We start from the raw sequence: 72,089 nt of genomic DNA, 5'->3' as shown, positions 1-72,089 counted from the left end.
TTAGCAGACGCTCTTATCCAGGGTGACTTTCAAAACATAGGAGCATTGCTGTGTGTCTGGCAACAGGGACAATGCAACAGTGATTTTAGACCTTCATCACAGACTTCATCAATAAGCACAATATCCCATCAAAGCATTAACATCACCTGAGATGGTCCAACAGTTTATTGATCTGCCCACAATTGTGCCGCAAAAACCAACAAAACAGTCGCATCCATAATCAATAGGCTAGCCAATTGTTTTTTAAATAAGAATAAAAGTAAAGATACGCCACAAAATGAATGAAAATGTGAACTGTGTGCATGGTGACGAATGCATGTGAACTAATCCTGTATTTTAGTCAATACAGTGAAAGTGTCTGAAATAGCAAATCGGTGTAAATCCCTTAATGCATCAATACAAATAAATACAAATAAAAGGCTGATCTTAGCATATTCGTATACTTGTATGTTCGTTTCTGGTTTTCTACATGTGATTTCGTGTTTTTTGTTTGGTTTTTACAATGTATCTGTGCTGTGTGTAGACGCAGAATGAGTTTGATTGTGATGTTAAATAGGGTTTAGAAACACAGTCGCCTCGGGGCTGATTATTATTGCTGTGTTTCTTCACTTCTACTCAAATACAAAATTGAGGAAGCAGTGGTTAGTTCTGAATCAAACATATTGACCCCCTCACTCAATCTGTAAGTCCTGCAGCAAACATTGGAATATGCATAGATATTTGCACAGACTGGTATAAATGTCCCTAATAAAAAACCAAATGCCATTTTTGTTGTTTCAAATGTGTCCAACATCTTACCAGTATGTCCTTTTAGTATGTCACAAAGGTTCCCTAATTCGTTTTACAAATGTTCCCTGTATGTTATGAATGTTCCCTAAGCATGTGACGAATGTTCGCTAGTTTATATTACAGATGTGCCCTAGCACTTCTCTCTCTCTCTTTCTCTGTCTCTCACTCTCAATTCAGTGCATTTTAATTTTAAAAGCAATTGGACATACATACATACATACATACATACATACATACATATATATGGAAAATTAACAATACAATTAAAAATCACAATAAGATGTAATAAAGTACAGAAAAACAAAATGTAATAAAATGTGATCTTTAATACACACAAATATGTATGGCTGGTCGGAAGCGTCTTGGACTCGGGTTCCTCTTCATTACTTATAACGCTTTTGCCTTTTGCTAAAGCTTTCCATGGAGGGGAACGTGGATGAGTTTGTACCATTCTTGGGAGGCTCTGCCTTGTTGGGGCGGAGCTGTGATCCAGGTGAACAGCAGATCGGGCATAGGTGGGCATGTGGGCGGAGGAGGAGGAAGGCCGGTCAAGCAGATAAGCTTGCTAAGGTTCGCAGCAGCAGCAAACAGCCCCCCCATCCAGCCAGCCAGGCAGTCTGGTTGGCAGTGACTGAGTGGTTGACAGACGGCAAGCAACGGAATGCACGTGCTCTGTGATGTCATAGCAGTCAGCTCAGAGAGAGGTTCGTGATGTCATCGCTGAGCTGGCTGGCTCTGTGTGTCTTGCTGGCTGTGTGTGTTGAACCGTCTTAGAAATAAGTGGAGAAGTCGCGGAGATAAAGCAAACAGTACTTTAATCTAGCCGCTCGGAAGCCCCACGTCAGGAATAATTCCTTCATATTCCTTAATATTTACAGACATGAGTACAACTTTATAGGAAAAATGACATAACATCTTATGGCCGTTCATCCAATCAGAAGATACAGGTCTGGCTCCGTTTACGATCTGTCCTCCCGTGAAGGGGTGATGGATCCAAAGCAGATGTCCGTCTTTGATGTGCACTAGGAAGATGCGATCCCACGGTCATCATTTACCTATTGTCAATCGCTCTTTAACAAAAACAATTCCTCCCTATCTGGAGAAATGATTAAGTCATACACAAATTCACAGCAGACATCTGTAGGCTATTTCGGCACTGTGTAATCTTTCATTACTGACAGGAGTTTCTAACAAACCAACCTTGTTGACCCTTTACTTGTCCTGCTAAATCTAATCTGCTCAGTCTGTAAACAAAACTACTTCTAATGCTAGTATTAATATAAAACATTATATAATTATCACAAAACACTTTCTTCAACTTCCTATACAGAGTCTTCATTCCCTGCTGTTTGGCAATAGAGCAAAGCGGAAAGAAGCCAAAAAGTTATGTTTGTCAGTTACAAGTAAATCCCCTTAGGGGTTAGGAAGATTTGACGCTTCTTGATTGAGGATTGCAGCTCCTTCATCCCAACCCTTCCCCGTGGGGTGTATATGTGTGTACGGCGAGTGTAAGGGTGTCCCTGCTGTCGGGGAGAGCGATAAGTGTGTGCCCCTAAGTGTGGATGTACAGAATGTCCTGAAGGCGTCTCATGGAGCTGAGTGACCTTTGTAATAGTATCTTTCCAATCCATCCTTTGGTTTTCCTTGAGTCATGAGGTTTATTGCCTTTGATACTAAATCCATTTGTCCTCAGTCACATGGAGCCTCCAGAACCAAGGGGATAGGATAATATTTGTGTCAATGGGTGTGTGAGTTTTGCTTCTCCCGAGTGAGGGACGGTGTCGTTTAGTAGAAATTTAGAGAAAGCCTGCCAACGAGGGTGTTTTAATTGCAGCTGTAACCATAGTAGATACATTATGAGGTTTACAAAGTTTTTGAGACAGTGTATTTAAGAAATAAAAAAGAAACTTACAGACATAGCAGAATATTAACTACTGATATCAATCCTTGTAACACAATCATACCCAGATTACCAAAGGTATCAGCAAGCCATCCCCAGAGGGGTTTTCCTCTGGAGGACTGGTGTATCTTTGTAGTTGCTGTCCTAATGTGCTCTATAAGATTACCAATGTGTTCAGAGTTATCTGGTATGTAAGTACAGCATTCCTGCCCTATAATGGCACATGTCCCTCCTTGTGCTGCTAGCAGGAAATCTAGAGCTAGCCTGTTCTGGAGGGCAACAGTTCGCATAGCCACTATTTCAGTTGTTAAATTGCTGAGAACTTCAGTTGTAGAAATACTTAATGTTTCTAATATACCAGCTACTAATCTGATTTCCTTTATTGCTCTTCCGACTCCATACATAGGAAATAGTATGGAAGCAAACCTGTCTCCTTCCCCTATCTCACGTTTAGGGTGAATAAATTGTTCTATATCTGGAAGGTATTTATCTTCAGTGTGGCGCAAAGCTGGCACCACAAATCCTAAATAACAAGAACCTGTGAACTTACAAGGAAGTTCCCAATATGCCCGCAAGCCGCATATCCAATAAGTCCCATTCCATGGGGCGTAAAATCGACAAGTCTGATACCTAAAGTCAGAACCATCGATAGCCACAGTGTGATTACAAGTGCTATTACCTATAAATTGGGATTGCATGGTTTGGTTATAGTATGAAACATACACAGATCCTTTGTTACTGTGAGCCAAGTCAATATTTGGCATTTTAAAATCTCTTCTATTCTGATCCATCTTCGGTACCATTCTCCTGTGATGCCTAAGGCATAATCATATGCATATCGTACATTAGAGGCAACTCTAAGTTGTGAATAATCAGAAAATACTGGAAATGGAATGGGGATCATTGGAACCCCTTTCTTAGTGTCGTATGGAATGTGGGAACAAACCCAACATTTTGTTTTATTAAGGGCATTTGCATAGGTGCGTGTAATTTGGATAAATCTGTCCATGATTCAACTAAGGACAGGCAGATCAGTCCAAATACTGTAGTGTACACAGTCGTCTTCATGCTGGATTATCTCTTAGTACCTGTAGGGGGACAAAACCTTTACCAGTTAGGGGAATGTCTCTCAAAATTCAGGAAATCTGCAACTGTTGCTTTCCTAGGAATGAGAAAAGATAAAGGTTTAGTACACAGTTCTCCTGGATTATAATTTTTTACTTGTGACCAATGTTTCCATCTAGTACCCCCCTCCTGTCCGTCAATACAGACTGAAGTGTCTGTAGAAAGAAGGACATTATGCGGTCCTGTCCATTTGGGCCTAAGCCCTGGTCTGCTTGGGATTATTTTAACCATCACTTGCGAACCAACCTCAGGAAGTGTTGTTGGCATTTCCTCTTTGAGTTCCAAGTCCCTGAGGGACTGGAGATCACGTGCTTGTGTTCTATGTTTTTTTAAGTGTGTACATAGCTGTGCTACATACTGTTTAAGATAGTCTTTGAATGGAGCACTGGGATCACTGGGACCCCAGATGCCAGCAGGGAGTTGCATATAGCTCTCCCTGTCATTAACTCATATGGAGAAAGCTGAGTACTCCGATTAGGTGACGCTCTAAGTTTATACAGCACAGCGGGGAGTGCTACTGTCCATCCCTTGCCTGTAGTTAACAGGGCTTTTGCCAAACTTTCCTTCAGTGTCCGGTTAGTGCGCTCCACTAAGCCTGAACTCTGAGGGTGATAAGGTATATGAAATCGTTGTTTTACCCCTAGCAGTAAACATGCTTCCTTCATTACCTTACCGGTGAAATGAGTCCCTTGATCTGAGTTAATTTGACGGGGCACACCCCATCGGGGAATAACCTCAGTCGCTAGGACTTGTGCTGCAGTGATGGCAGAGCAGTCCCTGCAGGGGAAAGCCTCAATCCATTTTGTGAAATGGTCAATTATTACCAAGCAATAGGATTTCCCATGACATTTTGTCAGGGGTCCTGTAAAGTCAATTTGAATATTTTCCCACGGACCTCAAGGCCGGGGCTGGTGTGATTTAGTGACTTTGATCGGTTTACCTGGGTTTACTTGTGCGCAAGGAATACACTGTTGACACCACTTCGCAGTGTCCCTGCCTATGCCAGGCCACCACCAGTGTTCACGCAATTGAGTTAACATGGCCTTGCGACCCGTGTGAGCTGGGCCATGGTACTGGTCCAGAAGCGTTGAGCTAATACACTGGGGTGCTAATACACATTGTAAGTTAGGACTTCGCCACTTCGTCTGAGTGCACTGCACCTCCCTTAACCCACTCTTGTACTTCATCCTCCTCACAGTTTTTCTGTAGCTGTGCGAGGTCAGTAGTTTCTGGTTCTCGGATGCTCACAAGTTTACTAGAGCAGGGGAATCCTGCTAACGTCACATGACTGCCTGTCTCTGCTGCCTTTTTTGCAGCTAGGTCTGCAAAGTGATTCCCACAGGTGCGCGGGCATCCATCATCAGAAAGACTCTGATGAGCTTTCACTTTAACTACTGCTACCTTTTCTGGAAGGTGTGCTGCCTCAGCTAGGGCTATAACATACTCATAATTTTGTATTACTTCTCCTGCTGTTGTTATAAACCCTCTACGTTCCCAGGTTGCCATATAGTCGTGTACTACTCCAAATGCATAGCGACTGTCAGTGAAAATGTTAACTTTAATGTCTTTCGCTATTTTTAATGATTCAGTTAGCACCACGAGTTCTGCCACTTGGGCTGAACAGTGTCCTGAAGGGATCCAGATTTTACGACGGTGCTATCATCCAATACCACTGCCCACCCAGTGTGGGGGACTCCATCTATTATTTTCCTGGATCCATCAACATATCATTCCAAGTCAGGGTCTGTGAGGGGGTTTTCTAGGAAGCGACTGTGGTCCTCCTGGAGCACCAGCTCAGAGCATGTATGCTCTTCTTCCTCCCCTGCTGGGTTTACTCGTGTGTCTTTTATTATTTGTATGGATTTATCTCTGGGGAGCAAAACAGCTTCCCATCTAGCTCGTCTACGGAGACTGAACACAATTTGCCGGTGTGTAATAATTGAACTAATGTGTGTCCTGTGTGCAGAATCAACTGTGTGTTCATTACAATCGGCTCGCATGCCTGCACTGCCCAAGAGGCGCAGTCTACTGCTGCCATACAGCGATGCATGCCTGCTGCTACCGTGGGTTGCTTTGTGGAGTAATAGGCGACGGGACATTGCCTATCCCCATGTTCCTGTGTCAGAACTGCTGTATAATAGATCCCATCTTGGGAACAGTAGAGGTGAAATGGTTAAGCATGATCTGGTAACCCGAGGGCGGGGGCATTGCTGAGAGCCTGTTTTATTACACGATAGGCTATTTCCTGTTCATGTCCCCAGTCTATGGGGTCCAAGGGAGCCGGGCTCCCTTTGATTAGCGCCTGTATCGGACCTGTGGCTTGTGTGAAATTAGGGATGAAAGTGCGCCAATAATTAAGGAGCCCCATAACTTTACGCACAGCCCTAACATGATGTGGTTTTGGCATATTTAGAATGGCTTCTTGCCTATTATGCGTCATAGATTTTTGTCCTTGTGAAATGTTGTGTCTGAGATATTGAACCTTAGTTAAGCCTATTTGTGCTTTCTTAGGGCTTGCTTTAAATCCTGCCTTTTGTAAGACACTGAGGACTGTAATTAATGCTTCTCTAAGGATATCTATACCTAATATTGTCCCCTCTGGGTTTTTACAAACCCAAAAAGACACTGGTAAGAGGAGATCGACTATTTCTAGAAGTTGAGCTGTGCTGAGTGTGGCTGTGATACATGCGCCACCTACACCTGAGATCTGTAGTCTGCGTTTAGTCAGTGGGAGGGGAGATCGGTTATCGAGACAGAGGCGCCTGTATCCACCGACATTGTACACTCCTAACAGTGCACTTATGTGGAGGCGGGGATCTTCCCCTGTACCGACCTCGGGGCCGAGGCGACCTATTTCCTATTGAGTTTCTCTGTCAGATCTCGGATGATGTGCAGAAGCTCCGCGTCTCCTCTGGGCTGATCGGGGATTGTCTTGGTCTGATTGCAGGGCGCTTGGTGTCGCCTGGAGCGCCTGCCTTCCAGCACTTGTCCCCCGTGTGCCCTGTCCTCCCACAGAAAGTGCACTTAGGGCGGGTTGATTTAGACCGACAGTCTTTAGCAATATGTCCTATTTGTCCGCAATTGTAACATTTACCTACGTTTTGTGTTATGGCAGATATTGCTGCCACAGCAGTTATTTTAGCTTTTGACTACTTGTTTTCTACCTCTGAAGCCCATTGTACAATCTGCTGATATGTGTTTCCTACAGGCACACCCATATTGAGGATGTCTTGGTGTGCTTTACTAAACCCTTCCTGTAATAATTTTAAACAGATCACATTATCACAGTCCGGAGTGATCTCTAAAAATAGTAAACTTTCGTTCCGCATAATCGCAGCAAGTCTCTCCTGGCTTCTGTACGAGGCCACAGACTAAACCCCAATTTCCCTGTCTTTACAGCCGCGATGAAGTGAGTGATCCTTAGATTATTATTATCATTTCCAGCTGTTATCCAGGTACCATCCTGCTGGGTTAACCTGTCCCAGATTGGCCTTGGACATTTAGTTTTAATTATTATATGTACGTCTCTAACATCTCATTACATTTTACCCAGAAGTCCAGATTCCCATGATTGGGTTTAAGTTTTGGAAGGTCGCTTAATATTGTGTGTTTCTCTTCGGGTGTAAAGGGGCGATGCACCGACGTTGTTAATGCGTAAAATTGTCCGTCGGCAGAGAGATGTTGTCTAGTGCGCATCTCTGTAGGTGCTATTTGTATTTTTTCTGACTTGAATGAACTCAAATCTGGGTAAAGTTTAGACTCTGTTCTATTATCAGGGGGGTTGTCTGAATGTTTACATGGTGGAGGGGCAGAAGCACCAAACCCACATCCCCCATATTTTTCGCATTCATGTTCCCAGGCTTTTCGGTCTAAATCGTCCCAGTCGGGTTCATTTCCCTACATTATTAGTTCATTCTTTATTTTTCTCTTCCTCATTTCTAATTCTTTTCTCATTATCTATCTCTGTTTGCATCTCAGTGACATTCTCTTTTAATTATTTTATTGTTGCTGTATTTTCCTCATCCATTGCGATTAGTTTCTTCTCTAATTTCGCACTATATTGACAAAGAATTACGGAAGCTTTATTGGTTTTCTCTCTCTTTTCCTTCTTCCACCATTCTCTATGCTGTTTGGGAACCCAGTTAGGATCCCATCCTGCCTTTTCCATCTAAAGTTGAAGTTTTTAAAACTTCTCTTGTAGGTATTCACATATAGACACGTCTTGTAATGCCATAATGCCAACCCTATCTTTGCCAACGATGGGGCTATAACGTTGGACTTTATGTACCTCTGGTTCCGTCTGGTTATTGACTACCACTAACTCTGGCCCTGGCATACAAGGATTTCCTTGCTTAACCTGGGGCTCAGCAGGCCTCGTCGTACCTTTCGGTTCCCTTGGCATCTCTCCCCACAAATCTGTCTTACCTGGAGTTCACCCTACTGTGATCCTCCGCTGTACAGTCAACCTTTCTGTTTGTTTTACCTCTACCTCTCCACAGGTTCTCTTTAAATTACAATCTGAGAGCCTCACACAATCACGAGATCAAATCTAAATACACAGGGTGGTCATTTTAAAGGTACTCACCATTGCTTTGGTCCCGGGAGTGGAGGCAAGTTCAGATCCTCGTTCATTATGCCAAGTTGTAGAACCGTGTCAGAAATAAGTGGAGAAGTCGCGGAGATAAAGCAAACAGAACTTTAATCGAGCCATTCGGAAGCCTCACGTCAGGAATAATTCCTTCAGTGAGACTTAATGTTTACAGACATGAGTACAACTTTATTGGAAAAATGACGTAACATCTTATGGCCGTTCATCCAATCAGAAGATATAGGTCTGGGTCCGTTTTACGATCTGTCCTCCCGTGAAGAGGTGATGGATCCAAAGCAGATGTCTGTCTTTGATGTGCACTAGGAAGATGCGATCCCACGGTCTTCATTTACCTTGTGTCAATCGCTCTTTAACAAAAACAATTCCTCCCTATCTGGAGAAACAATTCAGTCATAAACAAATTCTCAGCAGACAGCTGTAGGCTATTTCGGCACTGTGTAATCTTTCATTACTGACAGGAGTTTCTAACAAACCAACCTTGTTGACCCTTTACTTGTCCTGCTAAATCTAATCTGCTCAGTGTATATACAAACTACTTCTAATGCTAGTAATAATATAAAACATTATATAATTATCACAAAACACTTTCTTCAACTTCCTTTACAGAGTCTTCATTCCCTCCTTTTTGGCAATAGAAATGAAGCGAAATAAAGCCAAAATAATCGTGTTTGTCAATTACAATAATTTCCATAATAATAATCCCAACCTGCCACCTACGAGGTGTGTATGTATGTACAGCGAGGTATTCAAATAATCAGGGGATAGGAATGTATTTTTATTTGCCTGGTCGGGCAAACAATTATGTCATAACTACACCTTATTGAATATTGAGCTCTTTTATGGAAATTGCAGTGGCCACCTACAATTTCCTGGAGCTTTACTGTGTATCTCAAATTATATTTCATCCTGCCCCAGGTCATAAAGGTCAATCCCCAGTTACATAATACATACATTGTTTTGCTTCTAAAGGAATACAAAAGTCAGCAAACATGTTATTTTTACAAATTCAATTATTCACATATATTTCTGATGCATTTTAATTGATAAACAATGTACATTCCACACCTCTCAAGAGAAGGGCAATGGACTTATTCTTACTTCATGACTCTTATTCTATTCATTTGAGTAATTTGACATCTCCACCAAAAGTACATTATAAACTACCAATACAAGAATATATGCTACTGCAGATGTCATCTGTGCTGTTTTCACAATGTATTGCAGATTCCTATAATCTGGACAACCTTTAATTTCAGTATTTTAACTTATTTCTCCATTAAGTCAAGCATCACTTCAGTGTTGTGGACCTCAACATTGGTCTGTTCAAGATGCCGTGAGGCTGTCTTTAAAGCCGCGCCCTCGGCCTACTGTGTCTCAATGAGAACACCAGCGTCTTCTCCATATGCACCTCTGCCACCACGGGTCAGACATCGATTCCTTCAGGACACGATTCATAATGTGCATATCTGCCATGTGGAATAGATCGGTCATCTGAAGACACAATGTGTGGTTCGCACAACATCAGAGATCCTCCTTATAAAAGGCATCTCTATCACATGGACAGTAGTTGACATTCACACAATCTATGAGGTTTCCAGTAAAGGGACAATTCATAATAATAATCTTGATCCCAAATTTTCACAGATTATTTCAGTACAGCACTCAGTTGTCGTCAGCAGCATCATATCTCCTGTGTTACTGAATCAACTTTACTACCTAGTGTAAATACTCTTTCTTGTGTGGAGCTGTCAAACTTTCAAAACAATGTGCTTATCTCTTTGCTTTTATCTGACTTATATATCTAAGACTATTTTAATAATTATTACAGCAGCTCTTTCAACAACAAAGTTAATAGTTGTTAGGTAAATGATCATAGTTGACCTCACAGACACTTTCACTGCCCCAACCCTACCCCCCTTTTTTTTTTTTTTTTTTTTTTTTTTTTTTTTGTTTGGGGGGGTGAATCCCTTCATGATTAATAGGGTATTTCTGTTTGGGAAAGCACTATTTCCATACACTTTCATGACTTTAGATTTTAAACTATAACTCATTCAATTATTTATTTATTTTACATTAAGTAATACCTTAAGTAACTTCCTTATTTTCCCTCATATTCCATTCAATCGCCATCAAAACTCTTGTGCTGAAAGTGGCAGCACATTTCTTTCACACATACCAAACTCCCTTTTTACAGCTTCCCAAGCCTCATCGACTCTTAAACCCCTTGTCAACGTCCTCAAACCTTCATCAACATCGCTCAGACCCTCTGAAAACATCACTCTGTATCCTAACAACTGTTCTTTCTCCTTTTCCTAATTTATTACTACACAATTCAAGTTATATTTATTGACATGTATTATTACTATTTATACACATATTTCGCTCCATTATTTGAGTTAATAAGTTAAGATATTTTCCTAATAAAATATATTTTTAGAAAATAAGCATTTTAATTGATTTCAATAATGATTCCCAGATACCTCAGGAAAACAAATTTTCAAAAAAAATGTGTTCAGTCAATGATTTCCCCAATGAAGAGCCTGCGTGGGCACTGAGACTGTCCGCCTGCACGGCTCATATATGTCTTTATTGTGTCACTTCCTCCTATTGAAGTCCAATCTACACCGGTACATGTTCAGAAGAACTGATCCCAAAGCCTATACAGAGTCTTCAAAAGCTATCAGACTTTATCAGCTGGTGTATGAACACACATAGAATTATACAGCATTTTCTGCAGCTTCGCAAGACCTAATTTTAAACATTGTTGGTCAATTAGATATTTAGTGAGGACCCTCTATTTCCATTTCTTCCTCCATAATTGCTAAAATAAAGTTTTACTGACATTTTATTGACCCTACCACTGCATAGGACACATCTGTTACATGAACGCTACTGAATGGCACATACATTGAAAACTACAGAGAGAGACAGAAAGACAGGCAGACAGACAGACAGTAACACAGCCACCCACCCACCCACTCACACACACACACACACTCTATCTCTCTCTCTCTCACACACACACACAGCCAGCAAGACACAGAGCCAGCCAGCTCAGCGATGACATCACGAACCTCTCTCTGAGCTGACTGCTATGACATCACAGAGCACGTGCATTCCGTTGCTTGCCATCTATCAACCACTCAGTCACTGCCAGCCAGACTGCCTGGCTGGCTGGATGGGGGGGCTGTTTGCTGCTGCTGCGTACCTTAGCAAGCTTATTTGCTTGACCAGCCTTCCTCCTCCTCCGCCCACATGCCCACCTATGCCCGATCTGCTGTTCACCTGGATCACAGCACATGTGCTAGGGCACATCTGTAACATAAACTAGGGAACATTCGTCACATGCTTAGGGAACATTCATAACATACAGGGAACATTTGTAAAACGAATTAGGGAACATTTGTGACATACTAAAAATACATACTGGTAAGATGTTGGGCACATTTGAAACAACAAAAATGGCATTTGTTTTTTTATTAGGGACATTTATACCAGTCTGTGCAAATATCTTTGCATATTCCAATGTTTGCTGCAGGACTTACAGATTGAGTGAGGGGGTCAGTATGTTTGATTCAGAACTAACCACTGCTTCCTCAATTTTGTTTTAAACATAATTTTTTTAAAAAGTGTGCTATATATTGGTCTGGAAAAAAAGAGCAGTGGTCCCTAAGACAATTCTTTTATTTTTTTTTAACACAATTCCTAAAACCATTTTCTGTAAAATATGTTATCAACTTGCATTAATATATCATCCAAACTACAATCATACTGTAAGAGAATTTGGGATTGCTTGGTTTTTCAGTCAATCTAAATAAATAGTTGAACTGAAAACTTATAGGTCCTTTTTTTTTTTAAGATTCTTTTTAGAGGGAAGATGTGGTCAAGTCACAGATGTGCAATAATCATTTATTTTGACAAAAATAGGAAACTAATATCATTCAATTATATTACTGAAAATAAGTAATATTAAGCTTCTGCTGGATTACAGTAAGAAACCGATAATACCCATTTTCTTCTTTCTCCTCACAGTACAGCTTATAGGCCAGTCTGGTCAGGCAGGAAGCAATGTGTCTCTCTCTGTCTCTCCTCTCCAGCTCAGTCTTATCGTTGCAGGATGAAGAAGTTAAGAGAACTCAAATTCTCGTTGTTTTTCCTTTTATAAGGTTTCCTTCCATCCAATAGCATTTTGCCACCACCATGACGTGTCTTATGCTAAAGTAATCTAGAAGTGGGGGGTCATTTTGAATTTGGCTAAGAGCCAATCAGAGGACAGGTCCCTTTTGGTCTCTGGTCATAAAGATAGGGTTACCAGGGCTACCAGGGGATACCAGGGGCTACCAGATGAAAGGGAGGAGGTCTGTTTCCTCTACCAAACCAGATGGTATAGAATTTCCCATAGAAAATTACATTCTAACAAATAATATCTTACAGTACAAAACAGGGATTAAATTAAGTATTTTAACCACAAAGTATTGGCTACAGTTATGATGCCTACTTCACTGTTCATAGTATTGCCTACAGTTATGATGCCTACTTCACTGTTCATATGCACACAGTTTCTGAGGTCTGGACCACTGCACAGTAGTCCCATGGAGTTGTAGTCCAGACCACTGCAAAATTCGTGCTGAACCTTCAACCAATGGTCATTTTGACCAATTAAGCCCAAGAATTGAGTCGATTAAGTTTTCAAGGACTACCCAGTAAAGATGTGAACTCACGACTAGGTCACACTGTGAGCTCTCCAGAGCAGACATTGCACTGAGCTCAGTGTGAGCTCACTTAGCGCTTTTCCACCGACATGGTGCCGGTGCTGGAGCCAGAGCCGCTGCTCGGCCTGGGATCCAGCTGATCTTTTTGTGAACTGTTCCGCTTTTCCACCGGTTTTGGAATCGAACGCTGACATCACTGGATGTGGGCGTTCCCAAGTGTGGAGTAGAAGTGGAGAAACACAGCAATAATAATCGGCACCGAGGCGACTGCGTCTTTAACATCACAATCAAACTCATACCGCGTCTATGGCAAATCGTAACCCTAATGTTACATATGTTCCATAAATATGTGTTTTGCAGAATACACAAGCAAACGTTATGCAATATCAGCATTTTATCGACACACATAATAGATCTTATTGTTCTTTAACATTGATGAGAATAATTAACAAGAATTAATTTACTGTTGAAGATGTAACCCTTACCCAGTGGCTAACCCTAACTCTATGTTACAAATTTTCCCTAAACACTTATTTTGCAAGATCAATAAAAAACCTTTAGGAATTTTAAACTTTTAAAGATACACATAGGTAATACCAATGTGCTTTAACAATGCCGAAAATAAAAATGTGTTTATCTATAATAGTGAAGATATTGTGTAGATGTATATCTTTCATATACACAAATAGAAAAAAAAAACAGTTTCATAACCGAATATAGAACTGAAACTTTCACACAATCCATGAAAAATTGAATTTAAACATTTACAGTTCTTAGCAATTCTATATATCAATTATATTCATAACCCTAACCCTAACACTAACACTTACTTTAAGTTAAAAATGTTCCCTAAACACTTATTTTGCAGGATCAATAAAAAACTGTCAGGATTTTTTAAACTTTTACTGACACACATAGTTAAAAGCAATGTGTTATAACTTTACCACAAATCATAATCCGTATATCTTTAATTGTTTTGACATTATTAAGATATAATGCATATTTCACATAGGGAACATTTGTAACATGATAGGAAAAACATACAAATGATGTAATTTCGAAAATGTTCAATATTATAGCATACAATTTGTCAGGCTTTATGACAGAATTTATGACATAATCTGTAAAAATCAAGCAAACAGCATTTGGTGTTCACGAGAAAAAAAAAATGAGATCAAAGCTATCAGACTTTAGCAGCTGGTGTATAAACACACATACGTTTAAATGTTGTTGGTAAATTAGATAATTAGTGCGGACCCTCTATTTGCATTTGATCCCCTCTATAATTGCTAAAATAAAGTTTTACTGACATTTTATTGACCTTACCACTGCATAAGACACATCTGTAACATGAACGCTACTGAATGGCACATATATTGAAAACTACAGAAAATTGAGACAAATCCAATTTACACTTCATAAATAATCTTAAAACGTTTCCAAACAAGGCAAAACCCACTTGAAATACGTTCATTCACATTTTTGGTAAACAAAAAGAGAGATTGTTGCATATGTTCCCTATGATGCATCTACAGAGCGAGAGACAGAGACAGAGAGAGAGACAGAGACTAACAAAGCCACCGACTCACACACACATACACACACACACACACACTCTATCTCTCTCTCTCTCACACACACACACATACACACAGCCAGCAAGACACACAGAGCCATCCAGCTCAGCGTTGACATCACATGACAAACCTTTCTCTTAAGCTGACTGCTATGACATCACAGAGCACGTGCATTCCGTTGCTTGCCGTCTGTCAACCACTCAGTCACTGCCAGCCAGACTGCCTGGCTGGCTGGATGGGGGGGCAGTTTGCTGCTGCTGCGTACCTTAGCAAGCTTATTTGCTTGACCGGCCTTCCTCCTCCTCCACCCACATGCCCATCTATGCCTGATCTGCTGTTCACCTGGATCACAGCTCCGCCCCAACAAGGCAGAGCCTCCCAAGAATGGTACAAACTCATCCACGTTCCCCTCCATGAAGAGGAACCCGAGTCCAAGACGCTAAAGAAAAGCTATACATATTTGTGTGTATTAAAGATCACATTTCATTACATTTTGTTTTCCTGTACTTTATTACATCTTATTGTGATTTTTAATTCTATTGTTTCTTTTCCATATATATGTTTGTATGTATGTATGTATGTATGTATGTATGTATGTATGTATAAATGTATGTTTGAATGTCCAATTGCTTTGACAATACAAATACACTGAATTGAGAGAAAGAGAGACAGAGAGAGAGACAGAGACAGAGACAGACAGACACAGAAGACAGACAGACAGGCACTAACACAGCCACCCACGCACCCACTCTCACACACACACTCACACACTCTCTCTCTCTCTCTCTGCATGCTGGGAGTTTATGGGGGGAGTCTGTGGTGGTGGGAGGTTTGGTTTGGAGAGAGTGTGTGTGTGTGTGTTTTTACTACTCTTTTTCTTTCCTTTTCTTGTTTTTTTGTAGATACTTTTAATCGTTTGTTGGTTTTAAACGATTCGGGTTTAGGGGGTTGTTTTTCGATTTATATCAGCATGGCGTTGCGGGCGGGGAGACCCCTCCCTTCATTTAATTACGAAACGCTGACCCGAAAGCACGGGTTACATGAACGCTACTGAATGGCACATACATTGAAAACTACAGAGAGAGACAGAAAGACAGGCAGACAGACAGACAGTAACACAGCCACCCACCCACCCACTCACACACACACACACACACACTCTATCTCTCTCTCTCTCACACACACACACACACACAGCAAGCAAGACACAGAGCCAGCCAGCTCAGCGATGACATCACGAACCTCTCTCTGAGCTGACTGCTATGACATCACAGAGCACGTGCATTCCGTTGCTTGCCATCTATCAACCACTCAGTCACTGCCAGCCAGACTGCCTGGCTGGCTGGATGGGGGAGCTGTTTGCTGCTGCTGCGTACCTTAGCAAGCTTATTTGCTTGACCGGCCTTCCTCCTCCTCCGCCCACATGCCCACCTATGCCCGATCTGCTGTTCACCTGGATCACAGCTCCGCCCCAACAAGGCAGAGCCTCCCAAGAATGGTACAAACTCATCCACATTCCCCTCCATGGAAAGCTTTAGCAACAGGCAAATACATACATATTTGTGTGTACTAAAGATCACATTTTATTACATTTTTGTTTTTTTTGTGCTAGGGCACATCTGTAACATAAACTAGGGAACATTCGTCACATGCTTAGGGAACATACATTTCATACAGGGAACATTTGTAAAACGAATTAGGGAACCTTTGTGACATACTAAAAGGACATATACTGGTAAGATGTTGGGCACATTTGAAACAACAAAAATGGCATTTGGTTATTTATTAGGGACATTAATACCAGTCTGTGCAAATATCTATGCATATTCCAATGTTTGCTGCAGGACTTACAGATTGAGTGAGGGGGTCAATATGTTTTGATTCAGAACTAACCACTGCTTCCTCAATTTTGTTTTAAACATAATTTAAAAGAAAAGTGGGCTATACATTGGTCTGGAAAAAAGCAGCAATGGTCCCTAAAGCAATTCTTTTTGTTTTTTGACACAATTCCTTAAACCCATTTTCTGTAAAATATGTTATCAACTTGCATTAATATATCATCCAAACTACAATCATACTAATAATGAAAATGTTCATATTATTATATTCTAAGGGTTCTAGTCTATTGTGTATTGTATTTATTATCAGGCCCTTCTCTTATGTTTTACAGTTGTTATTATTATTCCGTACAATACAGGGATTAAATTAAGCATTTTAACCACAAAGTATTGGCTACAGTTATGATGCCTACTTCACTGTTCATATGCATACAGTTTCTGAGGTCTGGACCACTGCACAGTAGTCCCTGGAGTTGTAGTCCAGACCACTGCAAAATTCATGCTGAAGTGATCTGGATCACCACGCAATGGCCCAAGGACCACTGCAAACTTGGATTTCAATGTTTTTGTGTAATCCATGTTGCAATAGCACCTACCATGTTCCTTTGTGGTGAGCTGGTTAATTCTGTTCTTTAACATTGAAGAGAAAAATTAACATGAATAAACTTACTGTTGAAGATTATTATTTTATTATTTTTATTTCTTGGCAGACGCCCTTATCCAGGGCGACTTACAACATAAGTGCAAAAATACAGAGAAGTACAAGGCATCAATCATTACAAATTCAACTTAGTTAAAAAATATCGCAATTCAAAATACATTTTAAAAATTCCAATTACAATTTACACAAGTACATTAAAAGACTTCCTACATCCTGGACGGTGAAAGCTAAGTGCTCTCAAGATGTAGGGTTACAGACTAGGGCTACAGGAAAGGGAGCAAGGAGGAAAACATTCAAGAACGAGAGGAGCATAATAAGCTGAAGTGCTATCTAGCAGGGATAGAGGACTAATATTACAAGTGCGGTCGGAAGAGATGCGTCTTGAGTAAGCGCCGGAATGAGGTCAAGGACTCTGCTGTTTTGACTTTGGTGGGCAGGTCATTCCACCACCGAAGTCAAAACAGCAGAGTCCTTGACCTCATTCCGGCACTTGTGTAACCCTTGTGTAAGATGTAACCCTTACCCAGTGGCTAACCCTAACTCTATGTTACAAATGTTCCCTAAACACTTATTTTGCAGGATCAATAAAAAACTGTCAGGATTTTTTAAATTTTTACGGACACACATAGTTAATAGCAATGTGTTATAACTTTTCCGAAAATAATAATCCGTATATCTTTAATTGTTATGACATTATTAAGATATAATGCATCTATCACATAGGGAACATTTGTTACATGATAGGAAAAACATACAAATGATGTAACTTTGAATATATTTAATAATACAGCTTACAATTTGTCAGGCTTCATAATAATGGAATTTATGACATACTCTGTAAAAATCAAGCAAATAACATTTGTTGTTCATGAGAAAAAATATATATAATGAAAGCTATCAGACTTTAGCACGTGGTGAATGAACACACATACGATTATACAGCATTTGTTGCAGCTTCGCAAAACCTAATTTTAAACGTTGTTGGTACAATAGATACAAAGTGAGGACCCTCTATTTGCATTTGTTCCCCTGTATTATTGCTAAAATAAAGTTTTACTGACATTTTACTGACACTACCACTGCATAGGACACATCTGTAACATGAACGCTACTGAATGGCACATACATTGAAAACTACGGAGAATTGAGACTTATCCAATTTACACTTCATAAATCATCTTAAAACGTTTCCAAACAAGGCAAAACCCACTTGAAATACGTTCATTCACATTTTTGGTAAACAAAAAGAGAGATTGTTACATATGTTCCCTATGATGCATCTACAGAGACAGAGAGAGAGAGAGAGAGAGAGAGAGAGAGAGAGAGAGAGAGAGAGAGAGAGAGACAGACAGACAGGCAGACAGACACTAACACAGCCACCCACTCTCCCACTCACATACACACACACACACACAGTATCTCTCTCTCTCTCACACACACACACACACACACACACACACACACACACACGCACACACACACACACTCTATCTCTCTATCTCTCTCTCTCTCTCTCAAAATTCAAATTCAAATTCAACGTGCTTTAGTGGCATGACCAAAAAGAAGTATTGCCAAAGCAATGGTGACAAACAACAGTTTTTAACATATATATGTACATTTGCATACATAAATACACAATATGTATGTTAAAAACAGGTAACTGATTAATTTCAATTAATAAAATTCAATCATAGTTCAGAGAGACATAACACTGATATTGATAGTAATAATTGGGTGTAGCATAGGTGTCATTGCCTGTGTCCAGGGGTGTCCCCTGTGTGAGTGGACTGAGTATCCACTGTGTCCTTCAGGCTGTGGCAGGCAGCTGTATACTGGGCTGCCAGTAATATGCAGCTGGTCTCCTCTCCCAGAAGGACTGGCACTTTCTCCGAGACTGGCAGGTCTTGAAATCTCTTAAAGAGATCTGCTATTTTGGGGAAAAATTTTGCTCATAAATGTTTATATTTTTCACATTTTAGAATAAAGTGCAGCTCTGTCTCGACCTCTCGGCGTTGGCAGTGGGGACACAGCCTGTCCTCTCTGGGCAGCCAGGTCTGCCTGTGTCGGCCCGTCTCGATGGCCAGGCTGTGCTCACTGAGCCTGTATTTGGTCAGGATCCTTTTGTGTTTTTCGTTCGTTATTAATTTAAGGTTTTCTGACAATGTGTAGTGTCTTTTTAGGGCCCGATAGCACTGCAGTTTACTTTGTGCTTGTGTGTGTGTTTACCAATGGGTGATGTAGTTTTCTTTGTGCTGTGTGATAATTTGGTTGACTCTGATTGTGTGCATGTGTGTGTTGCTGTCCTGAGGCTGGCCGGTGTCGGTGTGTGTCTGCGCAGTGAGCCTGCGGACCAGCTGGCTGAGGGGGCTCCTCTCTGGGTTCAGCTCTTGGCATTGCAGGGCCTTGTGGTGGTAGGAGTGTGTGTCGCTGTTTATTAGATGGAGCCAGAATTTAATTGCCCTTTTGTGTATGTTGATTAATAATGGGTATTGGCCTAATTCTGCCCTGCATGCGTTGTTCGGTGTTTTCCTTTGCACCTGTAGGATATTTTTATGCAAGGTTTCTATTGGGTGTGTGTCCCATTGAGCAAACTCCTGCCCTGTGAGGGGACACCACACCTCACTGCCATAGAGAGCAATGGGCTGGATTATGGATTCAAATATTTTTAGCCAGATTTGTACAGGTATTTTTATGCAAATGTGTCTCTTTATGGCATAGAAGGCCCTGCGCGCTTTCTCTCTCAGTGTCTTCACCGCCGTGTTGAAGCTTCCTGTTGAGCTGAGTGTGAGGCCTAGGTATGTGTAGTGGGTGCAGTGTTCGATGGTGCTGTTTGCTAAAGTGACGTGGTACCTAGTTCCCTGAGGCCTGGCCTTTTTCTGGAATATCATGGTATTTGTCTTTTTCATGTTTACTGCCAGGGCCGAGGTCTGACAGTACTGCTCCAGCAGTGCCAGGTTCTGCTGCAGCCCCTGCTCTGTGGGCCACAGCAGCACCAGGTCATCTGCGTTGAGCAGGAACTTGACTTCTGTGTCATGTAGGGTGAGGCCGGTGGCTGCAGATTGCTCCAGCATTGTGGCCAATTCATTGATGTAAATATTGAATAGCGTTGGGCTCAGACTGCAGCCTTGCCTCACCCCACGCCTCTGAGTGAAGAACTCTGTTCTTTTATTGCCAATTTTAACTCCGCACTCGTTTCCTGTATACGTTGATTTGATGATGTCATATGTTTCACCCCCTACAACACTTTGGAGAAGTCTGTAAAATAAACCTTCGTGCCGGAATGAATCAAATGCTTTTTTTAAATCTATGAAACAAGCAAATATTTTATTTTTATTTTGGTTGACGTGTTTGTCAATGAGGGTGTGTAGGGTGTAAATATAATCAGTTGTGCGGTGTTTTGGGAGGAAGCCAATCTGACTCTTACTCAGGACACTGTGCTCGGTAAGGAAGGCCAGTATCCGGGCGTTAATGATTCTGCAGAACACCTTCCCCAGGTTGCTGCTCACACAGATGGTAGTTATTAGGGTCCAATTTGTCTCTACTCTTATGAATTGCAGTGATCAGTCCTTTATGCCAGCTGTCAGGGAAGTGGCCCACACTGAGCACCAGGTTGAACAGCCGTAGCAGGGCCTGCTGTAGCTCAGGGCTGCTGTGTTTCAGCATCTCGTTGGAGATGCCATCAGGCCCGCATGCTTTCCTGGGCAGCAGGGCGCGCAGCTTCTCCTGCAACTCCTGCTCAGTAATAGTTGAGTCCAGGGGATTCTGGGTGTCTTTAAATGCCAATTCCATTCTTTTTAGTTTCACACTGATGTCATGCTGAGCTAATTTCACAGTGTGGTGAATGCTTTCATAAAGTTTTTCAAAGTGGTTTTTCCAAAAATCTCTATTTTGAATGGCCAATTCTTCAGGTGTTATTACATTTTTTCCAGTTTTCCCAGAATCAATTTGTGTTAATGGACTCCTCGATTATTGTCAGTTGCTTTCGGGTGTGTTGTACTTTTTGATCTAAGTGTTCCTTCGTTCCTCAGTTCCTTCCTTATTCTATTGCACTCCTTATCAAACCAATTCTCCTCTTTGTATTTTGTTGGGATGTTCTTTTTAATTTTCAATTTTGACTGTAATGCTGCTTTTTCAAATATATGATTTAAGTATTTTATAGCCAGATGTATTCCTTCTTTACTATGTTGATTTGGGGTGACCAGAAAGGTGTGTATTAGTGATTGGATGTCTTGATTGCCAATTGCTTTCTGGTACTCTTGTGTGCTGTCTGGAGCCCATCTGTAGGAGTGTCCGAGGCTGTACAGCTTGCTGGGCTGTGTGTGAGCGCTGCTGCTGTGCTCTGTCCTCTTCAGGAACACAGTGATTTGGCTGTGGTCTGATAGAGGTGAATGCACTGAGAGAGAAGGGGTCTAGGTCTGTGATGGCATAGTCTACCGTGCTGCTGCCAAGAGCTGAGCTGTAGGTGTATCTTCCCAGAGAGTCTCCCCGGATCCTGCCATTCACGATATACAGGCCCAGTCCCTGACAGAGCTGCAGTAATTTTTGCCCGTTTTTATTCACTCCCCTGTCGTGGCTGTGTCTGAGGGAGCTGATGGGGGTGTTTAAGGGGGTGTGGCCGAATATGTGGCTGTCTCCCTGTGTGCTGGTGAAGTCAGGCAGGCTGCCTGTCCGGGCGTTCAGGTCCCCACAGATCAGCACACTTCCCTGGACCTGGAAGTGGCAGACCTCAGTCTGGAGGTTGGGGAAGATCTCATTGTGTTATGGGGATTCTGAGGGGGGAACATACACGGCACACAGGAACACATCGGTTTGTGTAGAAATTATTTATTTGCTTATTTTAAGCCATATGTGTGACTCTGCTGTTTTGATGGGCTGTATGGAGTCACTGAGCTCTGGTTTGTACCAGATTATTATGCCCCCGGAGTCCCTGCCGTGTCTGACGGAGGGCTTCTTCAGGGAGGGCACTATGACCTCTCTGTAGCCTGAGGGACAGTGACTGGACACGTCTGCCCGACACCATGTCTCTTGCAGGATGATGACATCCTTGTCTCTCACTCTATCTCTGAACTCCAGGTCTGTGCTCTTCAGCCCGAACACTGAGGAGCCCAGGCCCTGGATGTTCCACATGGTGATAGATAGGGATCGCATTTCTTTCTACTCTAACTAAGCAATGTGTGGAAATGTGTGAGGTGGAAAGTAAACATATAAATAAATAGTAATACTGGTGATATGTAAAAATAGGAAACGAATAAATTAAAAAAATTAAAAATTAAAAACTCCTGACTTACACTCCTATATACATACGCATAAACACATATATCTACATATATACACATATATGTAAGCATCCATATATCTACATCATTTTTTGAAAATATGTCCATATATATCAGTATATAACTACATTTATACAGGGGTGATTTTCGGATGTGGTAATAGCTAGTCACCTCCTGCAGTGGTTTCTTTGTTATGCACAGTTACTTATCTTATCAGTCGGGTGCAGATGAGGTTGAGCAGGTGTCGGATCTCCTGCAGCTCCCCGGTGTCGGTGTCGGCCACTCTGCTGACCGCTGCTGCTTAGTTGCGCTGTCTGTGCTGCTGGGCTGCTCTGTGCATGTTCTGGATGGGCTCCACTCTGGGTCTGCTGTTCTGTGGTCGGGCGTATCCAGGCTGGGGTCTGCAGTGTCCGGGCTGGGGAAGGTGGTGTGCAGGTGGAGGGCGGGGGCTCCCAGGGGCCGCTCTCCTGATTGGCTCGGGGTTGTTCTGGGTGGTGTGGGTGCTGGAGAACCTTCTGTGGCCATGTGGGGGGCTGTCTGGCCCAGGGCAATGTCTTTGAGTGTCTTTGCGAAGACGCTCACTGCTTGTTTGTGGAGATTGACGTTGTCAAACAAGCTGTGGGCCCCAAGAGTGGGGTGGTGTGCCAGGTGCACATTTGGCATCAGAGCACATCCCCGAGAGATCTCAGCGTTGATCATGTGGATGGTGTTGGGGTGGAAGGCCTTCCTGTGCAGCAGGGTGGAGATGATGATTTTGGCGTGGGGGAAGGTCTGGGTGGCTCTCTCCGCCACTCTTCTGATGGAGCTGGCCACCTTATCCTCAGGTCGTTTGTGCCTGTGTGTATAATAATATGGCTGGGGGAGCCGAGGCTCTCCTCGGACAGCTGCTGAATGGCCCTCTCTGTGGTCGGACACCAGACCTTGGAGATCTTGCCATCAGGGAAGAGCCGCCTCTCATTTATGAGTTTGCCATTTGAGTCTATCAGCAGGGCTACTTCAGTGTTCTTCTTCATGGTAGTCTTTCTGCGTGAGGGGGTCTCATCTGTGTTTGGTTCAGCCTGTGTGTGTGGTGCGCAGGTTTTGTGAGTGGTTTCGGGCTCAGGGTGTGTGTGAGTGCTGGGTGCAGTGTGTGTGTCCGAGTCAGGGTGTGTGTGTGTGTTGGGTGCACTGTGTGTGTCGTGCTCAGGGTGTTTGTGTGTGCTGGGTGCACTCTGTGTGTTCGGGTCGGGTCGGGTTGTGTGTGTGTGTTGGGTGCAGTGTGTGTGTCAGGCTCAGGGTGTGTGTTGGATGCAGTGTGTGAGTGGTGTGTTGTGTGAGAGTCAGTATGTCTGGATGACATTGGGGTGGGAGGGCTCTGCACATTGTGCACTGCTGGGTTTCTTGAGGGCTAGTTGTTGTGGGCAGTGTTTTTGTATAGCTTCTCCTTCAGGCTCTGCACTGTCTTGACTTTGCGTTGCATTTCCTCTCTCAGGGCCGTCAGCTCCCTCCTCATGGCCTCCCTGTCCTGCTGCAGCTCCCTCACCTCCTCCCTCAGCTCCCTCACTGTGACCTTGTGATCGTGTTGGACTCTGTTGAGCTGGTCTGTTAGCTGCTCTGTGGTGTTGGAGGTTGTGAGCTTGGCCAGCACCAGCTCTTTTAGCTCCATCAGCTCCACCTCCAGCAGGGACATGTTCTCCCTCAGCTGGGACACTGTGTCGTGTGTCTGAGGGGTGTCCTGCGCTGGGCTGCGTGTGGATTCCTCGCTGTTCTCTGGCGCGGCGCTCTCCCCTCCGTTGGCAGGGCAGTGTGGGGCTGGACTCTCCTCCTTATACTGTATGCTGTAATTTTGAATATTTTCAAAGTTACATCATTTGTTTGTTTTTCCTATCATGTTACAAATGTTCCCTATGTGAAAGATGCATTATATCTTAACATTGCCAAAACAATTAAATATATACAGATTATTATTTTCCGTAAAGTTATATCACATTGCTATTAACTATGTGTGTAAGTAAAAGTTTAAAAAATCTTGACAGTTCTTTATTGATCCTGCAAAATTGGGAAAAGTGTTTAGGGAACAATTGTAACTTAAAGTTAGGGTTAGTGATAGGGTTAGGGTTATGAATATAATTGATATATAGAATTTTTAAGAAGTGTAAATGTTTACATTACATTTTCATGGATTGTCTGAAAGTTTCAGTTCTATTTGTGTATATGAAAGATATACATCTATACAATATCTTCACTATTAAAGATAAACGCATTATTATTTTCGGCATTGTTAAAGCTCATTGGTATTACTGTGACATTAGTTTAATATTGAAAAATATAAATATATATGAAAAGGTATCGTGAAAGAAATTAGAAACACCGTATACATTATTTTACTTTATAGCAGGGAGGAATCGCTATGTGTTATGTTGTTCCCCCAAGAACATATTATTTGAGTTGCATGTTGTAAAGCCGGACAGGTTAGAGTGACGCACGTCTTTGTGTTCTGGATAGAGAGGAGTAGTGGCGCTGCACTGCTGTGCTCGGCATTGTATTTGTACCTGCAACTCGGTTCATAAGAGACATAAACAAAAATGCCAGGAACAATAAATTGTGTCAAGGAGTCCTGATGTAAACTGAACCCCAAACAACATGTCTACCTCCGAAGAGACTCGTTTCATGGTTTACAGACTGGCGGCAGCGAGGGATATTGTTTGCTTTTGTTTTTTCTCTACCGAGGCCGGATGCAGTGAGCTGTGCTTGCGGGTGACTGAGACAAAACCATGTCGGTGGTGATTGAACTGTACTGTTAAAATCGGAAAATAATAATACAAAAAAAATGTACGAAAGTAATAAACCGCTATGTCAAGTCATTTAACCGCAAATAGCTAAGTTAAACAAGTATATATAAAAAAAACATGGAAAATCCGATAGACAGATTGATTAATGTTGACGCAGCAAATGGAAATGAAGCGAATAATGCAGAAAGACGCACGAATACGACAGAGTAACACATGATCGTGTTGAGCTGCCTCCTTGCTTTCACGGAGATGGGAAGGATAAAGAAAGTTTCTCTCTGTGGAACACGCGTCTGGAATTGGCTGTAAAAGCTGCACAAACAGCACCAGGATCTTGCAACAATTGTACCAACACGTTTAAGTGCTGATGCACTGTCATACTGGGTTTCTTTACCCTCTGAAATGCAAAAAGACTATGCTAAAACAGTAGACACATTAAAATAAGTCTTTGGAAGAAAAGAATACCTACTGCATTTTCAAACTTTTGTTAATGCAAGACCCCGTCAGCCTAAAGAAGCATTAGAAGTTTATGCAGCCGAAGTAAGCAGACTTGTGCAAGAGTCGTTTCCCAATTACGGACAGCCAGCTATTGAAATGGAGCGTTTTAGACGTTTTGTTGCTGGTTTAGACCCAGTGCTGCAGGCAAAGTGTTATGAGCATGGTGCAAGTAGATTGGAGGAAGCCCTAAAAATGGCTTGCAAGTGGGAGCGGGTCAGGAAGCATTAAGAACTGCCTCTTCACATTTCTAAAGCACAATAAATGAGAAGGTTCTGGAACAACCATCTATATGTAAATCTGGAAATATCCTAACAGCTATGGTGTCAAGCAAGTCCATTTCATCTACGTCAGAGGAATCCCCCAAATTACTACAAACTATTGCAGATTTAACTGCAGATGTTAAAGCACTCAGAGTAGAGGTGAGCCAGTTGAAGCAACAGCAAGAAAATCTCAAACATGTGCACAGCCAGTACAAAGAGGGGAAAATGGACCGTCAGCCCTCTCCAGAATGGATGAAACGAGAGAAATATTGTGCATCAAGAAAAGCATCCTGTGATGGGTATAATTCTTCCTCTAGATCACAAAGAGATGTTTCTTCGCCTTTATAGAAACATGTGTCCTGGACCAAGACCCGGACATCATTCCCTACATAGGCAAAAATATGAAAGGTGGCCTCCATCACCAAGCAACCATTACTATTCAAGAACTAACAGTCCTAGCAATCGCTATCACTCATCTCACCCTGATCAGCACTGCAGTTCAAGATATTCTCGTAGTCCATCTGCATCCTACTCACACTCAATGGACAGGTACACCAGGAGAACACCCAGTCCACATCACCATGAGAGAAGGCCTGATTGCAGATACAGCAAATGTCATCTTTGCTTTGATTCTGAGGATCCCACCTATCAGGGAAACGAGTGGTAGCAGGTGCTGCGGGCCAAGTAGCTGCTACATTGAATGACAGGGGTCCAGAGTCTGAAGCTTCAGCTTTAAAAGACTCTCCAACCTCTCCAATATTTTTTTGCTGTTATTGAAGACACTGCTGTTCAAGCCTTCATTGATACTGGTTCACAAATTTCTTTGATCAGTGAAAATGTAAGAGTGTCAATTCCAGCACTGAAGACAAAGTCCATCAGAAAGTCATACGTGTTGGCAAGGTCAGTGACTGGTGAGTGCCTTGATACTCTTGGAACACTAACCATTAGTATTAGACTTGGAGAGGAGGTTTTTCATCATGATGTTCAAGTGATAAGAAATTCCAATCAAGCTGTCATACTCGGATGGGATTTTCTGCAGAAACACCATGCAGTGATTGATGTACAAGGACAATTACAGTTGTAGAACTGGAAAGTCCTACTGTTGTTTTCTAAGCAAATCACACCTCTTTGTTGCAATGCTGTGACATTTGTGCCAATCTACATTCCTGCAATGACTGAGATGAATATCATGGCAAAGTTGCAGCCATTTACAGAAAATCAAATCTCAACTCCAAATTACTTAGGAATGCAACTACCCAGGTCTGTTTGTTGCCAGAACAATGTCTCCAGCGAAGAAAGGATTAACAACCGTTGGTGTCATGAATCCTACCAATGACGACTGCCATGTCCCAAGTAACACACCACTGGGAAATTTTTACTCTCTGATAAATCAGGGAGGTGAAGAGTTCCAGGTTATTGAGGCTACTGTGCACAATATCAGGCAGACAGAAGGCACAAAGTTACCCACAGTGGACTTCAGTCAGTCTAAATTGAGTGAACCACAAATGGACCAGCTGGAGAACTTACTTTTGAAGTATTGTGATGTGTTTAGTTAACATGAACATGACTATGGCTGCACAGATGCTGTAAAGCACCACATTTGAACTGGAGATGCCCTACCGATCCGTCAACATGCTTTCAGGACTTCTCCAGCTTTGAAGCAGGAAATAGAAAAACAAGTTCAGCAGTTGCTGGCCCATGACCTCATTGAGGAGAGCTGCAGCCCTTGGGCTTCACCTGTTGTTTTAGTCAAGAAAAAGGACGGCAGCTACAGATTTTGCATTGACTTCAAGAAATTAAACCCTGTCACCATACGGGACTCGCATCCCTTACCACGGATTTCTGAAGCTTTGGACAGCCTGGCAGGGGCATGCTGGTTTAGTACCATGGACCTGTCAAGTGGTTATTGGTATGTTCAGCTGGCATCAGAAGACCGCATTTACCACCGGCAGCGGCTTATACCATTTTAAGGTCATGCCAATGGGACTGACCAATGCACCACCTACCTTCCAACGTTTAATGGAGCTTGTGCTTCGTGGTCTACACTGGAAGATCTGCCTCATCTGTTTGGATGATGTTTTGTTTTTTAGCAAAACCTTTTCTGAACATCTGCAGAGTGTGGAAGATGTCTTTCTTCGCTTTTGAAAGGCAGGACTAAAGCTGAAGGCCAGTAAATGTCAGCTTGCACGGGATGAAGTCTCTTTCCTGGGACATGTAATCACCAAGGGTGGTCTCAGACCAGATTCCAGGAAGCTGGACAAAGTGAAAGATTGGCCAACACCAAGAACACCTACTGAGGTGAGAGCTTTTGTGGGTCTCTGTTCCTATTACAGACGATTCGTTAAAAACTTTGCCCAAAAAGATGCAAAACAGTTGGTCTTCTGAATTACAGCCTGATCAAGCTGTTCCTGTAAGACAAACCTGTGAAGATTTAGCAATAGACATTGATGAACTGAAGCAGAAACAACAAGCGGATGTCATTATGAGAACTGTGATGAAATAGAAAGAAATGGATAACCGAAGACCTACTGCACGACGAATCAAAAACTCCCTGTCAGCTCTGAAAAAGCTCTGGTATGAGTTTCCTCGCCTGACTTTGGAAAATGGGATCCTCTGTCAAAAAATTAAAAACTTTCTGCAGAAAGCCGATACTTACCAATTGGTTCTTCCTGAATCCCTCATTCAGACAGCCCTCACTCACCTGCATGGAAATGTCTTCAGTGGACATTTAGGGACTGAACGAACTTTGCAGAGAGCCAGAAAAATCTGCTATTGGCCTTACATGTCACGTGACATTTACAAGTTCTGTACAGAGTGTTTAACATGTCAGACTCGCAGTGCTCCAACACCAAAAGCTAGAGCTCCTTTACAACCTATTGTGGTGGATCGTCCATTCCAGAAAATTGCTGCTGACCTCACCGAGCTACCAGTCACTTCTCAAGGCAACAGGTATGTTCTTGTTGTAATGGATTATTTTACATGCTATGTGAATCTCTTTCCTTTTAAAGATCAGCGTGCAACAAGTGTAGCTCAATGCTTGTTTGAAGACTTCATCCGTCAACATGGTATACCTGAGACCATCCACACTGACCACACTGCTCATCCAGAAGCGCCTCCACAGCTGTTTAGAGATCCTGATGATGCACCTGTCAGTCCGCCATCAACACTGACGGCTTTGTCTGGAGACGTCCCTTACCCACTTCCAGTTCCAGCGAGCTCCAGTCATCACTCGATGCCGTCTCTCTCTCTTCTTTCTTCCACAGCTCCTGTCCAGAGGGATATGCTACCTTTTCCAGGTGTTGTTCCACAGCCTGCTCTAGCACTTGAGCCATGCCCAGGTGTCACCCATTCTTCCAGCCTTCGGGATGCCCAAGTCACAGTGCACCCAGAGACTGTGTCTCTTACCTCAGCGACCCCAGACTCCTGTGGCATTACCTGCTGGATGTACCTAGTGGTCGTAAAGTTATAAAACCTGACAAGTTTAAAGATTTAGTTCTTTCTTGGTTTATACCTGTTTTCATGTTACATTACAGTTCAATACAGTAATGGCTCCTAATTTGCCATTCTTAAAAAAAAAAAAAAAGTTCCTATTGTACTGACATACATCTATTGTGATTTAATTACTGCAACATCAGTTTATCCCTTGGAAGATCTAAGTATATATATATATATATATATATATATATATATAAAAATGTAACATTAGAAACACTGTATGATTTATTTAATTAAGAAACGAGGACGTTTCAAATAAAGTGGGGGAAGACTGTGACATTAGTTTATTATTGAAAAATATAAATATCTATGAAAAGGTATCGTAAAAGAAATTAGAAACACTGTATACATTATTTTACTTTATAGCAGGGAGAAATCGCTATGTGTTATTTTGTTCCCCTAAGAACATATTATTTCAGTTGCATGTTGTAAAACCGGACAGGTTAGAGTGACGCACGTCTTTGTGTTCTGGATAGAGAGGAGTAGTGGCACTGCACTGCTGTGCTCGGCATTGTATTTGTAACAGCAACTCGGCCTCCAGCACCGGCACCATGTCGGAGGAAAAGCGCTAAGTGAGCTCACACTGAGCTCAGTGTAATGTCTGCTCTGGAGAGCTCACAGTGTGACCTAGTCGTGAGTTCACGTCTTTACTGGGTAGTCCTTGACAATTTAATCGACTCAATTCTTGGGGTTAATTGGTCAAAATTACCATTGGTTGAAGGTACTCGGGGACTGATGTGTAGAGAGACTAATTAAACCTGCAGGATTGTGGTTGTCCCAGAACAGAATTAACCAGCTCACCACAAAGGAACATGGTTGGTGCTATTGCAACATGGATTACACAAAAACATTGAAATCCAAGTTTGCAGTGGTCCTTGGGCCATTGTGTGGTGATCCAGATCACTTTGCACGAATTTTGCAGTGGTCTGGACTACAACTCCAGGGACTACTGTGCAGTGGTCCAGACCTCAGAAACTGTATGCATATGAACAGTGAAGTAGGCATCATAACTGTAGCCAATACTTTGTGGTTAAAATGCTTAATTTAATCCCTGTATTGTACGGAATAATAATAACAACTGTAAAACATAAGACAAGGGCCTGATAATAATTACAATACACAATAGACTAGAACCCTTAGAATATAATAATATGAACATTTTCATGATTAGTATGATTGTAGTTTGGATGATCTATTAATGCAAATTGATAACATTTTAAAGAAAATGGGTTTTAGGAATTGTGTCAAAAAACTAAAAGAATTGTCTTAGGGACCACTGCTCCTTTTTTCCAGACCAATGTATAGCCCACTTTTCTTTTAAATTATGTTTAAAACAAAATTGAGGAAGCAGTGGTTAGTTCTGAATCAAACATATTGACCCCCTCACTCAATCTGTAAGTCCTGCAGCAAACATTGGAATATGCATAGATATTTGCTCAGACTGGTATAAATGTGCCTTATAAATAACCAAATGCCATTTTTGTTGTTTCAAATGTGTCCAACATCTTACCAGTATGTCCTTTTAGTATGTCACAAAGGTTCCCTAATTCATTTTACGAATGTTCCCTGTATGTTATGAATGTTCCTTAAGCATGTGACGAATGTTCCCTAGTTTATGATACAGATGTGCCCTAGCACTTCTCTCTCTCTCTCTCTCTCTCTCTCTCTCTCTCTGTCTCTCAATTTAGTGCATTTGTTTTGTCAAAGAATTTGGACATGGAAACATACATACATACATACATATATACATACATACATACATACATACATACATACATATATATGGAAAATAAACAATACAATTAAAAATCACAATAGCATGTAATAAAGTACAGAAAAACAACATGTAATAAAATGTGATCTTTAATACACACAAATATGTATGGCTGGTCGAAAGCATCTTGAACTCGGGTTCGTCTTCATTACTTATAACGCTTTTGCCTTTTGCTAAAGCTTTCCATGGAGGGGAACGTGGATGAGTTCGTACCATTCTTGGGAGGCTCTGCCTTGTTGGGGCGGAGCTGTGATCCAGGTGAACAGCAGATCGGGCATAGGTGGGCATGTGGGCGGAGGAGGAGGAAGGCCGGTCAAGCAGATAAGCTTGCTAAGGTACGCAGCAGCAGCAAACAGCCCCCCCATTCAGCCAGCCAGGCAGTCTGGCTGGCAGTGACTGAGCGGTTGACAGACGGCAAGCAACAGAATGCACGTGCTCTTTGATGTCATAGCAGTCAGCTCAGAGAGAGGTTTGTGATGTCATCGCTGAGCTGGCTGGCTCTGTGTGTCTTGCTGGCTGTGTGTGTGTGTGTGTGTGTGTGTGTGTGTGTGTGAGTGGGTGGGTGGGTGGCTCTGTTAGTGTCTGTCTGTCTGTCTGTCTCTCTCTGTCTCTGTCTCTCGTTCTGTAGATGCATCATAGGGAACATATGTAACAATCTCTCTTTTTGTTTACCAAAAATGTGAATGAATGTGTTTCAAGTGGGTTTTGCCTTGGTTGGAAACGTTTTAAGATTAATTATGAAGTGTAAGTTGGATTTGTCTCAATTCTCTGTAGTTTTCAATGTATGTGCCATTCAGTAGCGTTCATGTTACAGATGTGTCCTATGCAGTGGTAGGGTCAATGAATTGTCATTACAACTTTATTTTAGCAATTATAGAGGGGAACAAATACAAATAGAGGGTCCTCACTAATTATCTAATTTACCAACAACGTTTAAAATTAAGTCTTGCGAAGCTGCAAGAAATGCTGTATAATCGTATGTGTGTTCGTACACCAGCTGCTAAAGTCTGATAGCTTTGATTATAATTTTTTTTTCTCATGAACAACAAATGCTGTTTGCTTGATTTTTACAGAGTATGTCATAAATTCAATTTTTATGAAGCTTGACAAATTGTATGCTGTAATATTGAATATTTTCAAAGTTACATAATTTGTTTGTTTTTCCTATCATGTTACAAATGTTCCCTATGTGAAAGATGCATTATATCTTAATAATGTCAAAACAATTAAAGATAAACGCATTATTATTTTCGGTGAAGTTATAACAAATTGCTATTAACTATGTGAGTCAGTAAAAGTTTAATAAATCCTGACAGTTTTTTATTGATCCTGCAAAATAAGTGTAAGGATTTTTATATAACATATTCATATACTAACTGTTGGGGATAACTGAGTTTGGTGGGCATACTGATTATTTAACCTACTGTAACCATGTAACTCATTGTATTGTATTCTTATTGTAGGATTAACCTTTAACAGAAGTTGCAGTTAACATTGTTGAAATATCTCACCGGTGGAAATGTTCCCATGGCAAGGGTGGCTGAAATTTGTCATTGTTGCAGAATTAATATCATAAGTAACATATTCGCGCATAACTATTTCTGTAAAGGTCTAGAATTGAATTGAATTGAACTCATGGCCTTCTTGACTCTGTCTTGGAAATGTCAAACCGCAAAACTCCCAATATTTAGATTATATTTTGAGGAACAGCTCAGAGCTAATAACATAAACAATATACATGCTGCTCTTCAGACAAACAAGAAATAAGATCTGTAATCCCACGTCATCTACTACTAGTCAAACCGTGCAGCTGTGTCAACTGAAACTCTCTGAAAGTGTGTTATGAATGTTATGACTTATGAGATCGAACACATTTCATATCTGCCTAGCAACTAGATCTGTAATATGTTTGTAATATCTGTATGTTCCTGCCCCGGAACTCTTGGCAATCAGACTTCTGACATGTATAAAAGTGTGTGTTATTGCAAAAATAAACTGAAGACAAACGATCTGGCATTGTGTCGGCGACTTTACTTCCCGGGCTCGTAATGCACTGAAGGGTTCCTACTGTTGCTGTGATAAACTTGGGAAGCGATCCAGATGTACCTGAAGGGTTTTGTCTGGCAGTCAAGTTGTACCTTAACAATAAGTGTTTAGGGAACATTTGTAACTTAAAGTTAGGGTTAGTGTTAGGGTTAGGGTTATGAATATAATTGATATATAGGATTGTTAAGAAGTGTAAATGTTTACATTCCATTTTTCATGGATTGTCTGCAAGTTTCAGTTCTATATTCGGTTTGGAAACCATTTTTTCACCATCTTCACTATTAAAGATAAACGCATTATTATTTTGGCATTGTTAAAGCACATTGATATTACCTATGTGTATCTTTAAAAGTGTCAAATTCCTAAAGGTTTTTTATTGATCTTGCAACATAAGTGTTTAGGCAAAATTTCTAACATAGAGTTAGGGTTTGCCACTGGGTAAGGGTTACATCTTCAACAGTAAGTTAATTCATGTTAATTATTCTCACCAATGTTAAAGAACAATAAGTTCTATTATGTGTGTCGAAAAAATGCTTATATTCCAAAACGTTTGCTTGTGTATTCTGCAAAACACATATTTAGGGAACATTTGTAACATTAGGGTTACGATTTGCCATAGACGCGGAATGAGTTTGATTGTGAAGTTAAAGACGCAGTGGCCTCGGTGCTGATTATTATTGCTGTGTTTCTCCACTTCTACTCCACGCTTGGGAACGCCCACATCCAGTGACGTCAGCGTTTGATTCTTAAACCGGTGGAAAAGCGGGCTGGTTCACAAAAAGATCAGCTGGATCCCAGGCCGAGCAGCAGCTCTGGCTCCAGCACCGGCACCATGTCGGTGGAAAAGCGCTAAGTGAGCTCACACTGAGCTCAGTGTAATGTCTGCTCTGGAGAGCTCACAGTGTGACCTAGTCGTGAGTTCACGTCTTTACTGGGTAGTCCTTGACAATTTAATTGACTCAATTCTTGGGGTTAATTGGTCAGAATTACCATTGGTTGAAGGTACTCAGGGACTGATGTGTAGAGAGACTTATTAAACCTGCAGGATTGTGGTTTTCCCAGAACAGAATTAACCAGCTCACCACAAAGGAACATGGTAGGTGCTATTGCAACATGGATTACACAAAAACATTGAAATCCAAGTTTGCAGTGGTCCTTGGGCCATTGCGTGGTGATCCAGATCACTTCAGCACGAATTTTGCAGTGGTCTGGACTACAACTCCAGGGACTACTGTGCAGTCGTCCAGACCTCAGAAACTGTATGCATATGAACACTGAAGTAGGCATCATAACTGTAGCCAATACTTTGTGGTTAAAATGCTTAATTTAATCCGTGTATTGTACGGAATAATAATAACAACTGTAAAACATAAGAGAAGGGCCTGATATTAAATACAATACACAATAGACTATGTAGAACCGTCTGGGAAATAAGTGGAGAAGTCACGGAGATAAAGCAAACAGAACTTTAATCGGGCCGCTCGGAAGCTCCACTGTCAGAAATAATTCCTTCATTGAGACTTAATGTTTACAAACATAAGTACAACTTATTCCTCCCTATCTGGAGAAACGATTACGTCATAAACAAATTCACTGCAGACATCTGTAGGCTATTACGGCACTGTGTAATCTTTCATTACTGACAGGAGTTTCTAACAAATCGACCTTGTTGACCCTTTACTTGTCCTGCTAAATCTAATCTGCTCAGCCTGTATACAAAACCACTTCTAATACTAGTATTAATATAAAACATTATATAATTATCACAAAACACTTTCTTCAACATCCTATACAGAGTCTTCAAAAGCTTCAAAAGCGATTATACAGCATTTCTTGCAGCTTCGCAAGACCTAATTTTAAACGTTGTTGGTAAATTAGATAATTAGTGAGGACCCTCTATTTGCATTTGTTCCCCTTGTGGAAGGAAAGTTAGAATTATTTTCCTCATATCTATTCTACTCTCTTGTATACTTAAGAAAGATAAGGTCAAGCCAGAAGTACAGGCCAGAAGGTAGCTTGATTTCTGGTTCTTATTTACGATGAGAATCTTGGAGACAATGTCAAACAGTATGATTGAAGTGCCTGCTCCCTAATCCATGTTTTGACCTATGAACTCTGTTTTATGATGATATATATTCTGCTTAGCTAACTCTCTAAGATAATATAGTAATGACATTGTGATTGTAACCAGATCTTTGTTTTTTATGTATAAAAGCCTCTGACTTTAAAATGAAGGCAGAGCGACTTTGGGATCTTCTTGATTCACTGTTCCTCTCCACGCTGCGTGTATTAAAGGCATTGCAACGAACGTTCCAACCTGATTGAAGATGTTGTTTCTTGCACACCCTCTATAATTGCTAAAATAAAGTTTTACTGACATTTTATTGACCCTACCACTGCATAGGACACATCTGTAACATGAACGCTACAGAATGGCACATACATTGAAAACTACGGAGAATTGAGACAAATCCAATTTACACTTCATAAATAATCTTAATACGTTTCCAACCAAGGCATAACCCACTTGAAATACGTTCATTCACATTTTTGGTAACAGAAAGAGAGATTGTTACATATGTTCCCTATGATGTATCTACAGAGCGAGAGACAGAGAGAGAGAGAGAGAGAGAGGGAGACAGAGAGAGACAGACAGACACTAACACAGCCACCCACCAACCCACTCACACACACACACACACACACGAAGCCAGCAAGACACACAGAGCCAGCCATCTCAGTGATGACATCACGAACCTCTCTCTGAGCTGACTGCTATGACATCACAGAGCACGTGCATTCCGTTGCTTGCCGTCTGTCAACCACTCAGTCACTGCCAGCCAGACTGCCTGGCTGGCTGGATGGGGGGCTGTTTGCTGCTGCTGCGTACCTTAGCAAGCTTATTTGCTTGACCGGCCTTCCTCCTCCTCCGCCCACATGCCCACCTATGCCCGATCTGCTGTTCACCTGGATCACAGCTCCGCCCCAACAAGGCAGAGCCTCCCAAGAATGGTACAAACTCATCCACGTTCCCCTCCATGGAAAGCATTAGCAAAAGGCAAAAGCGTTATAAGTAATGAAGAGGAACCCGAGTCCAAGACGCTTCCGACCAGCCATACATATTTGTGTGTATTAAAGATCACATTTTATTACATTTTGTTTTTCTGTACTTCATTACATCTTATTGTGATTGATAATTTTATTCATTATGTTCCATATGTATGTATGTATGTTTGCATGTCCAATTGCTTTGACAATACAACTGCACTAATTTGAGAGACAGAGAGAGAGAGAGAGAGAGAGAGAAGTGCTAGGGCACATCTGTAACATAAACTAGGGAACATTCGCCACATGCTTAGGGAACATTCATATCATACAGGGAACATTTGTAAAACGAATTAGGGAACCTTTGTGACATACTAAAAGGACATATACTGGTATGATGTTGGGCACATTTGAAACAACAAAAATGGCATTTGGTTATTTATTAGGGACATTTATACCAGTCTGTGCAAATATCTATACATATTCCAATGTTTGCTGCAGGACTTACAGATTGAGTGAGGGGGTCAATATGTTTGATTCAGAACTAACCACTGCTTCCTCAATTTTGTATTTGAGTAGAAGTGAAGAAACACAGCAATAATAATCAGCCCCGAGGCGACTGTGTTTCTAAACCCTATTTAACATCACAATCAAACTCATTCCACGTCTACACACAGCACAGATACATTGTAAAAACCAAACAAAAAACACGAAATCACATGTAGAAAAACAGAAATGAACATACAAGTATGCGAATATGCAAAGATCAGCCTTTTATTTGTATTTATTTGTATTGATGCATTAAGGGATTTACACTGATTTGCTATTTCAGACACTTTCACTGTATTGACTAAAAAACAGGATTTGTTCACATGCATTCATCACCATGCACACAGTTAACATTTTCATTCATTTTGTGGCGTATCTTTACTTTTATTCTTATTTAAAAAACAATTGGCTAGCCTATTGATTATGGATGCGACTGTTTTGTTGGTTTTTGCGGCACAATTGTGGGCAGATCAATAAACTGTTGGACCATCTCAGGTGATGTTAATGCTTTGATGGGATATTGTGCTTATTGATGAAGTCTGTGATGAAGGTCTAAAATCACTGTTGCATTGTCCCTGTTGCCAGACACACAGCAATGCTCCTATGTTTTGAAAGTCACCCTGGATAAGAGCGTCTGCTAACAAATACATAATAATAATAATAATAATAATAATAATAATACATTGTCGGAACTGCTGGCGTGTGATCGCTCGCAAAGCACATCAGTGTAACAGATCTTACTGTGTATTTGATCTTCTCTTACTGTAGAATATGTATGTTTTGTGTAACTCGCCCTGTGCTAAGAAAATGAATTTATTCATGCGCAAACCAACCCGGGACACATGACTCGTAGGGGCACTGGATTCAGCGTGACACCGGACCAGATAATGACCATTTCATTAACAAACAACATATCTGTCCAATCTACACTCACCTAAAGGATTATTAGGAGCACCATACTAATACTTTGTTTGACCCCCTTTCGCCTTCAGAACTGCCTTAATTCTACATGGCATTGATTCAACAAGGTGCTGAAAGCATTCTTTAGAAATGTTGGCCCATATTGATAGGATAGCATCTTGCAGTTGATGGAGATTTGTGGGATGCACATCCAGGGCACATCCAGGGGGTGCTAAATGTCCTCTATGTAAATTAGATAGTCAACTCAGTCTAATTTACATGGGAACATTTGTGTTGCCCAAAATGGTGCGTTATGGAAGTTGCATGCAGTTTCTGTGTTTTTTTTTCCCTCTCTACATAATGGAAAACCTGCATAATTTCTTATTCCAGACTCTTCTCTTTTAAAAATAATTGCTTATTTACAATAATTAGAACAGAAATAACTATTTAGAAGAATTATAGCTTTTTAAATAATTATGTAATTACATACTGTATATATATATAATTATCAATTATAAAATTTGGTAAATGTTAAATAGAAGATTTAATGTAAAGGTTTTTAAATGTCCTCTTTACTTAAAGAGGAAACCGATATGAATGTGTGCAGTGCATACTCTTGATAGTACAGTATAGGAGCGTACAGTACACCAGACTGACAGATAACAGTAATGGCTGTTATGTTTTTTGATTGGATAACAGAATTTATTTAAATATAAGCAATGGACAGTTCCTTTGTAGCCACTGGTAGCCTCTGGTAGCCCCTGGTAACCTTGTCTGTATGTCCAGAAGACCAAAAGGGACCTGTCCTCTTATCGGTTCCTAGCCAAATTCGAAGGGACCCCCACTTCATAATTACATTATTATAAAGCACCCAAGTCATGGTGGTGGCAAAATGCTATTGGTTGGAAGGAAACATTATAAAAGGGAAAACAAAGAGAATTTGAGTTCTCTTAACTTCTTCATCCTGCAACGAGACACAAGAGAGAGCTGGAGGGAGACAGAGAGAGACACACTGCTTTCTGCCTGACCAGACTGGCCGATAAGCTGTACTGTGAGGAGAAAGAAGAAAATGGGTATTATCTGTTTCTTACTGTAATCCAGCAGAAGCTTAATATTACTTATTTTCAGTACTATAATTGAATGATATTAGTTTCCTATTTTTGTCAAAATAAATGATTATTGCACATCTGTGACTTGACCACATCTTCCCTCTAAAAAGAATCTTAATAGAGAAACCAATAGACCTATGAGTTTTCAGTTCTACTATTTATTTAGATTGACTGAAAAAACGAGCATTCAAAATTCTCTTACAATTGTTTATTAACAATTATTATTGCTCGGTTATTTGGCTTCACGGCTGTGCTGTCACCACCGTTGTTATTATTGTCTGTGTCTATTTGTGTTATTAGTTATTATCTTTGATAGCTAATCCGACTCTGTTCCGTCCGCGCTCCGGGGCTCCGGTGTGCTTCCGTTTCGGCTACAAATTGCACACTTTCAAAATAATAGTTCTGTTTATTGTAGCGTAAGGTACACTAATAAATTTCAATTCAAGAAGTGAATTTATAGTATCACCTTATCACGAATCCTGGAATCTTGTAGAACTCAATTTCTGTAATAATTGGACACAGACACCAATTCCAAAGATATAAATTGTCAAATTTATTCAAAAACAAAGACTAAATGTAGCACTACACTAATTATACAAAAGGGAAAAACTAATTAAAATTCAACTCTAGATCAACAAATCAAAGACAAATCACTTCCGTGACCAAATCAAAGACCATGGGATAGCATATGATAACACAAATCGTTAAAAAAAAAAGGTTATAAACACATTGACCACAATACCGGTTAGTAAGACGAAGGTGAGTCTCTCATTAGTATTGTTAGTCAGACATTAAATAACTACGCAGGTTAGTATTTAATGTCAGGTAACTTCTCGTTATATATATATCAGTCTCATTTACGATTAGGTGCCGAGAAAGATCCTATCATTACTTGTTACCACAATTTCCCTTAACTGATTATTATTCAATGATTAAGGATAGGCAGGGCCACCTATAATCTGGTGTCTATTAACTTGTGTCAATTTCAGACTAAACAGTTAAACAGGAATGAGAAGATATTTCTCGGCGTTGACAGATTTTATTTCTAAAATTATCAACAAAACAGTTTAATGCAACACACATTTATATTGAAGAAAACTAAATGTTATTACACATTCTAGAGTTATGAATCACAGATTAACATTTCTAATTCATTTCTCAAATGTCATGAATCATGAACTCCAAACTGTTAAACTTATCTGAACTTCGTCACAGAGAGGCCTCTCTGGCTTCGGGCTCAGATAACAGCACACGGCACGAGGTCCGTGTGGTTTGGAACAAAGGCAGTCCGGTTCGGCTTTGTCCAAGAACTTTCACTCAGTCGATGCACCTGGAAGTTGGGGTTTCTCGAATGTAGAGTCTTTTCCAAACCGATTTTCCAGTGGTTTGAAGGCTCCAAGGTTGTGCACAAAATCTTCTTTGTAAGCAGGGTTTCCACCATAGTTACTTGAAGACAATGTCTTTGAGGAAAGCAGGGCCCTGTTCGTTCCAAGGATCGAGTTTCTTAAGACTCAGTAGCTATTTAAATGACAGACACTTTCATATACAGTCGACGTGTCCAGCTGTAAAAACTCCACTGATCAGGTGGGCACAGGCGGGCAGCGCAGTCTGTAAAGTTCTTTATTTGATAAAGTCCTTTAAAAGAATTCCTCGTACGGCTCAATCTCCTTCTCCCAGTTTAACTCTTCTATTGCCGGCAAAGACTTAGTTGGTTTCTGGTTCTGGTTCATGTTGAGCTGTATCAGCGAGTTTCTGGTTCAGGTGAGAGAGAGAGAGAGAGAGAGAGAGAGAGAGAGAGAGAGAGAGAGAGACCGTGTGCTGTTCTGTATACGCCTGTCAGATCAATAGCTGATTGATTCTTGAGTTTGTGAGATTGGATTTCCAGTTCAAAGAGTTATATTACCTACAGGCCCACTTCTCCAGACATCCCACAGCAGGATTCCAAACTATTTGGCCTATTCTTCGTGCCATCCTCCCCAAAACTGTCACTTTGATGTAAACCAGTTCCAAGCTGATGAGTTAAGAAAATCTGATAACTTGGGGGGGAGAGGTCAGTGCTTCAGCTCAGAGCTAAAATGCTCTTATAAAAATACACCCAACATAATGCTACAGTGTTTATTAATATTTATGCCCCCAATGCTGTGAGAGACAGACTGTCAGTGTTTTCGGTGCTCAGCAAAGCGCTAGCAGACTGTGGGGCTGAGGAGATCCTGGTTTTGGGGGGGTGATTGGAACTGTACTGTGGACTATAGATTAGATAGGAATCATTTGGAGCCCAGTCCACAGTCGGCAAAACAGCTGGAAGGTAATACACAGTTGCACAATCTGGTCGATGTCAGTAGGAATGCCAACCCAAAGGTGAAACAGTACACCTGGGTGAGGCCGGGTACTAGCATTATGTCGCTAGCCAGGCTGGATAGATTTTATACCTTTAGACATCATGTCAATCTGATCGGTGGCTTCCATATCACCCCCACCTGACCACTGACCACTGTCTCATCACTGTGAGTGTCACCCTGCCTCCTGTCCGGCTGCGCAGTGCCTACTGGCTTTTCAATAATAGCTTGCAGCAGGACAGGATTTTTTGTAATTCTTTCTTTTCTTTTGGCAGAGATCAGAGCGCCCTAGGTTTGCCTCCCTGAGACAGTGGTGGGACATTGGCAAGGTTCAGATCAGGCTCTTCTGCCAGAAGTACACTGAGCATAGGACTGACAGCTTGAATGAATCTAAGAAGGAGTTAGAAGGAGAGATTCAGGTGCTCCACCGAGCCTTGGACTCTGGAGATTCAGGGGCATTAGAGGACCTCAAAGCTATGCAGCAGGCATTGTCAGAGCTGCTAAGGACGCGGGCTCGAGGAGCAATGGTGCGCTCGCAGTTCCAGAGCCTGACACAGATGGATGTGCCCATCAAGTTCTTCTTTGGGTTGGAATGCAGGCGGCAGCAGAGCAGGGTGATGCTCTGCCAGAGGACGGCTGAGGGCCACGTGCTGCAGGATGGGCAAGAGATGTGTAGTCATGCCGCCCAGTTCTATAGGGAGCTGTACTCCGCAGAGCCAGGCAGCCTGGAGCAGCAGCAGCAGTTTCTGCAGGGTCTGCCTAAGTTCCCACAGGATGGGGTCAAGGGGCTGGAGGCCCTTCTAAATCTGGCAGAGCTGACCTGCGCAATGCAAGAGCTCAATAAGGGCTGGGCACCGGGGCTGGATGGGCTCACTGTGGAGTTTTTCTCAGAGTTTTGGACTGAGCTGGGCCCGGACCTGCTCTCAGTGCTGCAGGAGGGACTGTGAGCTGGGCTGCTGCCCATTAGCTGTCGTAGAGCTATTCTGACCCTGCTGCCCAAGAAGGGGAATCTGTCCTCCATTGTGAACATGAGGCCAGTGGCGCTGCTGTGTCAGGACTATAAGATCCTGTCTAAGGCTCTGGCTAAGCGGCTCAGAGACATCATGCCGGCCGCAGTGCCTGTTTCAGGTGCTGAGAGCAGTTGGTGTCGGCCCGCGGTTCGTAGAATTTATTCAGCTGCTGTACTGTCATGTGTTTATTGTGCTGAAGATCAATGTTGGCCTGAGTGAGCCTATCCCCATCCATTGAGACATCAGACAGGGCTGCAGTCTGTCAGGGATGCTATACTCCCTTTCTATCGAGCCCCTGCTGCACAGGCTGCTAGCCGGGCTGTCCATCCCTTGTCACCCAAGGGTGTCGGCCTATGCTGCTGAGACACACAGTCTGGCCAGCGAGACGTCCAGGTCATTGTGGGAGTGTCTGGAGGAGTTCAGCAGGGCCTCCTCAGCCAGGGTCAACTGGGGCAAGAGCAGCGCTCATCTGGTTGGGGTGTGGGAGGTTTCTGCACCCCCTGCCCTCCCTGCGGGGCTGCAGTGGTCTCTCTCAGGCCCTCGGGTGCTGGGTGTGACTTTGGGGGAGACGCAGGAGAACTGGGCTGGCCTGCTGGAGAGGGTACAGGGCCGGTTGAGGGCATGGTACTGGCTGCTGCCCCAGCTCTCCTTTAGGGGGAGAGCAATTGTTATTAATATCTTGGTGGCCTCCATGCTCTGGCACACTTATGCATGTCTGGACCCCCCACCGGCCCTGGTGTCCCAGATACAGACCCTGCTCCTGGATTTCTTCTGGGACGGGCTGCACTGGGTGCGCAAAGCAGTGCTGTACCTGCCGCTCCAGGAGGGGGGACAGGGGTTGGTTGATCTGTTAAGCAGGCTGAGTGCCTTTCGGCTGCAGGCAGCTCAGAGGCTCCTGTACCCTCCAGATCCCCAGTGTCTCCCGCCCTGGACACTTGTTATGACAGACACATGTTTTTACATAAGACACGTCCCAATATACTTCGTCCCTGCCTGTTTTTTTTTGTACTGTTTTAGAGGAGTGGCAGCGCTTCTCCCTGGGTAGCGAGCTGTGGGGCAGCAGTCTGTATTGGCTGTTAGAGGAGCCACTGCTGTATAACCCCGGTTTTTGCTGTCCACTCCTGCTCTCCAGTAGCCTCAGGTCAGTCCTGCTTAAGGTCGACGTGATCCGACGTGAGGGATTTGTTGGATTTAAACAGGGGACAGTGGGTTGGTGCCGACAGCCTGGCTGCCAGGCTGGGTATGAGGTCACTGAGAGTCGTAACCAGATTTCTCTGGGCAGTACAGAACGCCCTTCCCATAGGCGCTGTGGAGCGGCTTTTCCAGGCTCTCACGCAGCACTGCTGGCCCAAGGACCCTGACACCGTCTTTCCCCTTGTTTGTCTGTGTCTCTCAGGCCCCCTTGCTCATCAAGCCGTCTTCTGTCGCCTCACAGTCTCTGTAGTGTGTCTGTCTCCACAGCTCAGCGTCAGCAGCTCTATCAGCTCAGTGTGAGGGAGCTGCACCATCAGCAGCTGCAGCCCCTCCCTGACACCCCCTGGAGGGAGCACCTGGCTCTGGGGGAAGATGCCTGCCCGGCCTGGAGGAGCCTGAACAAGCCCCCGCTTCTGCATGGCTTCTGCATGGCGTCATCGCAACAAACTCTTTTGCACATACACTGGACCCCAGAGTGAGCGACACCTGCCCCTACTGCGGGGAGAGAGAGACACTTTTTCACTGTTTCTGTCACTGCCCTAGATTAGAGCTGCTGTTCACTGCACTGGAGAGCCTGTTCAAGCAGCTGGGCCTCCTTTTCTCACGCTCTGTGTTTATTTTGGGAGTCCAGAACAAGCAGCGCCACAGACATGTTTGTCAGTTAGCAAACTTTCTAGTGGGGCAGGCTAAGCTGGCTATCCTGAGCAGTAGGAGAAGTCAGACTTAGCGGGTGCAGCAACAGTGTGCACTCTCCCTCTTCAGGTCTCTCGTAAGCTCCAGAGTGCGACTGGATTACAATTTCTACAGCCTGACGGGAGACCTGGACACTTTTCTGCAGATGTGGGGGGTCGGGGCGGCCCTCTGTGCCATTGACTTTGGACATTTAAACCAACTGGTTTAATTCACTTCAATATTTTATTGGTAGCACGTGTGTAGTGGTTTTTATTGAGCCTTTTTAGAATAGGCTGTGTTTTTATGTCGGGAGTTTTTTTCATGTCTTTTATGTGTTTCTAGTTTGTTTTAATTGTTTTTTGTAGTAAAATAAAGGTGTTAAAAATCAACAAATCTCTCTCTCTCACACTCACACACATACACACAGCCAGCAAGACACACAGAGCCTGCCAGCTCAGCGATGACATCACGAACCTCTCTCTGAGCTGACTGCTATGACATCACAGAGCACGTGCATTCCGTTGCTTGCCGTCTGTCAACCACTCAGTCACTGCCAGCCAGACTGCCTGGCTGGCTGGATGGGGGGGGCTGTTTGCTGCTGCTGCGTACCTTAGCAAGCTTATTTGCTTGACCAGCCTTCCTCCTCCTCCGACAACATGCCCAGCTCTGCCCGATCTGCTGTTCACCTGGATCACAGCTCTGCCCCAACAAGGCAGAGCCTCCCAAGAATGGTACAAACTCATCCACGTTCCCCTCCAATACAAATGCTCTGAATTGAGAGATAGAAGTGCTAGGGCACATCTGTAACATAAACTAGGGAACATTCATAACATACAGGGAACATTTGTAAAACTAATTAGGGAACCTTTGTGACATACTAAAAGGACATACTGGTAGGTGTTGGGCACTGTGGAAGGAAAGTTAGAATTCTTTCCCTCATATCAATTCTACTCTCTTGTATACTTAAGAAAGATAAGGTCAAGCCAGGAAGACAGGCCAGAAGGTAGCTTGTTTTCTGTTCGTTATTTAAGATGAGAACCTTGGAGACAATGTCAAACAGTACGATTGAAGTGCCTGCCCCCTAATCCATGTGTTGACCTATGAACTCTGATATATATTCTGCTTAGCTAACTCTCTAATGATAATATAGTAATGACTCTGTGATTGTAACCAGATCTTTGTTTTTTGTGTATAAAAGCCTCTGACTTTTAAATGAAGGCAGAGCGACTTTGGGATCTTCTTGATTCACTGTTCCTCTCCACGCTGCGTGTATTAAAGGCATTGCAACGAACGTTCCAACCTGATTGAAGATGGTTTTTCTTCCACATTACATGGCGACGAGGATGGGATTGCGAACCCTGACACAGAGGACTGGAATGGCCATACCAATGACCAGCAAAACCGCGCCAGCAAAATAGAAAAAGGTAAAGGAACCTTTTTGAAAAATTCCCTACTGCGGTGCTTTGCTTTCACTTGTCTGCTCGCCTGGCCCTCTGACGATCAGGTAACGCAATCTATATTTTATTAAAACGTTGTTGCTTGCCTTATATCAATTACTTGAGGCAGGAAATGTTTTCTTGCTTGTTAAGAAACAAAGTTTCTTAGTGTTACCATAGACTTGACTGTGTCTTCTTGTTTATGAAGTAATAGGACTGTCTTCCTATTTAACCTGGGTTGCCATGAACTTGACTGTGTTTTCTTGTTTGTGAAGAAACAGGACTGTGTCTTCCTGTTTGGGTTCCCGTAAACAAAAGTGTGTCTGAAAAACTGCAGGGTAGGTTTGACCTACAATTAGAAAAAAAAAAATTGTTCAATATCTGATATGCCGGTGATAATATAAATGCACGTGTTTTGTAGAACCATAAATGGTAAATGAGGAAACGTCATGAAGTTATATACAAGTTTTATAAATGCAAACATATTGAAAAACATGTTTGTTATTATTCGTATATAGGATTTATTTTAATTTGTGTTTTGTTATATTTTTATTTATTTTTACTTTTTTTTCTTTTCTCCCCTGTCATTTTGTTATTATTTTGTGCTTGTATGTCATGGTAGTTGTGTACAAAACGTTACATAGAAAATGCGTGGTAACGGCTCCAGTAAAACGGGTGACCCGCCACCCAAAGGTACACATGTCAGATATATGTATGATAAATATGGAGTGAAGATGTGCGCGATGTGCACAAGTGGTTTGACTAGACAATAGGTTACAGAAAGTTAAGGTTTCCAGAAGATGGGACTTTTGATTCAGATAGACTTGAGCACCTAAAAACGGTTTTGCAAAAAATGAATACAAAACCGGGAGAAGTAAATAGTTATATTTCCCAAAAGTTAGAAACAAATTGGCACTGCTCTAAAGCCAATTCTATCGACCAATAGACTTATTATGCAATAAAACCTTTTTTTTTTAAATATGTATTATTCGTTCATTAAAAAGCATTGGCTTTGTTATCACATACATTTTTTTAGAACTAGTTTTTCACTCAATTCCCATATACAATAATACAATACACCATAGTAGCATTATTCAGTGTGTATCCACTTACATCACATTGAAACATCACATATCATTTCACACTTCAGTCACACATCCAAAGAGCACAATTCTTTCAATCCAGTAGTCACTCTAATAAACTATGGAAAGGATAGTTCATGAAATGCCCATAGTCCCACCAGACTCTGTATCCTTGTGCTTAGATTTAAAAGAGGTTGGAGTTGTATGACTATTCATGTTTCTTCCCAATCTATTTCCATATTGTTTCTTCAGGTCTTTTCCTCAAAGATAAAATTGTTATTTTTCAGCACCTGAAATCAATCAGAAATGCATTGTTAATAATCTGTCCGTCTATTCCTGGACATCGCCACCCTCCTGTTGTCAATTGGAATCAGCAGAGTTAGTTGGTTTATTACTTTTACCAGAGTATGGTAAGCATCGTATGTTTCCACCATCCCCCTCCCTCCTGTCCGTCCACACACACTGGCATCAGTGGCCATGAGGACGGATTATGGGCTGCAGCACTTAGAGCGGAGGCCAATGTGAGAGGGGAGAATATGCACTGATGTGTCATGGCATGTGAGTAGGGAACCTGTGGACTAAATGTGAGGGAAATTCATTGTTGCTGGTTCCTGTGAAGACAGATAATAGTAGTTATTTTTCTATTCATCTGTATCAACATCAGTATTATTAGCATTAGTAATGTAACTATTCTCGATTTCCCAGGACATTACTGTCGGTTGACAATGTTGCTTGGTTGGTAGTAGTACATCTGTATTTAGTTACAAGGCAGCTCACTTATCTCTCTCAGTGGGGAGCTGACCTCACAGACACTTTCACTGCCCCAACGCCCCCTCTGAAAACATCACTCTGTATCCTAACAGCTGTTCTTTCTCCTTTCCTAATTTCTTACTAGACAATTCAAGTTGTATTTATTGACATGTATAATTACTATTTATACACATATTTTGCTCCATTATTTGAGTTAATAAATTAAGATATTTTCCTAATAAAATATATTTTTAGAAAATAAGCATTTTAATTGATTTCAATAATGATTCCCAGATACCTCAGGAAAACAAATTGTCAAAACAAATGTGTTCAGTCAATGATTTCCCCAATGAAGAGCCTGCATGGGCACTAAGACTGTCCGCCTGCACGGCTCATATATGTCTTTATTGTGTCACTTCCTCCTATTGAAGTCCAATCTACACCGGTACATGTTCAGAAGAACTGTTCCCAAAGCCAGATTGAACTGATCAATAGTTCATTTCTTACCTACACCTTTTATTTAGGGATCTTATATCTGGGGATTTCAAAAACTCTTCATTGTGGAACTCACAGCTACCAAATGACCACACCTTTAATTTCCTGGAGTATCTGGTTATCTATGTATTTATATCTTCACCAAATTTCACTGTATCCTCAGATTTCCATTTCAAAAATTAGCTCTAATTCAATTTTTAACATAATTTTTTTTTATTTCTGGTTGGTAAAACTCATTCTAATAGTATTTTTATGTTTTATTTTCTCCTTCAAAATTATGCAATACTAATTTTAGCTCACTTATTCAATGCTTATAATTTATATTTCTGTAGTATCCTTAAAATTCTTACCTTTTGACTAATTCACTCATCTTAAATCCAAGATCTAATTTTAACTTTTATTTCAGGTATTTTATGCTATGCACCAATAACCAAATATTTTCTAAAATAAGACTATAATATGTCACTATACTGTTTAAATTCTCCTGCTATGGGTTTTACATCAGGCTGTCACTCAGGGCTGCACCAGAGTGCTGCTCCTGTGGATTCCAGCCTTTAGTTTCCTTTAATTTGACTTTACAAAATGTCTCCATAATATGATTTTTAACAAACAAATTATTGTTCTTCTGAGGCTTAGAGGACACCATTACTATTTATTTACTTTATTAGTATTATTAATCTATGTATTTAGTGTATGTTTTGTATTACTTTAACATTATTCTAATAATAGATACATTATTCATTTCTAATTGCTGATGCTTTATGCACTCTGTATACAGTTAAATGTCTAAATCCTCATTAATCTGTTGTTAAAACATCAATAACTGCGTAATTGTAAATATAATTCTGAAATTATTGGTTACTTCCCTTCTTAGTCTTATTCTGTACTATGCACAATATTAAAAATACAAAGCGTACAAAACAGACATTTACCTTACATAACCTTCAGACTATATATATACATAAACACACAAAGCACATACAGATTGACATCCAAAGATAATTCAGATATTAGATTAGTGGCGTGTTTTGTTGACCCTGCAGTGTCTCAAACAGCCCTTAGCATTTAATAATTTGTTATATTGTTATTATTAAAAATCAGATGTAAAATAATCTTTGAAATACACTACTTTGGTGTTTTCTTGATCTATTATGATCAATTTCTTCTCTAAATTCTTATTATTCAGACAAAGAATTATAGAAACTTTGTCGTTTTTTTATCTTGCCTTTACCATTTTAGGTTTAACAATTAAAACTTGTAGGAATTCACATTCAGACACTTATTTAACACCATTATGCCAATCCTATCTTTGCCAACGATGGGGCTATATTGCTGGACTTTATGTACCTCTGGTTCCGTCTGGTTATTGACTGCCACTGACTCTGGCCCTGGTGTACAAGGGTTTCCTTGCTTAACCTGGGGCTCAGCAGGCCTCGTCGTACCTTTTGGTTCCCTTGGCATCTCTCCCCGCAGATCTATCTTACCTGGAGTTCACCCTACTGTGATCCTCTGCTGTACAGTCAACCTTTCTGTTTGTTTTACCTCTACCTCTCCACAAGTTCTCTTTAAATTACAATCTGAGAGCCTCACAAAATCCCGAGATCAAAATTAAATATACAGGGTGGTCATTTTTAAAGCTACTCACCCATATTTTGGTCCCGGGAGTGGAGGCAAGTTCAGATCCTCATTCGTTATGCCAAGTTGTAGAACCGTGTCAGAAATAAGTAGAGAAGTCATGGAGATAATGCAAACAGAACATCAATCGAGCCGCTCGGAAGCCCCACGTCAGGAATAACTCCTTCAGTGAGGCTTAATGTTTACAAACATGAGTACAACTTTATAGGAAAAATGACATAACATCTTATGGCCGTTCATCCAATCAGAAGATACTGGTCTTGGTCCGTTTTTTTCGATCTGTCCTCCCGTGAAGAGGTGATGGATCCAAAGCAGATGTCTGTCTTTGATGTGCACTAGGAAGAGGTGATCCCACGGTCGTCATTTAACTAGTGTCAATCGCCCATTAACAGAAATAATTCCTGCCTATCTGGAGAAACGGTTAAGTCATAAACAAATTTACAGCAGACATCTGTAGGCTATTTCGGCACTGTGTAATCTTTCATTACTGAAAGTAGTTTCTAACAAATCGACCTTGTTGACACTTTACTTGTCCTTCTAAATCTAATCTGCTCAGTCTGTATACAAAACTCCGTCTAATGCTAATATTAATATAAAACATTATATAATTATCACAAAACACATTCTTCAACGTCCTATACAGAGTCTTCAAAAGCTATCAGACTTTAGCAGCTGGTGTATGAACACACATACGATTATACAGCATTTCTTGCAGCTTCGCAAGACCTAATTTTAAAAGTTGTTGGTAAATTAGATAATTAGTTAGGACCCTCTATTTGCATTTGATCCCCTCTTTAATTGCTAAAATAAAGTTTTACTTACATTTTATTGACCAAACCACTGCATAGGACACATCTGTAACATGAACACTACTGAATGGCACATACATTGAAAACTACGGAGAATTTAGACAAATCCTATTTACACTTCATAAATAATCTTAAAACGTTTCCAACCAAGGCAAAACCCACTTGAAATACGTTCATAAACATTTTTGGTAAACAAGAAGAGAGATTGTTACATATGTTCCCTATGATGCATCTACAGAGCAAGAGAGAGAGACAGAGAAAACTGTTTGTCATGCCAATAAAGCACCCTTGAATTGAATTGAATTGAAAGACAGAGAGAGACAGACAGACAGACAGACAGACACTAGCACAACCACCCACCCACTCACACACACACACACTATCTCTCTCTCTCACAGACACAAACAGCCAGCAAGACACACAGAGCCATCCAGCTCAGCGATGACATCACGAACCTCTCTCTGAGCTGACTGTTATGACATCACAGAGCACGTGCATTCCGTTGCTTGCCGTCTGTCAACCACTCAGTCACTGCCAGCCAGACTGCCTGGCTGGCTGGATGGGGGTGCTGTTTGCTGCTGCTGCGTACCTTAGCAGGCTTATATGCTTGACCGGCCTTCCTCCTCCTCCACCCACATGCCCACCTATGCCTGATCTGCTGTTCACCTGGATCACAGCTCCGCCCCAACAAGGCAGAGCCTCCCAAGAATGGTACAAACTCATCCACGTTCCCCTCCATGGAAAGCTTTAGCAAAAGGCAAAAGCATTATAAGTAATGAAGAGGAACCCGAGTCCAAGACGCATCCGACCAGCCATACATATTTGTGTGTATTAAAGATCACATTTTATTACATTTTGTTTTTCTGTACTTTATTACATCTTATTGTGATTTATAATGATGTTGTTTATTTTCCATATGTATGTATGTATGTTTCTATGTATGCATGTATGTATGTATGTATGTTTGCATGTCCAATTGCTTTGACAATACAAATGCACTGAATTGAGAGAGAGAGAGAGAGAGAGAGAGAGAGAGAGGGAGAGAGAGAGAGAGAGAGAGAGAAGTGCTAGGGCACATCTGTAATATAAACTACGGAACATTCGTCACATGCTTAGGGAACATTCATATCATACAGGGAACATTTGTAAAACGAATTAAGGAACGTTGGTGACATACTAAAAGCACATATACTGGTAAGATGTTGGGCACATTTGAAACAACAAAAATGGCATTTGGTTATTTATTAGGGACATTTATACCAGTCTGTGCAAATATCTATGCATATTCCAATGTTTGCTGCAGGATTTACAGATTGAGTGAGGGGGTCAATATGTTTGATTCAGAAGTAACCACTGCTTCCTCAATTTTGTTTTAAACATAATTTAAAAGAAAAGTGGGCTATACATTGGTCTGGAAAAAGGGAGCAGTGGTCCCTAAGACAATTCTTTTAGTTCTTTGACACAATTCCTAAATCCCATTTTCTGTCAAATATGTTATCAACATGCATTAATATATCATCCAAACTACAATCATACTAATCATGAAGATGTTCATATTATTATATTCTAAGGGTTCCAGTCTATTGTGTATTGTATTTATTCTCAGGCCCTTCTCTTATGTTTTATAGTTATTATTATTATTCCGTACAATACAGGGATTAAATTAAGTATTTTAACCCCAAAGTATTGGCTACAGTTATGATGCCTACTTCACTGTTCATATGCATACAGTTTCTGAGGTCTGGACCACTGCACAGTAGTCCCTGGAGTTGTAGTCCAGAGCACTGCAAAATTCCTGCTGAAGTGATCTGGATCACCACGCAATGGCCCAAGGACCACTGCAAACTTGGATTTCAATGTTTTTGTGTAATCCATGTTGCAATAGCAACATCCATGTTCCTTTGTGGTGAGCTGGTTAATTCTGTTCTTTAACTTTGAAGAGAAAAATTAACATGAATAAACTTACTGTTGAAGATTATTATTTTATTATTTTTATTTCTTGGCAGACGCCCTTATCCAGGGCGACTTACAACATAAGTGCAAAAATACAGAGAAGTACAAGGCATCAATCATTACAAATTCAACTTAGCAAAAAAATATCGCAATTCAAAATACATTTTAAAAATTCCAATTACAATTTACACAAGTACAGTAAAAGACTTCCTACATCCTGGACGGTGAAAGCTAAGTGCTGTCAAGATGTAGGGTTACAGACTAGGGCCAAGGGAAAGGGAGCAAGGAGGAAAACATTCAAGAACGAGAGGAGCATAATAAGCTGAAGTGCTATCTAGCAGGGATAGAGGACTAATATTACAAGTGCGGTCGGAAGAGATGCGTCTTGAGTAAGCGCCGGAATGAGGTCAAGGACTCTGCTGTTTTGACTTTGGTGGGCAGGTCATTCCACCACCGAAGTCAAAACAGCAGAGTACTTGACCTCATTCCGGCACTTGTGTAACCCTTGTTTAAGATGTAACCCTTACCCAGTGGCTAACCCTAACTCTATGTTACAAATGTTCCCTAAAAGCTTATTTTGCAAGATCAATAAAGAACCTTTAGGAATTTTAAGCTTTTAAAGATACACATAGGTAATACCAATGTGCTTTCACAATGCCAAAAATAATAATGCGTTTATCTTTAATAGTGAAGATATTGATGAAATATCAATCCATGAAAATGTAATGTAAACATTTACACTTCTTAACAATTCTATATATCAATTATATTCATAACCCTAACCCTAACACTAACCCTAACTTTAAGTTACAAATGTTTCCTAAACACTTATTTTGCAGGATCAATAAAAAAACTGTCAGGGTCCAGGGGATTCTGGGTTTCTTTAAATGCCAATTCCATTCTTTTTAGTTTCACACTGATGTCATGCTGAGCTGATTTCTCAGTGTGGTGAATGTTTTCATAAAGTTTTTAAAAGTGTTTTTTCCAAATATCTCAATTTTGAATGGTTTTAATTTATTACATTTTTTTCAGTTTTCCCAGAATCTATTTGTGTTAATGGACTCTTCGATTATTGTCAGTTGCTTTCGGGTGTGTTGTACTTTTTGATCTAAGTGTTCCTTCGTTCCTCAGTTCCTTCCTTATTGTATTGCACTCCTTATCAAACCAATTCTCCTATTTGTATTTTGTTGGGATGTTCTTTTCAATATCCAATTTTGACTGTAAAGCTGCTTTTTCAAATATATGATTTAAGTATTTGATAGCCAGATGTATTCCTTCTTTACTATGTTGATTTGGGGTGACCAGAAAGGTGTGTATTAGTGATTGGATGTCTTGATTGCCAGTTGCTTTCTGGTACTCTTGTGTGCTGTCTGGAGCCCATCTGTAGGAGTGTCCGAGGCTGTACAGCTTGCTGGGCTGTGTGTGAGCGCTGCTGCTGTGCTCTGTCCTCTTCAGGAACACAGTGATTTGGCTGTGGTCTGATAGAGGTGAATGCACTGAGAGAGAAGGGGTCTAGGTCTGTGATGGCATAGTCTACCGTGCTGCTGCCAAGAGCTGAGCTGTAGGTGTATCTTCCTAGAGAGTCTCCCTGGATCCTGCCATTCACTATATACAGGCCCAGTCCCTGACAGAGCTGCAGTAATTTTTGCTCGTTTTTATTCACTCCCCTGTCGTGGCTGTGTCTGAGGGAGCTGATGGGGGTGTTTAAGGGGGTGTGGCCGAATATGTGGCTGTCTCCCTGTGTGCTGGTGAAGTCAGGCAGGCTGCCTGTCCGGGCGTTCAGGTCCCCACAGATCAGCACACTTCCCTGGACCTGGAAGTGGCAGACCTCAGTCTGGAGGTTGGGGAAGATCTCCTCATTGTGATATGGGGATTCTGAGGGGGGAACATACACGGCACACAGGAACACATCGGTTTGGGGAGAAATTATTCTTTGCTTATTTTAAGCCATATGTGTGACTCTGCTGTTTTGATGGACTGTATGAAGTCACTGAGCTCTGCTTTGTACCAGATTATTCTGCCCCCGGAGTCCCTGCCATGTCTGACGGAGGGCTTCTTCAGGGAGGGCACTATGACCTCTCTGTAGCCTGAGGGACAGTGACTGGACACGTCTGCCCGACACCATGTCTCTTGCAGGATGATGACATGCTTGTCTCTCACTCTCTGTCTGAACTCAGCCCGAACACTGAGGAGCCCAGGCCCTGGATGTTCCACATGGTGATAGATAGGGATCGCATTTCTTTCTACTCTAATTAAGCAATTTATATTGGAATGAGATATATCTGGAAATGTGTGAGGTGGAAAGTAAACAAATAAATAAATATTAATACTGGTGATATGAAAAAATAGGAAACGAATAAATTAGAAAATAAACAAAAAAAAAACCTCCTGACTTACACTCCTATATACATACGCATACACACATATATCTACATATATACACATATATGTAAGCATCCATTTATCTACATAATTTTTAGAAAATATGTCCATATATATCAGTATATAACTACATTTATACAGGGGTGATTTTCGGATGTGGTAATAGCTAGTCACCTCCTGCAGTGGTTTCTTTGTTATGCACAGTTACTAATCTTATCAGTCGGGTGCAGATGAGGTTGAGCAGGTGTCGGATCTCCTGCAGCTCCCCGGTGTCGGCCACTCTGCTGACCGCTGCTGTGTAGTTGCGCTGGCTGTGCTGCTGGGCTGTTCTGTGCATGTTCTGGATGGGCTCCATTCTGGGTCTGCTGTCCTGTGGTCAGGCGTATCCAGGCTGGGGTCTGCGGTGTCCAGGCTGGGGAAGGTGGTGTGCAGGTGGAGGGCGGGGGCTCCCAGGGGCCGCTCTCCTGATTGGCTCGGGGTTGTTCTGGGTAGTGTGGGTGCTGGAGAACCTTCTGTGGCCATGTGGGGGGCTGGCTGGGTTTCGGCCCAGGGCGATGTCTTTGAGTGTCTTTGCGAAGACGCTCACTGCTTGTTTGTGGAGATGGACGTGGTCAAACAAGCTGTGGGCCCCAAGAGTGGGGTGGTGTGCCAGGTGCACATTTGGCATCAGAGCACATCCCCGAGAGATCTCAGCGTTGATCATGTGGATGGTGTTGGGGTGGAAGTCCTTCCTGGGCAGCAGGGTGGAGATGGAGCTGGCCACCTTGTCCTGCTGGGTCCTCAGGTCGTTTGTGCCTGTGTGTATAATAATATGGCTGGGGGAGCCGAGGCTCTCCTCGGACAGCTGCTGAATGGCCCTCTCTGTGGTCGGACACCAGACCTTGGAGATCTTGCCATCAGGGAAGAGCCGCCTCTCATTTATGAGTTTGCCATTTGAGTCTATCAGCAGGGCTACTTCAGTGTTCTTCTTCCTGGTAGTCTTTCTGCGTGAGGGGGTCTCATCTGTGTTTGGTTCGGCCTGTGTGTGGGGTGCGCAGGTTTTGTGAGTGGTTTCGGGCTCAGGGTGTGTGTGTGTGCTGGGTGCAGTGTGTGTGTCTGAGTCAGGGTGTGTGTGTGTGTTGGGTGCACTGTGTGTGTCGGGCTCTGGGTGTGTGTGTGTGCTGGGTGCACTCTGTGTGTTCGGGTCGGGTTGTGTGTGTGTGTTGGGTGCAGTGTGTGAGTGGTGTGTTGTGTGAGAGTCAGTATGTCTGGATGTCATTGGGGTGGGAGGGCTCTGCACATTGTGCACTGCTGGGTTTTTTGAGGGCTAGTTGCTGTGGGCAGTGAATTTGTATAGCTGCTCCTTCAGGCTCTGCACTGTCTTGTCTCTGCGTTGCAGTTCCTCTCTCAGGGCCGTCAGCTCCCTCCTCATGGCCTCCCTGTCCTGCTGCAGCTCCCTCACCTCCTCCCTCAGCTCCCTCACTATGACCTTGTGCTCGTGTTGGACTCTGTTGAGCTGGTCTGTTAGCTGCTCTGTGGTGTTGGAGGTTGTGAGCATGGCCAGCACCAGCTCTTTTAGCTCCATCAGCTCCACCTCCAGCAGGGACATGCTCTCCCTCAGCTGGGACACTGTGTCGGTGTCTGAGGGGTGTCCTGTGCTGGGATGCGTGTGGATTCCTCGCTGTTCTCTGGCGCGGCGCTCTCCCCTCCGTTGGCTGGGCAGTGTGGGGCTGGACTCTCCTCCTGTGTGGCTGGGTCTGTGCTCTTTTGGACACGTCTCTCCTTTTTCTCTCTGTCAGCCAGCGTTTTCAGTGAGTGGAACTGATTTTCAAAGGTGCCCAGGCTGCCCTCGCTGCCCTGTATTAAGACTGTTCCAGTGTGGTACAGATTGATTGTCAGCATGGAGGTGTCTGGGTCGTCCTCCTCACTGATTGACACCTGCCTTCCTTTACTGATGCCTCTCTTTTTAATGTGCCTGTACAATTGACAGATGGCAGCGTGCCAGGCGTCGGTGTGCTCAGTGTAGAAGACCAGGTTGCTGGTGACTTGCTGGTCTCCAGTCTGAGAGAAGTCGGCTCTGAGAGTCTCTGGGTTGTCCTTCAGTATGTGTTGTCTGAGACTCTTCCTGGCCTGAGCGTTCTTCAGGTGCTCTGGGTAATGGATAGCACAGCTCCTGCTCCTGCTCATTGTATCTTTTATGAATTGATACTTTCAAATTCAAACCTCTGTCACTTTTCAAATGTCAACAGCTCTTCAGTATAGACACAGTTCTGTGTTGATTATACTGTATGCTGTAATATTGAATATTTTCAAAGTTACATCATTTGTTTGTTTTTCCTATCATGTTACAAATGTTCCCTATGTGAAAGATGCATTATATCTTAACATTGTCAAAACAATTAAATATATACAGATTATTATTTTCCGTAAAGTTATATCACACTGCTATTAACTATGTGTGTCAGTAAAAGTTTAAAAAATCCTGACAGTTCTTTATTGATCCTGCAAAATAAGTGTTTAGGGAACAATTGTAACTTAAAGTTAGGGTTAGTGATACGGTTAGGGTTATGAATATAATTGATATATAGAATTTTTAAGAAGTGTAAATGTTTACATTACATTTTCATGGATTGTCTGAAAGTTTCAGTTCTATTTGTGTATATGAAAGATATACATCTATACAATATCTTCACTATTAAAGATAAATGCATTATTATTTTCGGCATTGTTAAAGCTCATTGGTATTACTGTGACATTAGTTTATTATTGAAAAATATAAATATATATGAAAAGGTATCGAAAAAGAAATTAGAAACACCGTATACATTATTTTACTTTATAGCAGGGAGGAATCGCTATGTGTTATGTTGTTCCCCCAAGAACATATTATTTGAGTTGCATGTTGTAAAGCCGGACAGGTTAGAGTGACGCACGTCTTTGTGTTCTGGATAGAGAGGAGTAGTGGCGCTGCACTGCTGTGCTCGGCATTGTATTTGTAACTGCAACTCGGTTCATAAGAGACATAAACAAAAGTGCCAGGAACAATAAATTGTGTCAAGGAGTCCTGATGTAAACTGAACCCCAAACAACATGTCTACCTCCGAAGAGACTCGTTTCACGGTTTACAGACTGGCGGCAGCGAGGGATATTGTTTGCTTTTGTTTTTTCTCTACCGAGGCCGGATGCAGTGAGCTGTGCTTGCGGGTGACTGAGACAAAACCATGTCGGTGGTGAGTGAACTGTACTGTTAAAATCGGAAAATAATAATTAAAAAAACGTACGAAAGTAATAAACCGCTATGTCAAGTCATTTAACCGCAAATAGCTAAGTTAAACAAGTATATAAAAAAAACATGGAAAATCCGATAGACAGATTGATTAATGTTGATGCAGCAAATGGAAATGAAGCGATTAATGCAGAAAGACGCACGAATACGACAGAGTAACACATGATCGTGTTGAGCTGCCTCCTTGCTTTCACGGAGATGGGAAGGATAAAGAAAGTTTCTCTCTGTGGAACACGCGTCTGGAATTGGCTGTAAAAGCTGCACAAACAGCACCAGGATCTTGCAACAATTGTACCAACACGTTTAAGTGCTGATGCACTGTCATACTGGGTTTCTTTACCCTCTGAAATGCAAAAAGACTATGCTAAAACAGTAGAGACATTAAAATAAGTCTTTGGAAGAAAAGAATACCTACTGCATTTTCAAACTTTTGTTAATGCAAGACCCCGTCAGCCTAAAGAAGCATTAGAAGTTTATGCAGCCGAAGTAAGCAGACTTGTGCAAGAGGCGTTTCCCAATTACGGACAGCCAGCTATTGAAATGGAGCGTTTTAGACGTTTTGTTGCTGGTTTAGACCCAGTGCTGCAGGCAAAGTGTTATGAGCATGGTGCAAGTAGATTGGAGGAAGCCCTAAAAATGGCTTGCAAGTGGGAGCGGGTCAGGAAGCATTAAGAACTGCCTCTTCACATTTCTAAAGCACAATAAATGAGAAGGTTCTGGAACAACCATCTATATGTAAATCTGGAAATATCCTAACAGCTATGGTGTCAAGCAAGTCCATTTCATCTATGTCAGAGGAATCCCCCAAATTACTACAAGATTACTACTACTTCAGTCAGTCTAAATTGAGTGATCCACAAATGGACCAGCTGGAGAACTTACTTTTGAAGTATTGTGAAGCGTTTAGTTCACATGAACATGACTATGGCTGCACAGATGCTGTAAAGCACCACATTCAAACTGGAGATGCCCTACCGATCCGCCAACATGCTTACAGGACTTCTCCAGCTTTGAAGCAGGAAATAGAAAAACAAGTTCAGCAGTTGCTGGCCCATGACCTCATTGAGGAGAGGTGCAGCCCTTGGGCTTCACCTGTTGTTTAAGTCAAGAAAAAGGACGGCAGCTACAGATTTTGCAATGACTTCAAGAAATTAAACCCTGTCACCATACAGGACTCGCATCCCTTACCACGGATTTCTGAAGCTTTGGACAGCCTGGCAGGGGCATGCTGGTTTAGTACCATGGACCTGTCAAGTGGTTATTGGCAATTTCAGCTGGCATCAGAAGACCGGGAGAAGACCGCATTTACCACCGGCAGCGGCTTATACCATTTTAAGGTCATGCCAATGGGACTGACCAATGCACCACCTACCTTCCAACATTTAATGGAGCTTTTGCTTCGTGGTCTACACTGGAAGATCTGCCTCATCTGTTTGGATGATGTTTTGTTTTTTAGCAAAACCTTTCCTGAACATCTGCAGAGTTTGGAAGATGTCTTTCTTCGCTTTTGAAAGGCAGGACTAAAGCTGAAGGCCAGTTAATTTTAGCTTGCACAGGATGAAGTCTCTTTCCTGGGACATGTAATCACCAAGGGTGGTCTCAGACCAGATTCCAGGAAGCTGGACAAAGTGAAAGATTGGCCAACTCCAAGAACACCTACTGAGGTGAGAGCTTTTGTGGGTCTCTGTTCCTATTACAGACGATTCGTTAAAAACTTTGCCCAAAAAGCTGCACCACTGCATTTGCTCACTCAGAAGGGAGTTGTTTTTCAATGGACCCCTGAATGTGAAGATGCCTTTTACTCTCTGAAGTGTGCTCTAACTGAACATCCAGTAGTGGCCTATCCAGATTTTTCTCTACCATTCTTACTCTACACCGATGCTTCTCAGAATGCAATTGGCTCTGTGCTCACTCAGGTTCAAGACAGAAAAGAAAGAGTGATTGCATACGCAAGCCACACCCTCACTCCTTCAGAGAAAAAATGGTCTAAATATGATCTTGAACTCTGGGCAATAATCTGGTCTGTGTGGCACTTTAGGCACTTTCTGTCTGGCACCCCATTTAAAATTGTCACAGACCACAAACCATTGCTGAGTCTGAAGAAAAGTCCAGCTGATGGTGATCCCACAGGAAGAAGGGGACGTTGGATTCTAGAACTGGATGTGTACGACTGTGTAATTATTCACAGGGAAGGAGCACAGCATGCCAACGCTGATGCTTTATCCAGAAGACCTGACATTTCTCAGAGTAGTAAGGGAGTGCAGTGTTTACTTGTCACCTCACAGAAACAGAAAAGTATGTCATCTACTGACATGCAAAACAGTTGGTCTTCTGAACTACAGCCTGAACAAGCTGTTCCTGTAAGACAAACCTGTGAAGATTTAGCAATAGACATTGATGAACTGAAGCAGAAACAACAAGCGGATGTCATTCTGAGAACTGTGATGAAATGGAAAGAAATGGATAACCGAAGACCTACTGCACGACGAATCAAAAACTCCCTGTCAGCTCTGAAAAAGCTCTGGTATGAGTTTCCTCGCCTGACTTTGGAAAATGGGATCCTCTGTCAAAAAATTAAAACCTTTCTGCAGAAAGCCTATACTTACCAATTGGTTCTTCCTGAATCCCTCATTCAGACAGACCTCACTTACCTACATGGAAATGTCTTCAGTGGACATTTAGGGACTGAACGAACTTTGCAGAGAGCCAGAAAAATCTGCTATGGGCCTTACATGTCACGTGACATTTACAAGTTCTGTACAGAGTGTTTAACATGTCAGACTCGCAGTGCTCCAACACCAAAAGCTAGAGCTCCTTTACAACCTATTGTGGTGGATCGTCCATTCCAGAAAATTGCTGCTGACCTCACCGAGCTACCAGTCACTTCTCAAGGCAACAGGTATGTTCTTGTTATAATGGATTATTGTACATGCTATGTGAATCTCTTTCCTTTAAAAGATCAGCGTGCAACAAGTGTAGCTCAATGCTTGTTTGAAGACTTCATCCGTCAACATGGTATACCTGAGTCCATCCACACTGACCAGGGCAGACAGTTTGAGTCTGATCTGGTGAAGCAGCTGTGTAGCAAGTTGGGAATTGAGAAGACACGAACATCTCCGTACCATGCCCAATCAGATGGCATGGTGGATAGACTGAACCGGACATTAAAAGACCAATTATTTAATCTGTGAGGTCAGCTCCCCACTGAGAGAGATAAGAGAGCTGCCTTGTAACTAAATACAGATGTACTACTACAAACCAAGCAACATTGTTAACCGACAGTAATGTCCAGGTAAATCGAGAATAGTAACATTACTAATGCTAATAATACTGATGTTGATACAGATGAATAGAAAAATAACTACTATTATCTGTCTTCACAGGAACCAAAGGTTTAGTCCAAAGGTTCCCTACTCACATGCCATGACACATCAGTGCATATTCTCCCCTCTCACATTGGCCTCCGCTCTAAGTGCTGCAGCCCATAATCCGTCCTCATGGCCACTGATGCCAGTGTGTGTGGATGGACAGGAGGGAGGGGGATGGTGGAAACATACGATGCTTACCGTACTCTGGTAAAAGTAATAAACCAACAAACTCTGCTGATTCCAATTGACAACAGGAGGGTGGCGATGTCCAGGAATAGACGGACAGATTATTAACAATGCATTTCTGATTGATTTCAGGTGCTGAAAAATAACAATTTAATCTTTCAGGAAAAGGCCTGAAGAAACAATATGGAAATAGATTGGGAAGAAACATGAATAGTCATACAACTCCAACCTCTTTTAAATCTAAGCACAAGGATACAGAGTCTGGTGGGACTATGGGCATTTCATGAACTATCCTTTCCATAGTTTATTAGAGTGACTACTGGATTGAAAGAATTGTGCTGTTTGGATGTGTGACCGAAGTGTGAAATGATATGTGATGTTTCAATGTGATGTAAGTGGATACACACTGAATAATGCTACTATGGTGTATTGTATAACTGTATATGGGAATTGAGTGAAAAACTAGTTCTAAAAAAATGTATGTGATAACAAAGCCAATGCTTTGTAATGAACGAATAATACATATTTGCTCTAGTTAAAAAAAAAAGGTTTTATTGCATAATAAGTCTATTGGGCGATAGAATTGGCTTTAGAGCAGTGCCAATTTGGTTCTAACTTTTGGGAAATATAACTATTTACTTCTCCCGGTTTTGTATTCCTATTTTGCAAAACCGTTTCTAGGTGCTCAATTCTATCTGAATCAAAAGTCCCATCTTCTGGAAACCTTAACTTTCTGTCACCTATTTTCCAGTCAATCCACTTGTGCACATCGCGCACATCTTCACTCCATAGTTATCATACATATATCTGACATGTGTACCTTTGGGTGGCGGGTCACCCATTTTACCGTTACCACGCATTTTCTATGTAACGTTTTGTACACAACTACCAAGACATACAAGCACACAAAATAATAACAAAATGACAGGGGAAAAAAGAAAAAAAGTAAAAAGAAATAAAAATATAACAAAACAAAAAACAAATTAAAATAAATCCTATATATGTTTTTCAATATGTTTGCATTTATGTAACTTGTTAATAACTTCATGATGTTTCTTCATTTACCATTTATGTTTCCACAAAACAAGTGCATATATATTATCACCGACATATCAGATATTGAACAATTTTTTTTTTTCTAATTGTAGGTCAAACCTACCCTGCAGTTTTACAGACACACTTTTGTCTACGGGAACCCAAACAGGAAGACACAGTCCTGTTTCTTCACAAACAGGAAGACACAGTCAAGTTCATGGCAACCCAGATTAAATAGGAAGACACAGTCCTATTACTTCATAAACAAGAAGACACAGTCAAGTCTATGGTAACACTAAGAAACTTTGTTTCTTAACAAGCAAGAAAACATTTCCTGCCTCAAGTAATTGATATAAGGCAAGCAACAACGTTTAATAAAATATAGATTGCGTTACCTGATCGTCAGAGGGCCAGGCGAGCAGACAAGTGAAAGCAAAGCACCGCAGTAGGGAATTTTTCAAAAAGGTTCCTTTACCTTTTTCTATTTTGCTGGCGCGGTTTTGCTGGTCACTGGTCTGGCCATTCCAGTCCTCTGTGTCAGGGTTCGCAATCCCATCCTCGTCGCCATGTAATGTGGAAGAAAAACCATCTTCAATCAGGTTGGAACGTTCGTTGCAATGCCTTTAATACACGCAGCGTGGAGAGGAACAGTGAATCAAGAAGATCCCAAAGTCGCTCTGCCTTCATTTAAAAGTCAGAGGCTTTTATACACAAAAAACAAAGATCTGGTTACAATCACAGAGTCATTACTATATTATCATTAGAGAGTTAGCTAAGTAGAATATATATATATATATCAGAGTTCATAGGTCAACACATGGATTAGGGGGCAGGCACTTCAATCATAATGTTTGACAATATCTCCAAGGTTCTCATAGTAAATAACGAACAGAAAACAAGCTACCTTCTGGCCTGTCCTCCTGGCTTGACCTTATCTTTCTTAAGTATACAAGAGAGTAAAATTGATATGAGGGAAAGAATTCTAAACTTTCCTTCCACAGTGCCCAACACCTACCAGTATGTCCTTTTAGTATGTCACAAAGGTTCCCTAATTCGTTTTACAAATGTTCCCTGTATGTTATGAATGTTCCCTAAGCATGTGACGAATGTTCCCTAGTTTATGTTACAGATGTGCCCTAGCACTTCTCTCTCTCAATTCAGTGCATTTGTATTGGAGGGGAAAGTGGATGAGTTTGTACCATTCTTGGGAGGCTCTGCCTTGTTGGGACAGAGCTGTGATCCAGGTGAACAGCAGATCGGGCAGAGCTGGGCATGTTGCCGAAGGAGGAGGAAGGCCGGTCAAGCAAATAAGCTTGCTAAGGTATGCAGCAGCAGCAAACAGCCCCCCCATCCAGCCAGCCAGGCAGTCTGGCTGGCAGTGACTGAGTGGTTGACAGACGGCAAGCAACGGAATGCACGTGCTCTGTGATGTCATAGCAGTCAGCTGACATCGCTGACCTGGCTGGCTCTGTGTGTCTTGCTGGCTGTGTGTATGTGTGTGTGTGAGTGGGTGGGTGGGTGGCTGTGTTAGTGTCTCTCTCTCTCTCTGTCTCTCGCTCTGTAGATGCATCATAGGGAACATATGTCACAATCTCTCTTTTTGTTACCAAAAATGTGAATGAACGTATTTCAAGTGGGTTTTGCCTTGGTTGGAAACGTTTTAAGATTATTTATGAAGTGTAAAGTGGATTTGTCTCAGTTCTCCGTAGTTTTCAATGTATGTGCCATTCAGTAGCGTTCATGTTACAGATGTGTCCTATGCAGTGGTAGGGTCAATAAAATGTCAGTAAAACTTTATTTTAGCAATTATAGAGGGGAACAAATGCAAATAGAGGGTCCTCACTAATTATATAATTTACCAACAACATTTGAAATTAGGTCTGGCGAAGCTGCAAAAAATGCTGTATAATCGTATGTGTGTTTATACACCAGCTCATATTTTTTCTCTTGTGAACAACAAATGCTGTTGGCTTGATTTTTACAGAGTATGTCATAAATTAAATTTTAATGAAGCCTGACAATTTGTATACTTGTACATCATTTGTTTGTTTTTCCTAACATGTTACAAATGTTCCCTATGTGTAAGATGCATTATATCTTAATAATGTCAAAACAACTAAAGATATTCAGATTATTATTTACGGTAAAGTTATAACACATCGCTTTTCACTATGTGTGTCAGTAAAAGTTTAAAAAATCCTGAAAGTTTTTTATTGATCCTGCAAAATAAGTGTTTAGGGAACATTTTTAACTTAAAGTTAGGCTTAGTGTTAGGGTTAGGGGTATGAATATAATTGATATATAGAATTGTTAAGAAGTGTAAATCCTAAATTCCTTTGTGGTGAGCTGGTTAATTCTGATCTGGGAAAACCACAATCCTGCAGGTTTAATAAGTCTCTCTACACATCACTCCCTGAGTACCTTCAACCAATGGTCATTTTGACCAATTAAGCCCAAGAATTGAGTCAATTAAGTTGTCAAGGACTACCCAGTGAAGACGTGAACTCACGACTAGGTCACACTGTGAGCTCTCCAGAGCAGACATTACACTGAGCTTAGTGTGAGCTCACTTAGCGCTTTTCCACCGACATGGTGCCGGTGCTGGAGCCCAAGTTGCAGTTACAAATACAATGCCGAACACAGCAGTGCAGCGCCACCTCCTCTCTATCCAGAACACAAAGACGTGCGTGACTCTAACCTGTCCGGCTTTACAACATGCAACTGAAATATGTTCTTAGGGGAACAACATAACACATAGCGATTTCTCCCGGTTATAAAGTAAAATAATGCATAAAGTGTTTCTAATTTCTTTTACGATACCTTTTCATAGATATTTATATTTTTCAAAAATAGACTAATGTCTCAGTCTTCCCCCACTTTATTTAAATCGTCCTCGTTTCTTAATTAAATAAATCATACAGTATTTCTAATGTTACATTTTTATACATTTACATATATATATATATATATATATATATATATATATATATATATAGTTAGATATATATATATATATATATATATATAGTTAGATTTTCCAAATAATAAACTGATGTTGCAGTAATTAAATCACAATAGATGTATATCAGTATAATAGGAACTTTTTTTTTTTTTTAAGAATGACAAATTAGAAGCCATTACTGAATTGAACTGTAACTTAACATGAAAACAGGTATGTACTACGAAATAACTAAATCTTTAAACTTGTCAGGTTTCATAACTTTACGACCACTAGGTACATCCAGCAGGTAATGCCACAGGAGTCTGGGGTCGCTGAGGTAAGAGAAAAGACACAGTCTCTGGGTGCACTCTGACTTAGGCATCCCGAAGGCTGGAAGAATGGGTGACACCTGGGCATGGCTCAAGTGCTAGAGCAGGCTGTGGAACAACACCTGGAACAGGTAGTATATCCCTCTGGACAGGAGCTGTGGAAGAAAGAAGAGAGAGAGACGGCATCGAGTGATGACTGGAGCTCGCTGGAACTGGAAGTGGGTAAGGGACGTCTCCAGACAAAGCCGTCAGTGTTGATGGCGGACTGACAGGTGCATCATCAGGATCTCTAAACAGCTGTGGAGGTGCTTCTGGATGAGCAGGTAAGTCAGACCAAGGACCTTTGTATGCCTTCAGCCGATTGTAATGTACAATCCATGATTTGGATCGTGGATCTTTTGGGTCATTGATTTCATAGGTCACGCCAGGACAACCGTCTTTATCCAACCTCTTCAGAACTCTATATGGCCCTTTCCATCTAGGAGCAAGTTTATTCCTTTGATTGGCAGGATCATCAAGGAAAACAAGATCACCTTCAGCATAGGGGTTAAAAGCAAGCTTTTGATCATAGTGAGTCTTTTGCAGTAGTTTAGATTCTTTCGACTACTCGGCAGCCATGTCTAAAGCATGTGACAGGCGGTTAAAGACATCCTGGGCATAAGCAGCTGGTGTGCCCAGAGTTGCTTGAGTAGTAAATGAACTGCAGTTCAACAAAACGTCCACAGGCAGACAAGGTTCCTGACCATGAGCAAGGAAAAATTGAGTATATCCAGTACTGGAATGTACACTTGAATTGTACGCAAGTTCCACCTGTGAGAGGTATTTGTCCCATTCTCCTCCATTTTGGTAGATGTATTTAGCTAATTGGTCTTTTAATGTCCGTTTCAGTCTTTCCACCATGCCTCTGATTGGGCATGATACGGAGATGTTCGTGTCTTCTCAATTCCCAACTTGCTACACAGCTGCTTCACCAGATCAGACTCAAACTGTCTGCCCTGGTCAGTGTGGATGGACTCAGGTATACCATGTTGACGGATGAAGTCTTCAAACAAGCATTGAGCTACACATGTTGCACGCTGATCTTTTAAAGGAAAGAGATTCACATAGCATGTAAAATAATCCATTACAACAAGAACATACCTGTTTTGCATCTTTTTGTGCAAAGTTTTTAACGAATCGTCTGTAATAGGAACAGAGACCCACAAAAGCTCTCACCTCAGTAGGTGTTCTTGGTGTTGGCCAATCTTTCACTTTGTCCAGCTTCCTGGAATCTGGTCTGAGACCACCCTTGGTGATTACATGTCCCAGGAAAGAGACTTCATCCCATGCAAGCTGACATTTACTGGCCTTCAGCTTTAGTCCTGCCTATCAAAAGCGAAGAAAGACATCTTCCAAACTCTGCAGATGTTCAGGAAAGGTTTTGCTAAAAATCAAAACATCATCCAAACAGATGAGGCAGATCTTCCAGTGTAGACCACGAAGCAAAAGCTCCATTAAACGTTGGAAGGTAGGTGGTGCATTGGTCAGTCCCATTGGCATGTCCTTAAAATGGTATAAGCCGCTGCCGGTGGTAAATGCGGTCTTCTCCCGGTCTTCTGATGCCAGCTGAACCTGCCAATAACCACTTGACAGGTCCATGGTACTAAGCCCCTGCCAGGCTGTCCAAAGCTTCAGAAATCCGTGGTAAGGGATGCGAGTCCCGTATGGTGACGGGGATTAATTTCTTGATGCAATGCAAAATCTGTAGCTGCCGTCCTTTTTCTTGACTAAAACAACAGGTGAAGCCCAAGGGTTGCAGCTCTCCTCAATGAGGTGATGGGCCAGCAACTGCTGAACTTGTTTTTCTATTTCCTGCTTCAAAGCTGGAGAAGTCCTGTAAGCATGTTGTCGGATCGGTAGGGCATCTCCAGTTCGAATGTGGTGCTTTACAGCATCTGTGCAGCCATAGTCATGTTCATGTGAACTAAACGCATCACAATACTTCAAAAGTAAGTTCTCCAGCTGGTCCATTTGTGGATCACTCAATTTAGACTGACTGAAGTCCACTGTGGGTAACTTTGTGCCTTCTGTCTGCCTGATATTGTGCACAGTAGCCTCAATAACATGGAACTCTTCACCTCCCTGATTTATCAGAGAGTAAAAATTTCCCAGTGGTGTGTTACTTGGCACATGGCAGTCGTCATTGGTAGGATTCATGACACCAATGGTTGTTAATCCTATCTTCACTGGAGACATTGTTCTGGCCACAAACAGACCTGGGTAGTTGCATGCTTCAGGTTCCAGTATTCCTAAGTAATTTGATTTTCTGTAAATGGCTGCAACTTTGCCATGATATTCATCTCAGTCATTGCAGGAATGTAGATTGGCGCAAATGTCACAGCATTGCAACAAAGAGGTGTGATTTGCTTAGAAAACAACAGTAGGACTTTCCAGTTCTACAACTGTAATTGTCCTTGTACATCAATCACTGCATGGTGTTTCTGCAGAAAATCCCATCCGAGTATGACAGCTTGATTGGAATTTCTTATCACTTGAACATCATGATGAAAAACCTCCTCTCCAAGTCTAATACTAATGGTTAGTGTTCCAAGAGTATCAAGGCACTCACCAGTCACTGACCTTGCCAACACGTATGACTTTCTGATGGACTTTGTCTTCAGTGCTGGAATTGACACTCTTACATTTTCACTGATCAAAGAAATTTGCTTCGTGGTCTACACTGGAAGATCTGCCTCATCTGTTTGGATGATGTTTTGTTTTTTAGCAAAACCTTTCCTGAACATCTGCAGAGTTTGGAAGATGTCTTTCTTCGCTTTTGAAAGGCAGGACTAAAGCTGAAGGCCAGTTAATGTTAGCTTGCACAGGATGAAGTCTCTTTCCTGGGACATGTAATCACCAAGGGTGGTCTCAGACCAGATTCCAGGAAGCTGGACAAAGTGAAAGATTGGCCAACTCCAAGAACACCTACTGAGGTGAGAGCTTTTGTGGGTCTCTGTTCCTATTACAGACGATTCGTTAAAAACTTTGCCCAAAAAGCTGCACCACTGCATTTGCTCACTCAGAAGGGAGTTGTTTTTCAATGGACCCCTGAATGTGAAGATGCCTTTTACTCTCTGAAGTGTGCTCTAACTGAACATCCAGTAGTGGCCTATCCAGATTTTTCTCTACCATTCTTACTCTACACCGATGCTTCTCAGAATGCAATTGGCTCTGTGCTCACTCAGGTTCAAGACAGAAAAGAAAGAGTGATTGCATACGCAAGCCACACCCTCACTCCTTCAGAGAAAAAATGGTCTAAATATGATCTTGAACTCTGGGCAATAATCTGGTCTGTGTGGCACTTTAGGCACTTTCTGTCTGGCACCCCATTTAAAATTGTCACAGACCACAAACCATTGCTGAGTCTGAAGAAAAGTCCAGCTGATGGTGATCCCACAGGAAGAAGGGGACGTTGGATTCTAGAACTGGATGTGTACGACTGTGTAATTATTCACAGGGAAGGAGCACAGCATGCCAACGCTGATGCTTTATCCAGAAGACCTGACATTTCTCAGAGTAGTAAGGGAGTGCAGTGTTTACTTGTCACCTCACAGAAACAGAAAAGTATGTCATCTACTGACATGCAAAACAGTTGGTCTTCTGAACTACAGCCTGAACAAGCTGTTCCTGTAAGACAAACCTGTGAAGATTTAGCAATAGACATTGATGAACTGAAGCAGAAACAACAAGCGGATGTCATTCTGAGAACTGTGATGAAATGGAAAGAAATGGATAACCGAAGACCTACTGCACGACGAATCAAAAACTCCCTGTCAGCTCTGAAAAAGCTCTGGTATGAGTTTCCTCGCCTGACTTTGGAAAATGGGATCCTCTGTCAAAAAATTAAAACCTTTCTGCAGAAAGCCTTTACTTACCAATTGGTTCTTCCTGAATCCCTCATTCAGACAGACCTCACTTACCTACATGGAAATGTCTTCAGTGGACATTTAGGGACTGAACGAACTTTGCAGAGAGCCAGAAAAATCTGCTATTGGCCTTACATGTCACGTGACATTTACAAGTTCTGTACAGAGTGTTTAACATGTCAGACTCGCAGTGCTCCAACACCAAAAGCTAGAGCTCCTTTACAACCTATTGTGGTGGATCGTCCATTCCAGAAAATTGCTGCTGACCTCACCGAGCTACCAGTCACTTCTCAAGGCAACAGGTATGTTCTTGTTATAATGGATTATTGTACATGCTATGTGAATCTCTTTCCTTTAAAAGATCAGCGTGCAACAAGTGTAGCTCAATGCTTGTTTGAAGACTTCATCCGTCAACATGGTATACCTGAGTCCATCCACACTGACCAGGGCAGACAGTTTGAGTCTGATCTGGTGAAGCAGCTGTGTAGCAAGTTGGGAATTGAGAAGACACGAACATCTCCGTACCATGCCCAATCAGATGGCATGGTGGATAGACTGAACCGGACATTAAAAGACCAATTATTTAATCTGTGAGGTCAGCTCCCCACTGAGAGAGATAAGAGAGCTGCCTTGTAACTAAATACAGATGTACTACTACAAACCAAGCAACATTGTTAACCGACAGTAATGTCCAGGTAAATCGAGAATAGTAACATTACTAATGCTAATAATACTGATGTTGATACAGATGAATAGAAAAATAACTACTATTATCTGTCTTCACAGGAACCAAAGGTTTAGTCCAAAGGTTCCCTACTCACATGCCATGACACATCAGTGCATATTCTCCCCTCTCACATTGGCCTCCGCTCTAAGTGCTGCAGCCCATAATCCGTCCTCATGGCCACTGATGCCAGTGTGTGTGGATGGACAGGAGGGAGGGGGATGGTGGAAACATACGATGCTTACCGTACTCTGGTAAAAGTAATAAACCAACAAACTCTGCTGATTCCAATTGACAACAGGAGGGTGGCGATGTCCAGGAATAGACGGACAGATTATTAACAATGCATTTCTGATTGATTTCAGGTGCTGAAAAATAACAATTTAATCTTTCAGGAAAAGGCCTGAAGAAACAATATGGAAATAGATTGGGAAGAAACATGAATAGTCATACAACTCCAACCTCTTTTAAATCTAAGCACAAGGATACAGAGTCTGGTGGGACTATGGGCATTTCATGAACTATCCTTTCCATAGTTTATTAGAGTGACTACTGGATTGAAAGAATTGTGCTGTTTGGATGTGTGACCGAAGTGTGAAATGATATGTGATGTTTCAATGTGATGTAAGTGGATACACACTGAATAATGCTACTATGGTGTATTGTATAACTGTATATGGGAATTGAGTGAAAAACTAGTTCTAAAAAAATGTATGTGATAACAAAGCCAATGCTTTGTAATGAACGAATAATACATATTTGCTCTAGTTAAAAAAAAAAGGTTTTATTGCATAATAAGTCTATTGGGCGATAGAATTGGCTTTAGAGCAGTGCCAATTTGGTTCTAACTTTTGGGAAATATAACTATTTACTTCTCCCGGTTTTGTATTCCTATTTTGCAAAACCGTTTCTAGGTGCTCAATTCTATCTGAATCAAAAGTCCCATCTTCTGGAAACCTTAACTTTCTGTCACCTATTTTCCAGTCAATCCACTTGTGCACATCGCGCACATCTTCACTCCATAGTTATCATACATATATCTGACATGTGTACCTTTGGGTGGCGGGTCACCCATTTTACCGTTACCACGCATTTTCTATGTAACGTTTTGTACACAACTACCAAGACATACAAGCACACAAAATAATAACAAAATGACAGGGGAAAAAAGAAAAAAAGTAAAAAGAAATAAAAATATAACAAAACAAAAAACAAATTAAAATAAATCCTATATATGTTTTTCAATATGTTTGCATTTATGTAACTTGTTAATAACTTCATGATGTTTCTTCATTTACCATTTATGTTTCCACAAAACAAGTGCATATATATTATCACCGACATATCAGATATTGAACAATTTTTTTTTTTCTAATTGTAGGTCAAACCTACCCTGCAGTTTTACAGACACACTTTTGTCTACGGGAACCCAAACAGGAAGACACAGTCCTGTTTCTTCACAAACAGGAAGACACAGTCAAGTTCATGGCAACCCAGATTAAATAGGAAGACACAGTCCTATTACTTCATAAACAAGAAGACACAGTCAAGTCTATGGTAACACTAAGAAACTTTGTTTCTTAACAAGCAAGAAAACATTTCCTGCCTCAAGTAATTGATATAAGGCAAGCAACAACGTTTAATAAAATAT

General features: G+C 41.6%; 4 non-coding genes across 4 annotated transcripts; 2 read left to right on the top strand and 2 right to left on the bottom strand.

Annotated features, from left to right (window-relative positions):
- Nucleotides 1–1,153: 1,153 nt before the first annotated feature.
- On the top strand, nt 1,154–1,268 carry LOC136752113 (U5 spliceosomal RNA). The gene has a single exon (XR_010817277.1). It is a non-coding gene; the product is annotated as a U5 spliceosomal RNA (small nuclear RNA).
- Nucleotides 1,269–31,411: 30,143 nt separating this feature from the next.
- LOC136751986 (U5 spliceosomal RNA) lies at nt 31,412–31,526 on the top strand. Its single transcript, XR_010817168.1, has one exon. It is a non-coding gene; the product is annotated as a U5 spliceosomal RNA (small nuclear RNA).
- Nucleotides 31,527–36,309: 4,783 nt separating this feature from the next.
- LOC136751992 (U5 spliceosomal RNA) lies at nt 36,310–36,424 on the bottom strand. The gene has a single exon (XR_010817174.1). It is a non-coding gene; the product is annotated as a U5 spliceosomal RNA (small nuclear RNA).
- A 14,606-nt stretch (nt 36,425–51,030) lies between these two features.
- Nucleotides 51,031–51,145, bottom strand: LOC136751995 (U5 spliceosomal RNA). The gene has a single exon (XR_010817178.1). It is a non-coding gene; the product is annotated as a U5 spliceosomal RNA (small nuclear RNA).
- Between the last annotated feature and the right edge of the window lie 20,944 nt (nt 51,146–72,089).

The sequence above is a fragment of the Amia ocellicauda genome, chromosome 6 (assembly GCF_036373705.1).
Source record: "Amia ocellicauda isolate fAmiCal2 chromosome 6, fAmiCal2.hap1, whole genome shotgun sequence".
NCBI lineage: Eukaryota > Metazoa > Chordata > Actinopteri > Amiiformes > Amiidae > Amia > Amia ocellicauda.
This window is presented reverse-complemented; position numbering and strand designations above follow the sequence as displayed.